Source organism: Ictalurus punctatus, chromosome 28, assembly GCF_001660625.3.
Source record: "Ictalurus punctatus breed USDA103 chromosome 28, Coco_2.0, whole genome shotgun sequence".
Lineage (NCBI taxonomy): Eukaryota > Metazoa > Chordata > Actinopteri > Siluriformes > Ictaluridae > Ictalurus > Ictalurus punctatus.
The window spans coordinates 10,005,029-10,075,957 of record NC_030443.2 but is presented as its reverse complement, the minus strand read 5'-3'; the positions used below and the strand labels follow the sequence as shown (position 1 = coordinate 10,075,957).

At 38.9% G+C, this 70,929-nt stretch overlaps 2 protein-coding genes and 1 long non-coding RNA gene across 6 annotated transcripts; all 3 read right to left on the bottom strand.

Annotated features, from left to right (window-relative positions):
- Positions 1-10,428: 10,428 nt before the first annotated feature.
- On the bottom strand, positions 10,429-33,937 carry LOC128629350 (uncharacterized). Its single transcript, XR_008393712.1, has 4 exons — positions 32,355-33,937; positions 19,606-19,663; positions 12,376-18,519; positions 10,429-12,229 (listed from the first exon to the last, which is right to left on the bottom strand). It is a non-coding gene; the product is annotated as an uncharacterized LOC128629350 (long non-coding RNA).
- A 4,266-nt stretch (positions 33,938-38,203) lies between these two features.
- Positions 38,204-52,469, bottom strand: lmo4a (LIM domain only 4a). Of its 4 annotated transcripts, XM_017460630.2 has the most exons (6): positions 52,317-52,469; positions 52,115-52,157; positions 46,654-46,911; positions 40,946-41,042; positions 40,382-40,540; positions 38,204-38,981 (listed from the first exon to the last, which is right to left on the bottom strand). In XM_017460630.2, the coding sequence occupies exons 3-6, from the start codon at positions 46,905-46,907 to the stop codon at positions 38,973-38,975; spliced, it is 519 nt and encodes a 172-aa protein (XP_017316119.1). In that variant the 5' UTR covers positions 46,908-46,911; positions 52,115-52,157; positions 52,317-52,469; the 3' UTR covers positions 38,204-38,972. The 4 variants fall into 4 exon arrangements, with proteins under 4 accessions (XP_017316119.1, XP_017316118.1, XP_017316120.1 ...); XM_017460629.3 differs by having other exon boundaries at positions 52,115-52,460; XM_017460631.3 differs by lacking the exons at positions 52,115-52,157; positions 52,317-52,469 and adding an exon at positions 50,302-50,540.
- A 12,505-nt stretch (positions 52,470-64,974) lies between these two features.
- ccn1l1 (cellular communication network factor 1, like 1) lies at positions 64,975-69,936 on the bottom strand. Its single transcript, XM_017459439.3, has 5 exons — positions 69,526-69,936; positions 68,751-68,964; positions 67,726-68,082; positions 67,344-67,549; positions 64,975-65,515 (listed from the first exon to the last, which is right to left on the bottom strand). The coding sequence occupies exons 1-5, from the start codon at positions 69,598-69,600 to the stop codon at positions 65,210-65,212; spliced, it is 1,158 nt and encodes a 385-aa protein (XP_017314928.1). The 5' UTR covers positions 69,601-69,936; the 3' UTR covers positions 64,975-65,209.
- Positions 69,937-70,929: the final 993 nt, after the last annotated feature.

The window sequence follows — 70,929 nt, the reverse complement described above, 5'->3', positions numbered from 1 at the left end:
GCAGTTACTGAAGATGAATGAATTAATGAACAAAGATTTAGTCCACAGAAAAGAACTGACTGAATTAATAAGTGATTACTTCCCCACTGATATTAGCATGGACAGAGGTCAGTCAAATGAAGAAATGAAGAAGTGGCTCAAGTTTAAATGTTGCAAGTAACTTTTACCTCAGGTGACGATACAGAGACTGATGTAGATAATGCTGAGAAACAAAGTGATAACTCATTTCCCATTGTAAACATATCATTCTTTACGATTTTGCCAGTAATTTTGTTTTTACATAAAAAGTTACAAATGTAGTTTCAAGTAAGGCGCCTTCCAAAATGTGTTTTCACAGGTGGGGTTAAACCAGACTTAAAAATGCTATACATACAATATAGTGTAAAGCTTTAATCATATAGTGGTTCAGGTGCCACATGCAATGTCCCCTCCAATGTTGTCATGGAACTTATACAACTGTTTTAATATGATTACAGATTTATTCGTTTATCAAATGTTTTATCCAAACAACATATAAGTGAGGTGGACTACAATCCAATAATACAGACCATTCTTACATTTCAACTTGTAACCTTTCAGTCACTAGATTAGAAGCTTAAATGATGAGCTAACAAATATCTGTTCCCACAGTATATTAGAAATAAGATTCAATCACTTGTCTGTAAGAAGAGCTTCTGAATATACAACCTAGGGTTAGGGTTAGTTTTATATATGATAAAATCACAGAGTGTTAAAACAAGTCCGCATTGCAAAAAGCTCTGTATGGAGGTTTGAAGGGTGTTTCGATTGGAAGTTTGTTTCGAGTTGAAAACATTTTTTTAAAACATTATTTTATATCCACGAGCACAAAAATGAGAAATCTGAGAAATAGTCGTCTTTATTTGTGCCTTAGGTACTATAGCACTACTAAATTCTGTATTATATTACCGGCCTTCCAGTAATATAGAAACACTCTACAAGCTATAATGAACTGTAAATGATGAGAAGGCATTAGATGAGCCAGTATAGTTTTAGAATAGCTGTCTGGAAGGAAGATGGTTTTGTTACACTGTTTTAATGATCTAATGAATATGACTGTTTTGTTCTAATGAAAGCCAGAGGGCTAAAACATTATATATGATCCACTGAATCTTTAAAGCATTAGTAAGTTTAACAGTTCTATCAACTCAAAGAAGTTGAACATGGATTTAATGTAAGCCCTGTTTTGATGGACTGAAAAATAATGAAAGACCTATTACTAAAAATTACTAACCTCATTCAAAGAAGGTGTATACATTTATGCATGTATACATTAAAGTTTTTTCAATAATTCTGCTTCAAAAAATTTTTGTTGAACAAGAATACTCACTCATTATGGATATTCGCTTATTCATCTTCAGCCATTTCATCCTTATAATTTTTACGTCTGATTGTAACAATGTCCTAGATCACAGTCTTGAAAAAGATATTATAGATTGTGAGTGGTATAAGACCAGGACTATCCATGAGCTGAAAGCGTATAACAGTCAAAAACATGTCACTTATACGCCGATGGACAAAGTGTTAATCTATGTGTAAAATAGTCTAAATATAATCCTTTTGAAGATAATGTAAGTCTGAATTTAAGTCTCATTAAAAAGTAATACTACGATCCTGGTCCTAAACATAATCCAAATGTATGCTGCCCTTCAGAAGTTTGGATACACCTTGAATTTATTATTGTTATTTTCTTTCTTATTTTTTGCTGCATGAAAGATATTTGGGAAGTGCACTGTGTAATGGAATGACCTGCAGAGTCACTCAAGCCTAAATAAAAAAATAAAATAAATAAAATAGATCCAGAAAACCCTGGGATGGAAGAACTGACTGTCAATATGAAGAATATTTATACAGCAGTTACAGCTGCTAAGGGGTGCTAATTATGAGTTTTGAATTGCGTTATGAATTGTTTCATATGTAATATGAATGTTGTGTATGAATGAAATGTAATATTGTTTTCCGCAAAATAAACATGTTGTTTAATGTGTTATTACAAAATGTATTTATTAGCGACTTTTTAGGCATCCCTGATATAGCAATGTGTGTTGGAGTGGAATGACTGTATCATGTGAACCAGATTTGATCATTCGTCATTGCTGTGCTAAAAATGTTCCACCACCTAAGTAACATCTGGCCAGCTGTGGTCCTATGCTGGTCCCTTTGCACTGATTGCGAGAGGAGAGCGGTCTCTTCCAGGATGACACTGCCCTCACATATATATGTCATGAGGACTCACTGAATGATTTAATGAGTATGAAATCATCAAATCATTCAGGAATCATGGAAATCATATGCTATAACCGCTAAAGTGACCAGACCATCTATAGGGAATTGTGGACTGATATGTTAGCACTCTCCACCAACATCTAAACACTTAAAACTGAGGGAATATCTTTTAAAAATTGTATCAGTTACAAATACTCGTAGGATCAACATCATGAAATTGGAGCTGTTTTGGTGGCTTGTGGTGGTTCTTGTTGGTCTTTCCTTTAATATGTCACCTGTCAGTGTGTGTGTGTGTGTGTGTGTGTGTGTGTGTGTGTGTGTGTGTTCTTTTATTTAACCGTTTGGTAGTCACCGTTTCCTTTCACATGCATATGTCCTTCTCAGCCACTTTTCTTTATCACATTCAGAATTTGTACATCCTTCTGTCTCATTTTTTATTTCTGTCTGGAATGAACACTCCCAGGCCTTCATTTTGTCCCTGGAGCTAAGCTGTCAGTCAGTCCAGTGCATAGCTGCCCCCTGACGTTGGCACCGCTCGTGTGGAACTGCGCTCCATCTGTCCCTTGCGATGCTCTTCACTCGTGCATGCCCCTCTTGTTCATGTGAGTAGGGAAAGCCTCATAGAAATTTCTAACATAACAGGAAGTATCTCCATCCATTATATACCCCACTTTCACCCTCTCAGACCTTTTTAGCTCACCATGTCCTGACAGACGTAAGAACGAGGAGCCGTTCAAAAGGAGGTATCTATGGGAAGTATCACTTAGGGATATCACATGTCCAGGGTGATAAAAACAGGGTCAAAACAGAGGGGCTTATTGAGACCTTGGGGCAATTCTGATGATTCTAAAGGCTAATGAAGCGGCAATTTGACCACCAGGAGGCAGCGGCGGACAACAGGAGGACTAAGATGAGTCTTGCATGCTCTGCTCAGTGTACTTACCGGCGACTCGTATTATTATTAGATTAGATTTAGGTGTGGGCAATAATTATGTCAGTGGAAGGTCCTTACAAAGACAAATGGAACAGAAAGCTAAGTGCTAGCTGAGAACATAAATGACAAAACAAAAATGCCCCAAAGATTTTTGCAATAAAGAAGGAGGTCAAGCAGCTTTTAATATCTGTTCATGGAGGTTATATGACTAAAGTGAGTAAGCTGCTGGTACTTATCTGTCTTTTTACAAGCTCCCTCTGCTATTTTGACTGACTTTCACATAGTTCTTGGGTGTTTTTTTTATTATTTCTTTCTCTCTCCCTCTCTATCTTGCTATCTCCAATTTTACCTCTTACCTCTTCCATACAGACATGTTGATGTATTTGAACATTGTGCTGTATTTATACACACTACCTCAACTGTAGCTTTGTAGCAAATGCAACAACACAAAAAGTTTACTAATGATAATGTTAGTCATGTTGCATGGTGATCTGGATGACCGATATCTGTTGTTGTTTGTGTATGTGTAATGTGTGTGTGTGTGTGTGTGTGTGTGTGTGTGTGTGTGTGTGTGTGTGTGTGTGTGTGTGTCTGAGTGTGAGCTAATCTGCTGCATTACAAGTGTCCATAACATTATCCACTGATTTATTCTTTAACTTTAGAGAATAACTATCCTATGCCTGCTAAATGACTTATCTGTAAGGCATTTCATCTTGCCTGTAGTTCTGACATCTGCCAGAATGATTTTGGCTTACTGTGTGCATCAAAAGTTCAGCAAAGCTCAAATGAACATAAATGAATGTGGCCACTGCAATACTTTTAGCCAAACAGGTGAGGGTTTCACAAAGGTGAAGATGATTGATCAACCGTAATCAAATATAAACATCATAGCAACATCCACCAGCAGTGGGCAGCAAGTAGACTCGTCTGAACAAAGTGCTACAGGCTCCTAGCCATAGGACCCTGCAATTCCTTGATCAAACGCTAGGTGGAAATACACCTGCAGTTTTAGGACCAAAAAGTGACAAAGTAAAGGCTTTAAAAACAAACAAACACTTACTTACTTACTTACTTACTTACTTACTTATTTACTTTCTTTGCTTACTTGCTAACTTCCTTACTTATTCTTTCCACTATTTTTAGGACTGCAAAACAATACATTGGGGCTATTTTTGTAATAACTTATTTATCTTCACTAGCTCTATTTTTCCTCCAAAACTTCAAAAAGGCCATTAAAAAAAAGCTTAATTCATTTTACGTGAGGTAAACATTGGTGTACATTTCCCCCCAAAATGCCAACTACAATAATGTTGTAACGTTACAACATTGTGTAACAATGTGTATTAACATTGTAAGAAGATAATGATAGCTACCTCTGGATACAATTATTCAGAATCCTAGTATTAGTTGCCACTGTTATGCTGATGACACAGCCGTGTTTGAGCGAGGCCAAATGACACCAACTTAATAAAGCAACTCTCTCCTATTGAAATCTGACAAGACAGAAGTACTTCTAATAGGGCCATAATCTGATTCTGATTAATTGAACAAGTTATTATAATTGATTAATTGAACAATAATTGTTACTTCAACAAGAAGGATTGCTCAGATCACCCATATACCACCCTATATTGGCTCCCAGTAAACTATTGCATGGATTTTTAAAAAATTTCTACAAATGACCTATGAAAAGAACTAGTACTAAATGGTCTCAAAAGAACTAGTACTAAATGGTCTCGCACCACAGTACCAGAGTGGACATTTGGTCTTTTATGTTTGGCCACATCTTATTCAAGCAAAAGGTGCAAATTCTTCATTGTGTGTGTATGTGTGTATTCTGTGTATGTGTGTATTCTTCATTCTTCAGTAACTAGAACAATGAAGACTACAGCAGGGGACAGAGCTTTTTTTCTATAAAGCCTTCCAGCTATGGAATATCCTTCCAATTACTGTCCAGGAGTCAGATACAATCTCAATCTAGAGGTTTAGGTTGAAACCCTATTCATCTAGTCAGACATTTTGTTAAATAGCTTTTCTCACAGATAAAGGTGCACATCTGGGGTTCATGAGCATGAGTTTTGGTAAACTGGGATGTTTACTCTTATCTCATGCGATCACTCTGTTGACGGTGGAGTGGCAAGAGACCCTCATGGCAGGACGATGGAGTACCCTCAGGCCCGTGTGACCTTCTGGCTTTTAGTTATGCTATCATAACTAGACCTGCCAGAATGACTGCTTGCACTCCGATCCTAATGCACCACCATTAAAAAAAACAGGTAAGAGCATACCTAATAATTTGTTCTCTCTCTCTCTCTCTCTCTCTCTCTCTCTCTCTCTCTCTCTCTCTCTCTCTCTCTCTCTCTCTCTCTCACTCACACACACACACACACACACACACACACACTCTCTCTGTCTCTCTCTCTCTCTCTCTCTCTCTCTCTCTCTCTCTCTCTCTCTCTCTCTCTCCATCGAGCTGTAAATGTACTCGTGCTGCCTGATAGGATGTCAGTGTCAGATCCTGACACACTTCTGCTGTGGCTCATCTTGCCCTGTGGATCTGCCTGATTCATCCTGATGCACTATTTCTGCTTGAAGCTTCTGATTTGAGGTGGATGGGCTACAACAGCAGAAGACCACATCAAGTTCCACTCCTGTCAGCCAAGAACAAGAATCTGATAGTATCATGGACACAGACTGACCAAACTGAATAGTTGAAGACTGGAAAAAGATTAGGTGATTTTTTTTTCTAATCTTCAACTGTCCAGTTTCGATGAGTCTTTGCCCATGATAGCCTCTTCTTGGTTGACAGGAATGGAACCCAATGTGATTTTCTGCTGTTGTAGCCCATCCACTTCAAGATTCAATGTTTTGAGCATGCTGAGATGCTTTTCTGCTCACCACTGTTGTAAAGACTGATTATATGAGTTACTATATCCTTCCTTGCAGCTCCAAACAATAGTGATTTTCCTCTAACCTCTCTTATCAACAGGGCATTTCCACGCACAGAACTGTCGCTCACTCAGTGTATATTTTATTTCACACCATTCTATCTAAACTCTAGAGACTGTTGTGTGTAAAATTCCTAGGAAAACAGCAGATTAGGGGGCAGTAGTGGCTTGATGGTTACTGATTGGAAGGTCGGGGGTTCAAGCCCCGGCACTACCAAGCTGCCACTGTTGGGTACCTTGAACAAGGTCCTTAACCCTCTCTGCTCCAGGGGCACTGTATCATGGCTGACCCTGCACTCTAACCCCAGCTTCCTAACATGCTGGGATATGCTAAAAGAAGAATTTTACTGTGCTGTAATGTATATGTGACTAATAATCCAGCCCATCTGGAACCAGCAACCATGCCACTGTATCTCCATGATTTTATGCATTGTGCTGCTGCCACATTTATTGGCTGATTGGATAACTGCATAAATGAGCAGTTGTACAGAAGTTCCTATTAATGTGGACAGTTTGTGTATATATGCCTTTTGTATGGTTAGTCTCGCACTCAGCAGACTTGGTCAGAACCTATTTCATGGCTATTGCTATTCGGCCCAGATGTTGATGGAGTTGATCTGGGATAGCACTCTCCTGCAGTTGTTACTGTGGTCACTTTAAGCCGAAGTTTACTATTGTGTTGTTAGTATTCTGAATCTCTATAGTACAAATGTTAACGGTGTGGTGTACAGAACATGTTATGGCTGAGGTGAGACAGCATTGCTGCTTATATACAAAATTATCCATGCCAAAAGATAAATGAGGCAGACAGAACACAAAGTACCCATGGCAAATGGTAAGCGAAGACAAAATGCTTCCTTAATTGATAACATGATTTAAACAAAAAAAAATGGTAAATGACAATGGTCAGATTATCTTTCTAAGAACCAATTTACTTTTTAATTCATATGTTTTTCTTTTCTTTGCTTTTTTATTAGTGAGAATAGTTTTACTCCCCCCTTTATCCAGTGGCCACCCTCATAGCATGCCTGCTGTTTCTCTAAATGATGAATAACATGCAATTGTTTTATTGGGATGAAATAAACTTGGATGGCCATCAATATACATGGGTGGGCTGCAATAACCTATGTGCAGAAAACCCTGGGGTCAACTAGCTAGTTACATTAACATGTGTCCTATAAAATCAAGTTCACCAAGATCACATTTCTTTGTGATGAAATCTTTTTCGGTGTATTTAATTTAAGAGTGAGCTAATGAGTCAAAGTGTGGAAAGTGTGACTGCAGTGGTCTGCCAAATTCCTTTAAAGTCAAGGAGCTGAAAATAAAATGCAAATGCCAGGCCATGCCAATTGTAAGAGAGTATATGGAGCCTTATTAATTAAGTGATTTACTAGGGGAAGGGGCGGGGCCATAAGGTTTGGGGATATGAATGAGAATATTCATAATATCTGTGTTCTGTGACTTTTCCTTTGTCTAATGACCTTTTGTGTCAAAACATCAGTAATTCATTAATATGAAAAAATAGAGTGACATATTTGTAGTTATAACTTGGTAGATATAAAAACACATATTATATAGAAATTATAAATATGACCTAAAACATCATCAGACTTTCACACAAGTCCTCAAAGTTCATAACGAGAACCAGGGCCAGACTGGGACATGATTTCAGGCCAGTAGTCTCACACTCGTCCAGGCCACCCCATACACCCACAAGAAAGAAAAAAAAAAAGAAAAAAAAAAAACAGACAACCCTATTTTTTCTTTCCTAAATTAAATTTATTACACACAGTATGGGCATCCCATAAAAACATAAACAAGCAGCCGAGAGGTAGTGAAGCAGTCCTAATTTATATCAGTTTACATGGGTATGCCAAGCATTTAACGAACACCAGAAGTGCAAAGCTGCCAGTACCACTCTATTTTCACTCACAAAAGTACATTAAATGAAGAGAGGACTTTTTTTTTTCCTTCCATTTTTCATGTACCTGTCACTTCTTTACCAGGTCTACTGCTATGAACAGAACTGTCTACAAATTGTTGGAAATCACCAACTTTTTAACCTCACTGTAATTTGTGAGCACAGAATCTAAATTTCTTTTATCACAGTAGGGCTATGTGTTTGTTTGTTTGTTTGTTTGTTTGTTTGTTTTTTGTTTGTTTTTGTTTTGAAGTCTTCTCTATGGGGTTTAGATTTGCACTCTGACTGGGCCACTCCAAAAGGTGAATTTTCTTTTTTTTTCAAGACATTCTGTAGTGGATTTACTTCAGTGTTTAGGATCATTGTCCTGCTACATCACCCAATTCTACTGAGTTTCAGGTGGTACACAGCTACTGTGATATTATCCTGTGGGATATCTTGGTAAACTTGGGAACTCATTTTTCCCTCGATGATGGCGAGTGGTCCAGGCCCCAAAGCAACAAAGCAGCCCCAAATCATGATGCTCCCTCCACTGTACTTAACCTTTGGGATGATGTTTTCATGTTGGTATACGGTGCCCTTTTTACACCATATGTAATGCTGCGTGTTCTTCCCCAACAACTCAACCTTAGTTTCATCATTCCCAAAACATTTTCCCAGTATCATTGTGGAGTGTCAAGGTGGTCTTTGGCAAACTTCAGGCGCGCAGCAATGTTGTTTTAAAGCCGCGGCTTTCGTTGTGGTGTCCATGGCAGGACACCACGACTGTGTAATGTTTTCCATATAGTAGACTCATATTAACCAGTTCCAATGATTTCTTCAAGTCTTTAGCTATCACTCTAGGGTTCTTTTTTACCTCACTGAGAATTCTGCAGTGTGCCCTTTGAGTCATCTTGGCTGGGTGGCCACTTTTAGGGAGACTAGCCAGAGTACTAAATCATCTCCATTTATAGACAATTTGTCTAACAGTGGACAGATGAATATCTAAGCTCTTTGAGATAACTTTGTAACCCTTTCCAGCTTTATGTAACGCAACAATTCTTGATCATAGATCTTTTGAGATATCTTTTTTGCAAGGCATGTTTCACATCAGCATATGCTCCTTGTGAATAGCAAACTCAAAATGTGCTTTTTATAAGTCAAAGTAGCTCTAACCCACACGTCCAATCTTGACTCATTAACTGGATGCCAGGTTTGCCAACTTCCAACTCTAATTAGCTTTTGTTGAATTCATTAGCTTAGGGTCTCACATGCTTTTTCCAACGTATATTGTGAATATTTGAATGATATATTCAATATGTACAAGAGCAATACAAAAATTTGTGTGTTAGTTAAAACAGATTGTATTCATTGATGAAGATCAAACCAAAGACAAATTTATACATAAATGCAGGTAATTCCAAAGGGTTCACATACTGTTTCTTGCTACCATCTATCTTTATCTATAATGTATATCTATATACACATTTATGTATGTATATCTCTCTCTCTGTGTGTGTGTGTGTGTGTGTGTGTTTTTGTGTGTGTGTGTGTGTGTGTGTGTGTGTGTGTGTGTGTGTGTGTGTGTGTGTGTGTGTGTGTGTGTGTGTGTGTGTGTGTGTGTGTGTGTGTGTGTGTGTGTGTGTGTGTGTGTGTGTGTGTGTGTGTGTGTGTGTGAGAGAGTGTTGGGGAGTAGCTAACTAAAAGTAGCGACGCTACTGACTTAACTACATTTTTCAGTAGCATAGCACTTTAAAAAATAGTGTAACTTTTCCAGTAGAGTTAAATGAGTAGTGATGTAGCGCGACCAATCATTTTTTGTCCAATTATAACGGTCCTCTTCATTGCATATCTGTGGTGCCTGCTTGCTTCCCAGGAATTAAGAGCCTCGTTATAGCTCATATGAACAGGAACACACCATCTGATGGACATGTAAAGCGACCAAACACAGGTTGTTATGTGATGTATGTGTTAGGGTTAATAAGAGGGTGATAATACCATAAACAATAAAGATATTATATATATATATATAAGAGAACAAAAAAAAACAACTTTTTTGACATATATATCCATCTTCTCTACCACTTATCCTTCAGGGTCACAGGGAGCATCAGGCACAAGGCGGAGTACACCCTGGACAGGGTGCCAATCCATCGCAGGGCACAATCACATACACATTCACAAATTCATACACTACGGACAGTTTGGACCAGCCTACCATGCATGTCTTTGGACTGGGGGAGGAAACCTGAGTACCCAGAGGAAACCCCCGCAGCACAGGGAGAACATGCAAACTCCACACACAGAGGGCTGTGGTGAGAATTGAACCCCCAACACTGAACGCTCTAACCACTAAGCCACTGTGCACCCAATTGTGAAATAAAGTTGGGGATTTTTTTGTTTGGTTGGTTTTTCCAAGCAGGGCTTTCAGAGGTCAGTGCAGCCAAACCAATCACACTATTGGTTACTGATGAATCACAATTCGATTGAGGAATTGGGTAATCAACCTTTGCCCTTGTTAATGACTTTACTCTGCAGGAAAGTTGTCCCTGCATGAAAGTTGTGAGATGGGTGATAAATATTTCTTAGTAATCATGAGGATGTAGTAATAAAAATAATTCCACTGATTCTTATATTTATTTAGGATTAACATACTCCTGATCACTGTTTATTTTACAACCATTTAAATGATGTTAGGGATGGGATATGTGATTTTCCTAAATCAACCTTTACCACTAAACTTTACCACTCTGCTTCACAGGCTTTATTTCATGTTATGGGATATTTTAATCCATAAGGTAAGGTACAGTCACAGCAGCTGCTGTCCTCTACAATTCTATGTCATGAGCCACCAGTCATACAATATTGTGCAAACGTCTACGGAACTCTATTTCTTAAGAAGAAAAAGAAGAAAGTGCAACAGACAAAGTCTCCAGAACTGCAGCAGATTCTTCAAGATGCTCAGTAAAGCTTACCAGCTAATTTCCTTATAAAACTGCACAATATGTATCTGAGACAACTAATTTAAGAAACAGTAAATAAATTCAAAATTAAATACATTTTAAGTTTAAGTTTATTTCTTTTTTAAATGTAGAAACTTTTCACTACATTATATTTGAAGGCATCTTAGCTTGAAAGCATTTTTTGAATGAATAAGGGCAACATATAAGGAGCACACACAGCTATGTATGTCATGTTCCTAGTGTCACACATATACACTACTATATACATATACAGTACTCACTGAATCCTCAGTTATGCCCTGTTCAGACAGAATTTATTTATTTTTTTATCTTCAAAATCCTTAGGATCAGAGCCCAAATGGCCTTTTTCTAGTATACCTTGTGTCACATAAAACTCTTAAAAGTCTAATCTAAGTTTGGCAGGTCTAATCTTTTGTCTGCACTGCCCATAGACTGTCCAGAGACAGAGAGGTGGGGGCACTACAGTGCAATGGCAGGCCCCTGCACCCTTTCAGATTGCGCCAAGGAAATGTCAGAGTAGATGTTATCAGAGCAGTGGAAGGGGGAGAGCGCCTCCTAGGTGGCACCTTTTGTGTAAGGTCAGGACAGGGTCAGACTGGTGTGGCATAGGGAGATGGAGCATCAGAGGTCTGCTGGTTGCCTCCTGCAGTGTGATTTCTCTTGTGATGGATGGAATGATGGAGAAAAGAAGAAAGCGAACAGTATGAGGTGGTTGAAAAATAAACTCTCAGACTAAAGAGCATCTTTTTTTTATCTATGTCCATTTGCCTGGCCATCTTCTCTCTCTCTCTCTCTCTCTCTCTCTCTCTCTCTCTCTCTCTCTCTCTCCCTCTCTCTCTCTCTCACTCACTCACTTACTCATGTTTAGTGTCCCACGCTGATTATTTCCCCATTTTAAGCCCCTGTTGTTTCCAAATGATTTTAAAATGGTTTTCATTTCCTGTTTGGGTGGGGGGTAAGGTGGGTGGGGGGGTTATTCTGAGGTAGGGCTAATGATGGAAGAGGGAATCCAGATATGGAAGATGAGTGGGTAGGAGAGAAAGAGAGAAAGAGTGAGTTGTTCATTGTGAGGTTTTGGGTTTTGCCCTCCGGCATCAGCACCATGCAGCATTCTGTTACAGTGCTCATTTCCTGCCAGAGCAAGTTGATCAGAGTCCCTCACACATGACCACGCTGCCTTTTGGCACTGTGTCACTCTCCTGCTTTCATTCTTCCTTTTCTAAAGTGGGAGACAAAAATAAAAACAGCACAAACCAAGATTATGATGCTTCTCACAAAATCATTAAAAACAGATGAAACCCTTTAGCAAGTCATTAGGTGAAGATTTCAAACATCTTTATCTATTTATACTCAATGTTTCTTTACCTTTTTCTCTCTCTGAATCTTAGTCACTCTTTTTATCTCTGTCTCACATTTAAGTCTTTCTCCGGCGGTGGTCTGACATCATAACCTTCCTCCCATGCCAGAAGTCGGAAGAGAAGTGGAAGGAGGAAGACGGAGAGACAGGGGCACGATAAGCACCGCTATCTGAGCGCACCCACACACCACGTCCGGCTTCCCCACAGGCTTGAAGGAAAACACACTGCCTGCTCATTTTTCCATGCTTTCCTTTCCTTCTTTTGAGGCCAATTTCAATAACTGGCAAGGCAGGCGGATGTGTGCAAGGACTTTTCTTTGAAAAGGGGGTAAACATGTTAATTGTCTTCTACACAACAGGCTTTATCTGAAAGAAACCTTCACTTGGATTGTACACTTGCAATGCCTGAAACACACAGCAGATCTACAGCAGTAGTGCTGCAAGACAAAGAAGATTTATAGAGAGAAAAACAAATAAAGTGAACACAGTGTGTGTTAAGCAGCTGTTAGACAGTGTCATCACTTCTTTCTGTTTCTTCACTCTTCAACTCTTCAAGCCCACAGCTCCACACATCCAGTGCTTTCTCATCCTGCACCCCCACTGGGCCTTTAGCTTCCTGACCCAGGCTCTTCTTCTCTCCTGTAATGAGCAGAGTTCCTCTCTTAACCTGAGTCACCAGCTAATTACCTCTTACAGCTCATTACCATCAAGTCACAACTTATGCAAATCAAGCAATCTTCTCTCTCTCTCTCTCTCTCTCTCTCTCTCTCTCTCTCTCTCTCTCTCTCTTGCTCTCTCCAGAAGCTTTTCATCATTTCAAAAAAGCAGTTTCTCAGAATTGCTTGGCCTCTTGCAATGTTCACTTCTGTGTTTGCAGCTAGATCTAATGACAAATAGATGCTTATCTGTGTTAACCAGGATATGAGAAAATAAGATCCAGTATTTGTATATCTTCTCACCCTTCACACAGTTGAATTCTTTATTTCTCTTTGGTCTTGCTAATTGGTAACCACAGAGTACAGAAACAGAACATTCCAATGTGCAATAATGATTGATACATGAACAAAAAGAAACCAAAAACATAAAAAGTCCAAAGATTTGGCAAACTGATACAACAGTATAATATACTCCCAGTAGTAGGTTTGTGTAACACTGAAAAAGAAAATTATGTACTTTGTATAACTTCTAAAAACAACTTGTTGACAAGAGATACTCTATGGTTTTTTGCCACTGTGTCAGGCTTGAGAACTGTACATAGTACTGACTATGATGGAGGACTATCAGCATGTCCAAATTGGATATGACATTCTCCATTACCACACCCAAAACTAGATAAAGGAGCCTTCACCAGCATGTATTAATAAAGAATTAATAAAGTATTTTCCCCACCTTGATTTCTTCAGTTTTATTCTATCTCATACTAATTAGTTTTAGATCTTCAAACAAAATACAACGTAATACAAATGCAACCAAACGCTTCCGATAACTGGACGCGTTATAGTCTTTCACAGTGCTGTGGTGGAATTTTGGCCCACTCTTCTTTGCAGAATCGCTTTAGTTCAGCCACACTGGAGGGATTTCAAGCATAAACTCCCCGTTTAAGGTCCTGCCACAGCATCTCAATTGGTTCAAGTCAGGACTTTGACTAGACCACTCCAAAACTTTAATTTTGCTTTTTTGAGCCATTCAGAGGTGGATTTGCTCCTGTGCTTTGGATCATTGTCTTGGTGCATAATCCACTTGAGTTTCAACTTACGGACTGAAGACCAACATTCTCCTTTAGGATTTTCTGATAGAGAGCAGAACTCATGTTTCCCCTCAATTGTTGCAAGTTGCCCAGGCCCTGAAGCAACAAAACATCCCCACACCATCACACTTCCTCCACCATGCTTGACCGTAGGTATGATGATCTTTTTGTGGAATTCTGTGTTTGGTTTACACCAGATGTAACAGGACCCCTGTCTTCTAAACAGTTCCACTTTTGGCTCATCAATCCACAGAACATTCTTCCAAGGCTCTGGGTTATTGATCAGAAGGTCAGGGGTTCAAGCCCCAGCACTGCCAAGCTGCCACTATTGGGCCCTTGAGCAAGGTCCTTAACCCTTGCTGATCTACTCTGTATCATGTCTGACCCCAGCTTCCTAATGTGCTGGGGTATGTGAATAAAAGAATTTCACTGTGCATATGTGATCAATAAAGACTCATTATCATTATGGCTAAACTCAGATAAGCCATAATGTTCTTCTGGGTTAGCAGCGGTTTTCACCTCACCACTCTTAAATGGATTCCATTTTTACCCAGTGTCTTTCTGATAGTGGAGTCATGAACAGTGACCTTTATTGATGCAAGAGAGGTCTGTAGGTCTTTTGATTTTGTCCTTGGCTCTTTTGTGACTTCCTGGATGAGTAGTTGCTGTGCTCTTGGAGGAATTTTGGAAGGTCGGACACTTCTGGGAAGGTTCACTACTGTGCTGAGTTTTTCCATTTGGAGATAATGGCTCTCACTGTGGTTCTTTGGAGTCCCAGAGCCTTTCAAATAGCCTTGTAACCCCAGACTGATGTATTTCAATCACCTTCTCCTTCATCATTCTGGAATTTCTTTCATCTTTGGCATAGTGTGTTACTGCGTAAGACCTTTTAACCAACTTCATGCTTTTGGAAAAGTTCTATTTAAGTGTTGATTTGATTGAACAGGGTTTGCAGTAATCAGGCCTGGTTGTGTCTGGTCCAGCTGAACCCCATTATGAATGCAGTTTCACAGATTTGGGGAATTAGTAACTACAGAGGCAAATATATTTTCACACAGACCTAGTTGGTATTGGATAACTTTTTTTGCTTCATTAAATAACATTATCATTTAAAAACTGTATTTTGTGCTTACTCAGGTTGCTTTTGTTTTATCTTAGATTTAATTCATTTAATTTCTGAAACAATTTAGTATGAGTTATACACAAAAACAGAAGAAATCAGGATTTCAGGCAAATACTTTTTCACAGCACTGTATATAATTAGTGTATGTCTGATCTGGATAGACTGAGTTTTCACAATTCCTGAGGAGTCATAAACAACCTGTGAACAATCTTGAATGGTCTTTATCCAAACTGGTTGGAGATTTTATTATAACAAGTACCTCCATATATTTCCCCATTAACTACTGTAGTACCCATGTTAAGTTTAGTTTTCAATCTGATTTTACTGGAAGTATTATTCAGTTACTGTGTTTAACCAATATGGCAACATGTATAGTGTTCAGGTCAGAGCAAGGTCAGTTTATATTTAATTTAATTTAATTATAGACCCTACTCAGTTGAGATATACTATATGGCCAAAAATATGTGGACACCTGACCACCATACCCATATATGGGCCTTCCCCAAACAGTTGCTACAAAGTTGAAGCACATAATTGTATAGGATATATTTGTATGCTATAGTTTTAAGACTTCCCTTCACTAGAACTAAGAACCCCAAACCTGTTCCAGCATGACAAAGCCTGTACACAAAGCAAGGTCCATGAAGACATGATTTGCCAAGTTTGGTGTGGAAGAACTCGAGTCACCTGCACAGAATCTTGACCTCAACCCCAATGAACATCTTTGGGATAAACTGGAATGATAAATGTGTGCCAGGCTTTGTGCTCTTTTGGTTAAATGGGCACAAATCGCCACAGACATGCTCCAAAATCTAGTGGAAAGCCTTCCCAGAAAAATGGAGGTTATTGTAACAAAAAAGGGGGATTCATTCTGGAATGGGATTTTCAACAAGCACATATGGGTGTGATCAGGCTGATGTCCACATACTTTTGGACATACAGAGTAGTTGACTAATTTAGATTCACCAGTATAAATATCTCTAAGGATTATCAATTCCACTGACAGGCACTGCTCATAATCATACTGTTGATATCAGTGGGGAAGGACATAGCCTCAAACAAAATTAAGTCAAGAGGCTATCACACTTAAATTATACTATAGACTACTCTCTAGTGAATATATAGAATAATTCCAAACTGTGTACACCAGTTTTCTTTCTTTTTTTTAAGAACAGAAAGATGTAGTCTGATCTAAGATGAATCACCTAACAAAGAGTCAAACAATACAATTTCCATAGTTTATCAATCCAAACATCTCTGACATAACAGTCCTACCAAATTTGTATCATTTATCTAAATTTTTCTATAATGGCTTATTGAAATCAGACATTATAGGTTTATAAGTAGTTGGGGCAATTATGGTGGTTTCTGGTTGCTGATAATTGCATTCCGAAGACACATTACCAACATAGCCACTTACATAGTTAGCTACATAACACTGTGGATTAAACTTGCTCATCACATCCTTTCTCATCAGTTAAATGACTGAAAGCTATGGACTAAAAAGACAACCAATTTTGATAACTCACCTAAATTTTTTAAAAGGAATGCATGTGGGTTTGATATAGCAGGTGTGGTTTCTATCATCACTTTCACAGTGTGTGAATCGAGTCGTGTCCACTTCCCCTCCACACTCATAAACAAAATGTTCGAAGAGTGAGCGTGGTGTAGACTAATACATGCCATAATGGGCTTCTATTAGTACTTGTTGCAGTTCCCATTTTTCAACACTGCATACAATAATAAGTATATGGTGCTAAGAGTGGCTCTGAGCACACTGCCCTATGATTGCACAACATCTAGAAAGGGGAACAAATCAATGAAACTTTGGCTTATATCTGTCAAATATAGGCAGTTTTTAAAAAATCATTGATTATTCAAAGGAGGCCATTAGTATTTCAGCTGAATTTAGAATGCCCGGGGTTATGAACAAGGACTTTATGAAGATTAACATGTGTTTGATGGCTGATATACTGTACAGTATATGATTAGACAGTATATGATTGGACTCCACTGTACCCCAAGCCACCTTTGTCCATTTTTCAAGAAAAGAAAGGGGTTTGCTTCTGTTTAAACCCTAGGTTGTTAAATTCAATTCAACTCAGTTGTATTTGTATAGCACTTTTAACAGTGGACATTGCCCAAAGCAGCTTTACAGAAATTCAGGTCATTGGTCCCTGGAAGAAACTCTGGGAACAAACATTTTACACAGCTTATAATTCATAAGAAAAATTACTTAAATTTTCTGTATAATTTTACCTGAGCTATTTGAGTTCCTGTTAACATAGTGACACCAAATCAGGCACCAGACAGAGTTGACATCTGAATATGAGAGGTAGAGCAACAAAGAGAGTCCAGGGAAGCCTTGACCACAGAAGTTTGGCATGCTGAGGAAGTGAGTATTGTCACTCAGTGGTCAACAGGAAAATATCAGAACACTTATAAAAGGCTGGTTCCATTAAATTTGGAGTATTCATACCAAGCTCTAGAGGACACAGCACTAATTTTGTTCCAAGTCACAAAATAACTATATAAATATACACCCATCAGCCATAACAGTAAAACCACTGACAGATGAAGTGAATAACAATGATTATTTTGTTACAATGGCACCTGTTGGGATATATGGGATATATTAGGCAGCAAGTGAACAGTCAGTTCTTGAAGTTGGAATGTGTTGGTTCATCACGTAAGTTGGATGTGTTTGATTCACAACCAGTGAATCAGTGACAGGGTCATGGGTCCCCAAGGCTCACTGATGTTTGTGGGGGGTGAAGCCTAGCCCATTTTGCCGGATCTCACATTGAAAATGCAAATGCTGACTATAATAGAAAGGAGTCAGAACACACAGTGTATCGCAGCTTGCTGCATATGGGGCTGCGTAGTCGCAGACCGTTCATAGTGCCCATGCTGACCACTGACTGTCCACCACCGAAAGCACATACTGTGGGCATGTGAGCAGCAGAACTGGACCATAGAGCAATGGAAGAAGGTGACCTGGTCTGATGAATCACATTTTTCGTTCCATCATGTGGACAGCCAGGTGTGTGTGCGTCGCTTACCTGGAGAAGAGATGGCAACAGGATGCACTATGGGAAGAAGGCAAGCTGGTTGAGGCAGTGTGATGCTCTGGGCAATGTTCTGCTGGGAAACCTTGGGTCCTGGCATTCATGTAACCCTAACCTTATCTCCTTCAGTAAGCTGGTGAAGGTGACAGTGTCTTTGTTTGTTGGGTGTTGTAGTCCGTGACCGTGTCCGTGGTATTGTAGTTAGATGCCGTTTCTGGTGTTGACATGACAAAGAGCTAATTGAATAAATAATAAATCAGAAAATAGAGTGCATATTTGCAGTTACATATGTTAGCTGTTAAACTGCAGAGAATATGACAATGTAAATTAAGTTACATTAATGTAAATATAACTTATAATGAGATAAATCAACTGTGAGCTAGTTTACTACATAGCTGGCTAGCTATTTGGGATGGCATTTTTAGCAAAGGGTGATAATGTTGAGATGTTTCTAAGCACTGGCACAGGACGTGGGGGTGCTGACTTTCAGGATACAACTCCAGCTGTAACTGCTAAAACATCAATGATAATAATATGTAAATCGCACACGTCATATGTATGCTGCTTCCCAAGTTCCAGCACACCCAATGTAAAATACCTTCCTGTATCCCTGTTCCCAAGGCATCTTTAATATGCAAAATATATCTTAAAATTGTTGTTCTGAGGTACATTAAGTCTGAAATCGGAGTCTAAGTATTTTAGTTTGTCAAATGATTTACCTTTTCCTTCCACCTCCTCTAGGTGGAGCATTTTTAAGAAGCCAAAAGCACTGTAGTGTGCCAGTGGGCGTTTGGTGTGATGAATGCATTGATAGAGAGATGGTGGAGGGTGAATGAGAGGACGGCATGGGGGAGAGGAGGAGAAGAGAGCTGTAGCGTTTGATCAGCCTGGCTCAGGGGTAATCACACTCGCGCTGATTAACAAGCTGCGCAAACACACAGGGCCTGATTGAGCTGCCCAGGTAAAGAAAATAACCGGCGGTCTCAGAGCACACATGTCTTGCACTCGTGCAACTCCACCAACCCTCCCACACACACACACACTCACACACACACGCGCACACACACAGGCTATGCACAAAACTCCCTCCTCATGTCATGCAGTGTACAGTATCTCCAGGCTGTTCTCCTCAGTTCCTTTCACCTTGCTAACCTCTCTTTGCTTAAACAACCTTTCTCTTTCTTCACTATGCACTGAATCTTTTTCTACCACCCACCAGCCAAGTCACCTATATCCAATCCCTTTCTCCACTTCTTCATTCAATTGCACTTTCCAAAATCACTTTATGTCCAAGTCTCACCTTTTCTTCAGTGGATAATCTCATCCGGATACTGTAGATTTGTACCCAAGAACTGCTGCTGTAATCATAAAGAATATTAAGCTAATTATGAACATTGTTAAACATACATAGTACTGTTTGACTTTATATTATAAAGTCGAAGTAGTAAAAATATACAGTATACTACCACTTTATAGTACACAGTAGAAGAGTAAAGATTTATAATCACACTATCTGGTGTCACAAAGTGGAGGATGGATTTTGAGTCCGATTCCTCTGAAGGTTTCTTCCTCATGTCATCTCAGGTAATTTTTCTGTGACATTCTCATCTTAGCCTTGCTCATTATGGATCTAAATCTACATCCGTGTTTCTGTAAAGCTGCTTTGTGAAAATGTCAATTGTTTGAAAGTGCTATACAAATTTTTTTTTAAAAATGGAATTGAATCAAATTGTTCTGAATTGAATCAGGAACATGCGAGCAGCAGTCTGAGTAATGCAATTCTCTACTTTCTGATTAGCTACCACATGTTCATTGACCTGTAATTATGACAGACCTGCAGCTGTCTAATTCAGTGCCATTCTAGTAAACTTCTTTCACCTTTGTGTGTCTTGTGCAATGCAATCAAATCACCATTTGAGTTTTGTTCTGAACATGCCAGATTCGGTTAATAGCCAACTGCACTGCTTTTGTGGAAGGTATCGGTATCATACAATAAAAAATATCATATGATACATGAAGAGATTTTCTATTTATCAGTACATTCAGGTGTGCTACAACGGTGCCAGTATAACAGTATGTCCACTTACAAAAAGTTTTTAAAAGGTTTTGGTTTAAGCAATATTATTTATTTGATTTCCATAAGAATAAACTCTTTAATGGAGGAAATTAAGGTAAATGAAACAATTGGTACCAAACTAGGGGAGGTGAAAATAGTAAAAATGGAGTTGGTCTGTGTTAAAGTTTTAACAATACCCACTATATCTCAGGAAAAAAAAATTATGACATTATGACAACTCATTACTATAACAAGTTTATCACATCATCTATCTATTTGTCTCTCATCATTTGTTGCATAAGGACTGGCAGACATGGCAAGAATGATATTTAATCTTACTACTCCTGCAACAGGTATGAAAATACAGTCTCTGAGTAAATGTGATGTCTGACACAGTGAACAGTGAAACACTCTATGATATGCCTCATTTATTATCATTATAGATTCATACATGTTTATGGCATCTTACAATATGCACAGAAGTGTCAAGAAATCATTCTTACAAAATTCTTATAAAAAAATTTCTTATCAAGAAATCATGACCAACCATGACCAACAACTCCCCTGCTGGTGCATTAGCATATTTGAAGAGGATTGGCACTTATATTTTATGACACCATACCATTTGATCCAGTCATATTTAAGTCTTCCATTGCGTTTTAAAAATAATTTAGATTTATCTTTGCACTCAAATTAAGGTGAGTTTAAGGCATGACATTCACAGAGAGTTCACAGAGAGATTCTGGTATGCTCTTACATGCCGTGGGTTTTTGGACAGGTTAACTTATGAATACGCATAGTTCAGTTCTGTATTTTACATTGGTGTGTAGTGCTTTCACTGCAGACGCTACCACAAAGTTGACTGAGAGAGTTTCAGGTCCCACAGAGCCAAAGGTGTCCATGGCAAAGAAAACCATTCTGTCATACAATGAGCAACAAACCCAGAGAATCAGAAAGCCAACTCATCCTCCTTGCACCTCTGCTTTATATGGCTTAGATATTCGTGACTCTGACTTAGGAATACACCCCCTCACTCATACTTCACACAGCCTGCTGTTCAGGCACATGTGTATGGGCCCCTCCACAGAAACCTCCTGCTGCCTTCGCGAACTTTAAATGAAACCATATGGACTCATTTATTGCCAATTAGCTCCAGTGCTGTAAGTGAAGCCTCACCTCCATACACTTTAAAACATTTTCATTGAAACCTCCCAGCAGCTGCAAGACTGCATTTCAATATACGGGTTTAACACCTTTACAACCTCTCTCAACCACACACACGTCTTGACCTTGGATACCGTAACATCTCAAAGTCTTCTGAGCAAACTTTGAAACTTTGATTCAGCTGACCTCAGGTGTGTTAAAAAAGAGTTTCAAAAGTCACTCATTTGACCTCAGTTTGAGCTCAACTCCTACCAATACTGAACTGAAAGACAGAAGCTCTTGGTGGCGTTTTAAGCCAACTGTATACCAGAGCTATGCGCATGAAGCTAAATCAAACTGCTGTTACACATGGCATTCTGCTTTTGAGAGAACAATGAAATCTTGGTCAAAACCACACTGCATCTCTATAAAATCAGCTTAGTCTAAGACTTAATTTTCAAGACTAGCATTATTTTTCTAACCTATTTATGTTGGATTGAAGAAATGACCACATTTCAAAAAATTTTGCAGGGCCATCATAATCACAACATGCACCTACGGCAAGTCACTGATCCATGATCTCTTACTCATTTAGTCTATGAGAGAGTGTGATACTTTGAGAATAAATGAGTAAAAACTTCTTCAATACTGAGGCAGATGAAGGGGGAAAGCACTTGAAGACAGATGAAGAGAAGAAAGGAACAGAAGAGAATAGCTCTGTAACAGCAAACGAAATGTCGGGGTGGTGAGTGTGTCCTCGGAAGAAACGTGTGTGGCCTAACAGTAATATGATTCCAGATATAAATCACTCTTATGTGCTGACCTGAGACCAGCTTTGTGTTTTCTCCTCTTAGGTTTAACTTTTATGCAAACTGTCTTTTTCTTCCATAGTTATATAAGATGCAGGTTACTACACTGAAGCTACATCCACATCACTGTCGCTTCTTCAAAGAAAGCTACCTGACAAACAAATTGCCTCTGCATTTTTCACTACCAAACACATAATTCACAATAATTTGGCCAGTTGTCTCTAAGAAGTATGAGTCTTAACTCTGAAACTATCTTTATAACCTGTATAAGAGACAGAATCATCCCTAAATAAAATTTTTTAAATGGTGAAGTTGATTAGTTCACCTGCATGTTTATGTAACAAGTGAGTGGTTAAAATGAAAATGCATACTGCTTACCGAAGACAGCTAAAAGCACTAATTTATTTGCATTTGTGTCCCAGAATCCTGAAAACACTAATTAGCAATCCAGTTTTCTTAATTATCAGTGGATGTCCTATTCACTGATCATTCTGAGTAGAAAAAATGCCCTACCTTCTGGACTGGGTGAGTGTGAAAAAGAGATGAAGGGAAAAGAGATTATTTTGTCTTCACATAAAGTTTGTTTTTTAATGTTTTTTTATCCAATTAAAAAAAAAATTATCACCTTGTATATAACCTGAACATATTATTTGGTAATATAAATGGTATTCCTTTGTGAAACAGAGTAAAGCACAATTAATTTTGTTGGAAGATTTACTTTTATAATTGTGTGTGTATGTGTTAATTTAAATAGTTATAATATGTAATATATGTATATTTTATGCAATATATTCATTCATTTTCATCTAAACAGACTGTATAGGTTGAAACCTAAACAAAACAATGCAGGTTAGAAGATAAAACCTTGTTTTAGTGGTATTCTAATCCACTATGGGAAAAACCACATAACGTTCAATTCCTAGTATAATTAATGGATAATGAATGGTCTTGTTACAGCCTAGGCGTGGCTTAATTAACTTCCTCAGACAAAGACATCACAAAACATCTGTCATTAACGGATTCAGTGTCTGGTCTCTGGTTGATTGTGTTCCCAGGAAATGGTGGCGCATATACTCCAGTGAAAAACTCTATATTCTTCTCCCTTGGTCATGATTGCTTCTTAATCTTCTCCTCCTTCATAAACTGAGCCATATACTGATTTATACAAACACAAAAAATACCTTTTGTCTCAAGCTCCGCCCCATCCACAGTTCCATCTCCATCAAAAAGATAAGAAGAGACTCTTCCTAACTTGGAGTGCAGAGCATTTGGAGATTTTTAAGTTGACTTCACACAAAAACAAATTATCAGTTGGTAATGGACTGCTTGGTGTTGGATGCAAGATTAGCAAAAGAACAGTGGTGAAATTATTTGGGGATAAATGAAAGACTGAAAAATGAAAGAGGTTCAAGGCGTTCTCAAACTATCGTACGCTACATATTCTGTTTAAGAGAAATTTTTTCTTTTTTTTTTTGCAATAAGTGAAGCCGAATGAGTAGGCTATGTGTGAGGTGTGAGGTGTATCCGGACTTTTGGCTTCTCCTCATTCAATTCAATTTTCAATTCAATTCAATTTTATTTGTATAGCGCTTTTTACAAAAGACATTGTCTCAAAGCAGCTTTACAGAAATATCAACATGGTATACAGATATTAAAGGTGCGAATTTATCCCAACTGAGCAAGCCACTGAGTGGCGACGGTGGCAAGGAAAAACTCCCTAAGATGTTTTAAGAGGAAGAAACCTTGAGAGGAACCCGACTCAGAAGGGAACCCATCCTCATCTGGGTAACAACAGTTAGTGTGAAAAAGTTCATTATGGATTTATATGAAGTCTGTATGGCGTTAGGAGCAGCCGTAGTCCCAGCAGTCTGGAATTAAAGAAGATTTGAGCTCCATCCATTCAAAGTTGCATTATTGTCTTATTATAACTGTAATATATCTACCAATTCAACATGAAGCAGAAAGAGACCCCAAAATTTCAGATGTTAAGCTCAGACTGAAGCAAAGTTTATGTATGTCTATATGTGTGGGAGGGCAAGTAATTTGTTCCTTCCTGGTTTCTAGTGAAACAAGGAACTGCAAAACGCCCAAAGAGCTCCTTGGGGACCTGTAACAGTACTGCGTCATCTGATGTAAGACTACCCACTGTATAACCATATGTTAAAATTTTAGCTGAACAAAGTGTGTCATCTGTTAGGGGATTGGTCTTAGCAACATATTACAGCCATTTGTCAAAAGCTCTTGACCCAAAATACTGTGAAATATCTCAGGCCTGGTGCATTTGTGTCAAATTTGCAACAATAGCTACCACTGTTCATCATAGAAGGCAAAAAGGAGTGAATCTCGGGTTGGGTTTGACTTTAGCATGCTTGTAATGTATATTTCAATCTGGTCAGCCAGCTGGATTCTCCCCAGAGGCCTCCGCAAAGCTAGCGCAATTAATCTCTGACAACTAGCACATCAGCTTACAAGAGATTAGATTATTTTACACCCCCAGAACCTGATGTTCATCATATAGACGTTAGCACCTCACTAGCGGATGGTTTTCCTGGATGTCTGGCATTTGTGTTTACCTTTGTGGGTCCCTTAAGTCAATTTATTCACAGTTGTAATGGCATGAAATGGGTCTTGAATGTACTGAGAGCCATTTGGTTGTTTAATAACTGCCACTTCACTTACAAGCTGGTCAGATGGTCAGCGCTCTAGATGGAGAAGTGTGGCCCAGAATAGAATTGGCCATCAAAAGATGTCACAGATTTGCAGATTTATTGACAGAAAGAATATCATTAATTCTGATTTCTGTTTTGCTGACGAGGTCCAATTATTTTCTCTCCAAGCCGTTCAGCAATTTTTGTCAGGCATGAAACTGTAATTATCTATAAACTCTGGGATGATTCAGTATATTGAGAAGTTGCAAAGTAAAATGTAGTTGCTCTCTCAAAAAAATAATAATAAATAAATAAATAAATAAATAAAAATTGCTCTTTAATAAAATTGCACTGCCAGTCAAAAGTTTTGGAGTTTATTATCTGTAAGTAAACTTGGAGTTTATTTATTACAGTTAATCACTACTGATGGCATTAATACAGAATGCAAATAACGCAAGGACAAAATATTAAACAAATGTTTATTTTATATTGTTGTATTAAAGGATGTTGTGAATAGTGTTGCACACATCTGATTGGAAATTGTAATTAGTGGTTTAGTAAAGGCAGGTGAACTTCATTAGGAAAACCTGTACTCAGTGTCTTCCTGTAAGAGAGATTGTACTCACCTGTTTTATATTAGTTTTTGATTGGTCTGGCTACTTATTTGCATCCTAATTTCACCATGAAGTCTTATTGAGCATTCCTTGTCCATACGTTTGAGCTGTTGTTTCCAATCTTTCTAGTTACCCTGTTCTGTGTTTCCTGGTTTAAACCTTGGCTTGTTTTTCTGCTTCTTGATTATCGATTATCCTCATTTGATGTTGCCTGCCTGTGTTTTGACCTATGCTATGGACTTGGATTAGGATTTTTGGTTGCCCTAATATACTACATGCTGATTTTCCACATTTGTGGCCTGCTGATTTTCCTCACACTGAGCTGCCAGGAAAGCTATGGTTACTGAAATATCCACTCTTTACAACCATGGTGAGCAGAAAAGCATCTCAGAATGCACAGCATGCCAAACCTTGAGGCAAACGAACAGCAGAAGACCACATTGGGTTCCACTCCTGCCAGCCAAGAGGTAGACTCTGAGGCCACAGTAGGTACAGATTCACAGAAACTGGACAGTTGAAGATTGGAAAATGTCCAGGCAACTTTTTTTATACATTGCGTTACTGCCTCATGATTTGCTAATTGGATAATTGCATGAATAGGCTGATGTAAAGGTGTTCCTAATAAAATTGTCAGTCTATTCTAAAAAACTATTTAGATTAAAATGCTATTTGTAAAGGAGAGGACATCTGTAGTATTTATGGTCATTTTGTATGGAATGAGCGAAATCTGTATGAATCCCAGAGATGTGTCTAGCAGCACTGCATTCACCTCATATAAATACAAGGTTGTTTTGACCTTTGTCACAACCGTACCATGTATGTAGGTTGTACCTGTGCTAGGAACTCAATAACTTTTTGTCCTTTTAAATGTCAGCTATATTTTATTGCTTTAAACCCAGCCAATATTTGTTTGTGGTTTGGTTTTAGCAGACGAAGAAAGAGAGCTTCCTGGAGTGTCTCCATGCTGAAGAAAAATTGCAAAACCTCTTTTCCCACAGGATATAACAGAATCTTTTACATGGAATGTTTTATTATGGGTCCTTTTATAGTAGGTAAAAGACAGCATAATTATTCCAGATGTCGGAACGCACGAATATTACTGACATACCAGATTCAGATCGGATTAAAATCCCAGAGATACACCATTAATAATTACATTACCCCAACTCCTCATGTAAAACTAATCCATTCCAAATAGGACTCGGTGGCTTTTGTAGATAGTGTCACTATAGTTTTGAGAAAATTGCTGCTGTAAATGCTTTTTAATCATATAACTTCATATACTGTACTCTCCCTCTGAGCTATATAGCTGTGAGGTGTTGTATCTATATTAAAAGCTTTTAAGTCCCTGCATTCTTAAAAACATGTACATAAAATGTTCAGTGAAGGCCATGCATACATGACTAGCAGATTTTCATCCAGTTTTGTTTTGTAAAACTGCCCTTTGTGGCAATTCCCTTCTATGCTTTAAGGCACAGGACTGTAATGCAATACATTTATGAACTGAATATTATTTTTGGGGGGGGTTTCTGTTGTTGTTATTGTTGTTGTTGTGCAAATTGTTAAATTATTAGGTGGTGAGAATTTAGCACCTTCTAGGGTCTGCTTTGCTTATAGGCCTTGATCGCCGGATACACCTGAGTTTAATTACATTGTGTAGTTTATTACATTAAAATATTTAAGTTATTGGTAGGGTATTACTTTTTTTTTTTTTACTATGCAGGAAGTAGTTAAAGTTTTAGATTTTTGCACGTCAAGTGTCCACCAGATTTCTATTTTTGTGATCTTTGGGTATTCCTTTTATTCAAGAATTTGATAGTGTGTACACTTTACGGGTCATGGGGATATACAAACCTAGAGAATTTACACACCTATATAAGGTTAGAAATAAGGTTAGAACTGTGAAATAAGTAGATCACCAAGACCAGAATTGGGCACCCCTGCCTTAGAGGTTGTTTTATTTCAATAGGTCGGGCAAATTATTTTTTTTTCTTAGAGCTACAGAGTAGAATAATTTGAGTAATTTTAATGATAGTATGCCAACACTACTGAGTTTAACCAGCTGGGTTAGTGGTGGATTTTGAAGATACATGGTTGTATTCATGGTACTTACAAATAGGGGGCTGTCATGAGGATAGGTTTATAAAGGCTAACACACGGACAGACCAGATTTCAGTTTTGCATCACCGAGAATAGAGTTACACCAAACTATAAAGACATGAAGATCAAACTGACTTATATATACTTGATATTGAATGCAATTAAATGCTTGAAATCTCTGCTGTCAGAATGATTGCAGTCATGGGCTGTGTCTCTAACCAACAACTATAATCAGTTAATATTAATACATAAAAAAATAAATTAAAATAAAAAACATTTTTAGAATGCTACATAATTATGCATTTTGAGCGACATCTCTAGATATTTTCAGTCTATTACGGGCATCACATAACATCATGTTAATATCAATAAAGCAATTTCTCTGACATGAATTTATTGAGCTATTACCAAATACACATACATTTATATATGAATATTTGAGAAATAAAAGTAGCTGGTCTATATTTTTGGATATTGACACAAGCAGAAGTCATTACAGAACATTTGGTGTGTTTGTTTGTTGTCGTTTTGTAAGCCCGTATTCAGGTATCAGTTATCAGATGAAAAGATGTTTCTTGAAAATAAAACAAAGATTACTGTGGTGATAAAAGTGCTTAGTCACTTTCACAATGTCATTTTATTGTGGACCCTCATAAAAATGTGTGTTCCCCCCAGTAATGAACTGAACCATGGTTCACTTTGACAAAGATTACGGTTCAGTTGCTTGGTGCCCGGAAGAGTATAGGTGGAGCGCTCACATCTGTCAAAACAAGCCAGACTACAGAAAAAGTTTCATTTGTAGCGTGAAAACACCCTAGATCTAGACTGAAAGTGTCTAGACTGTGTTAGAAGAAAACCTTTTTATCAAGAAAGGATTTTATCAGCACCATGCACACACAAGCTGGATATGGAAGCAGAAACCCACTTAAAAATAAATGTACGTACATAATGCCAGAAACTTTTGTTTGATACTACCATGGCCCAGTTCAGTTCAGTTCAGTTCAGTCAGCTTTATTTGTATAGCACCGTTAACAATGGAAATTGTCACAAAGCAGCTTTACAGAAATAAATACATTCAGGATATAAATCCTAAATGTAGGAATTTATCCCTAATGAGTAAGCCAGGGGCCACAGTAGCAAGGAAAAACTCTGAGATGATATGAGGAAGAAACCTTGAGAGGAACCAGACTCAAAAGGGTGACAACATATTATAAATAAAATCCTTCTATAACTGGGTACTACATGGCAAAAAAAAAGTGCAATTGTGTAACCAGGAAATTCATTACATTTTTCACACGAAGTCCGTTTTGTCCATTGTTCACTCTTCCCAGTGTCCTCTCACAAAAGTTAAGTATTCGACTGTAGACTACAGAGGGCCTATTCAGCACTGAATGAATCTGAGGTGGTCTATGCAAGCATGAAATTAAGCCCAACTGAATGTTCTAACAATTGGACTTCAACAGCACAACATTTGGCTGTTCTCGAAGGTCAACAGGCACCATGGGGGTGAGGATGAAGTAACAGAGAGAGGGAGAAAGGGAGGGAAGACAAGGAACTGTGGGGCGTAACAGTTGAAATTAACAAATGACTGTAACATTACTCTCTGCTCCAGCCCACCCTCATTAAAACATTCCCCAAACTGCCCATGTCCCCTATAAAATCCCCTCTTTATTTTTAGGTGCCTAATTAGAGGCCTTTGGCTTGGGCTCCTCACGCTGTGTGTCGACTTTAAAGGGATAATTAGGGATATTGTGTCTAGGCTGCTGTAAGAGCTTAGGGGAAACGGAGTAGAGGGACGGAGAGCGAGCACAGTCGTGTAAGGTGGCTGCCATGTTGGCTCGCTGGCAGCAGTGTGAGCAAACCAAGAGGGCAATCTCTAAATAACTCCTTTTTCCATGACAGAGTTGTTTTGGAGGGCTGCTGGCATGAGAAAGGAACGGCTGGTGTAACTAAAGTGACCTTGCTGGCTCTTTTAATGAGTGTCATTAGTGTGCAGTCGCAGGGAGGGTTTGTGAGAAATATTTCGAGAGTTATTTTTCACACCAATCAGGTGTGGAAGAGAGATGGTGGCAGGTTTTCTGTGTGTCTGCTGTGTATTTTTGTCTGAGTATCCGTGTGTCAGTCATGTAGCAGTGGTAGAGTGACTTTCACTATGAAAACTTTCTCTAATCACTAGGATGACCTTCATACTGGAACGCTTTGAACATTATGGCTATTTACCCTTGAGAATGCATGCACTATGTTACTGCTTTCTTCATCAGCAGCTTAAGTATAAATCCAAGGTGTGGCCTGAGCAGCACGCATGCTGTTTTCAAACAGTCCGAGAATCCCAGGAATTTCCTTTAAATTCCCATAGGGATGTCTGTGCAGCCATTCGGTACCACACACTTTTCTGAGGAGAAAGCTGGGCTTCCAGGATAAATCTAAACATGCAAAAAAAAATCATGTTTACCACTTTTACCAATGCCAACTCTAAGTCCTGTGAGAAAGAGCCTGTTGATTAGGGCTTATGCTGGATTTGGCTTTAAGACAAAAAGAAGCAAAATGAGAAAGTGTATGTGTGTGTGTGTGTGTGTGTGTGTGTGTGTGTGTGTGTGTGTGTGTAAAGCCAGAAAGAATGAGAATTGGGGAGCATCTTAGTGCAACCGACTCGGAACAAAGTGTTTTTAATTGCACACGAGGCTATAAAAGCATCAGAATTGGGCATGTGTATCTGCCTGCAAGGAGAAAATGATTACAAATGATGCTGTGAATCCATTGGCAGAACATCTGGTTTTTGCTGAATAAAATGACCAATATATTTTTGAAAGAGAAAGAGGTGAGCAGAAGGAGAATGAGGCCAGGAATGTGGAAAAAGAAAGCTGCTTTGGTAGGCAGTGAAGAGAGAGCGATGAGACAGAGAGAGAGAGGTGCTGTGTGGCATGGGCCCCGTGCTGTAAATTGCATCTGTTCCTAATTAGGGAGTGCTAATGAAGGCCCATGTTCGTCCTGATCCCACTGAGAGACGGCCTGGCGCACAGCCTCTGTCACGAAGAGAAAGAAAGCGAAAGAGTGGGAGAAAGACACTGACGGCTGTAATAGCATGTGTTCACTCTATATGCTCTTCATATGTTTCTATTAACTAGATCTACTATTTATGCATGAATTTAAAACATGACCAACTTGTTATAATGCCATATTTGCTGAGATCTTGTTCCTAGTGATGTTTAATTTCTTAGGGTACCTACATAGCAAAGGTCATAAACTCATAAGATTAGGAAAGTCACCCTAAATATTATTAAATTAATATTAAAAATATTAGAAATGGGTTTAAGGGAAATTACTTGAAAAACTCTCTCTCACACACTCTCTCTCTCTCTCTCTCTCTCTCTCTCTCTCTCTCTCTCTCTCTCTCACACACACACACACACACACACACACACACACACACACACACACGTGAACACACACACGTGAACCAAGCCATATATGTAGCTCATTTGTAGCTTGTGTATGTGTGTGTGTGTGTGTGTGTGTGTGTGTGTGTGTGTGTGTGTGTGTGTGTGTGTGTGTGTGTGTGTTTGTGTGTGAGACCAGCAGGCGTAATTAGCAGAGATTTCTCAGATAACGAGTTTTTCCTCCAGCAGCGAGGGACACAGCGAGGTCAGCCTGTGCTGGACATTCCCACACCCTGTGGTGAATGCAGGTGGCCTCCCTCTCCACCACACCTTTCACAGCACAACCAACACACACACACACACACACACACACACACACACACATTTCCACACACTTACTAAAGACTTCAGGTTATCCCATACTTTGCCGTTTATTCCCAGCAGACAAATATTATTTAGCATTTTTAAAGTTCTAAATTTATAGAACAATTTCATGTGGATTGCATAACTGGTCACGTGACCAGAGTTGATTACATCGTACTTGCATCTTAGAAAATAAACATAAAATATCCTCATCAGAATTCAGTAAATGGAAATAAAACTAGCCATAAAACAAATACAAAATATTTGGCCCATACAATCTTTAGAGTAATTTTTTAACAGCATTATCTTTTCACATTTATATCATGGCTAGTCACATTTGAAAATGTCAGCTGTGACCAGTGAGATAACACAATGGCTCATTGTAAATATAGTGTTCAGTGTCTCAAGCATGGGACATTGTGGGCCAGAATCACTTCACAGAGTGTTCATGTATGTTTACTTTCTTTTTTTCTTTCACTATTGCTTCTAGGTACCCAAAGAAAAGTATGTCAGGGAGAAAATTCCTGTTCTCACATGGCTGGGAGAAATTTGAAACCAAATGGGTTAACCCAACTTTCTATATTGCCTCCTTACATAATTGCACATAAAGGACACATTCAGACAAATGTAACTACAAACCTTATACATTTATCGTGGCGTCTATTTAAACCTTTTGTAGAATTCAGGTGACATTTGCTGTTTCATCTCTGCTCTCTACAAAGTGATGGCATTCAAGCGCACACACAATAGCAGCCTCATGTTCTCCTCCCCTTCCAATTACTGCCCCTCACAGGGGTAAACACTAACTCTCCTCCACTCCCTCCCCCTTTCCAGGGCTGATCTGACTCCTCCACAGCCCTTTGATCAGACAAAGGTTCATTAATGCTCTTATCTTTCTTAATTAACTCTCAGGGTCATGGCATCCCCACCATTGCTTACCTGAAGCCAGCTGTTCCAGAGCTCACTTAAGCACAGTGTGGCCTGAGGCTCACAGTAGAAATTGGCTGGTCTGGGATTGTCTCTGATCATAATCTGATAAGAGAGGTTGAAAACTAAGATAAGAAAGAATCAGAATCTGGTATTAGACTCTGGAGCTCTATTTAAATGACATCAAAGGCTCTGTGAACAGATCTCCAGCTTTATCTGATAGTTCTTCTTGATAGGATCCAGGACAATGCAGTCCCTGTACCACTCCCCCCCCCCATCCTATTATGATTGTTGCATTACCCCAGACATGCCAAGGGGACTCAAATGAGGTCATACTGCCCGAATCTGGCCCTCAACACTGGCCAATACTCACATGCTTTGAGGTTTTACGAGCAGTTTCAAAATGAAGACCCCTAGCTGTGAAATCTCCGTTACTCATATGTTCAGCTGGGCCTCCAAAACTGAGGACAAATGTTTGTGTCCTTCCAATATTGCAAACTAGGACAAAACACCTCTTGACTTTACACAGGAGTGAAGCAACGGCACTCTTGTACCAAAGCAATTAATTCACAGCATGCTCGCCTGTCGTTCATTAGGACAAACCAGCTCGGAGGTAATCGAAGGCTAACCCATGCAATTAACAGGGGGGATTAGGTCTGTAAAGAAGACTCCAGATGCTACCATGAGAGAAAGCAAGAGAGTCATATTGCTCTCCAGTGTGGAAGCTTCCATAACAGGATTACAGTACACCATTAAAACTGTGCATTCATTACATATAACAAATTTACACACCTAAACCCACTCACATATTGTGTGTGAAATGGTGGCGTTCTAAATCTAGAGGTTGAGTATGAAGTACAAACAGCTTTCTAATTTTACAATACAACAGTGCCAGTGATTCATCTAGATAATTGCCTGGCATTATAACACACCATCACTGCTATAGATGGTAAACAACATAAAACTGAGTAGAGTGACAGAGTTATGTGTGCACACATTTCAGGCTTTGAATGACTCTGGGGATGCTTGGTCTGTCTCTGAGCCCCTGCCTCAACCCTGTGGCACTGTATCAATAATGATTAGTTTCATTAATGACAGACGTTGTGCTGTAAGAGGTGTGTGCACACACACATGTATCTCTGTGTGGGTGTGTGAGAGTAACTGAGCATGCAGTATGTGTACAAAGTTATTTGGGAAGTGAGACTGGAAGGTGGGGTGTTAAAAAAAAAAAACTCAAGTGAAGACCCTCGATGTTGCTAATTCATTTACAGATTTAATTAGATGGATGGAGCCCCTCACAGTTATTAAAACAGGGGGGGGAGAAAATGTTGCCAGCACCGCAGCACTTTTTAATTATGGCTCCAGATCCCTGCTTGCTGACGTCTGGGGAACTGCTTAATTAAAATCCTCATTATTTTACTTTTAATTAGTTCCCCCCTCTTTTGTTTCCTCTCGCCATATGGCCATGTTCCGTGGTCAAATCAACTTAATTGAGCTAATTAAGCTGATCAGTTTAATTATTCAAAGCTTTCTGATTGGATGGGATTGCGGCCCAATTCCCCCCACCCCCCTCCCGTTTTTCATCACCCTCTCATAAAGTGTTTGTGTCGTTCCATCCGTCTCTCTCTTATTCTCTGCTGTATTTCCTCTTCCTTCTTAGTGCTCTGTAATGACATACATGTAAAAATCAGATCAGTCTTGCTCCTGAGCAATTTGCAGCCCTTTGGATTAAGGCTAGCCTCAGTATAAGGCGCCTTAATTCCACAAGTATGACTGGATATTGGGAAATTATTACCAAAGGAAAGAATAGTAGCATGTGATTGTTGTATGTCAGCACAAAGTCCTGTCCAGGTCAAAATAAGCTGATGTAGCAATGCTAATGTGTTCAGCAGTCATGACAAAACAAAGATGGAGATTTTAATATGTTTTTGAACATTTAAAATTAAAGCTGTATTACCATTCATGTGCACCAGGTCTATTTGATTGACCTATAAAAAGAGATTCAGGAAAATAATGCGTGCTTGATGTGTTTACCATTGTGTTATGTTAAAAGCTTGATGTATCTGTCATGGCTTTAATTTGGTTGTGTTATAACCATACTACTTGTCTACTGGGGAACCATCTGGACCACCAAAAAGACATACATATATTACGTTTGAATTCCCGCTGCCTTTTTCATTCATACTTTATCAGGCCTCAGGTTTGCTATAAAAATGGTCAAAGTCACAAAACAAAGAGGGATGATTCCACAGCAATGAAAATGTGGATCACATTTGCTTCCTTTTACAGTCCAATACAAACTCAGTCAGCTCTTGGTTTAGCCAATTAGATATCAACCTTCTAGTTTAACACTTAAAACAGTGGACAATGGCTGTTTTCCTTTTCCAAGAACTACTCCATGTTTAGCAGGAGTTTGTCCTCAGGGCTTGCTGTAATATGCCCCCGCCCACCTGTACATGCACACACAGGCCATTTGCCAATACTCCTTGCTATTCGTCCGTCATTGGATCCCAGCAGCTGTGGAGTTTAAAGTGATGGCAGCTGGAAAACAAAATCAGCCATGGAAGTATGAATAGTAGGCAGCGCAGAGCCTTTTTCATAGAGCCAAAGGAACAAACACACAGTCACAGCTGAAATAAAAAGAGTGTCATAAGTGCCTTAGGTCAAAGATGCCAGAATATCGTATAATACCCCTCTCTCATCCTAAGGCCTTTATTGTATAAATGACTGGTCATCAGACTGAGAACTGGATTACTGTAACACAATACAACACGGCACAAGGCCCATGCCAATTACAGTAGCAATTTGTTTGGTATAGTAGTACTTGGTCACCACAGAACATTTTCCATAAATATAACCTCAGTCGCTGGGGGACTTAGTCACCAATGGCAGCTCTATATGGATACACACCATCAAACAGATCACTGGATATGGAGAAATTACCCGCTGAAATGTTTTCAGACCAGTTGCACAAGTGCGAATCAATGTGGTGTACCTGAGCTTAAAATATGAGGTTAAATCTCTGTTCTATATTGCCTTAAAACATTCCAATCTCTATGTGTTTTAAATGCATTGTAGGTACACTGGTATAATCGTACAGTATTAAATAGTTTTGTTTACTTTTTTTTTTACATTTAGTTTTAGTTCGTGTTGCTCTCGAACATGTAAATCCTTATCAAATCACAGCAAATTTTTAAAAAACATTCAATATCTGTTGATCTGTATTGTAAATAAAGGGATCATTTTGTAATGTACAAATATTGTATATCTTCACACTTAAATTATGGACAGCATGCATACTGTGTATGTGCTAGCGGATTCTGCGTCATCTCAACAACAACAAAACCTCTCCCTCGTTTTTATCTCTCTCTCTCTTTTTTCTTCCTTCACACATGAGGTGAGGAAACAATGCAATTACACGCATTTGCATGTGTCAATTTGTTTAATTAGTGCATTTGAAGCAAAGCGGGAAGAAAGACGTACAGTTCCATAAAAAAAAAATGAGGACCTGTAGTGCATGTGAAAGAAAAGTTGTTCTTTGCTTTGCTCTCAGGCAAAACAGCTCGACACAGACCTGCTTTCCAACACTGTTAATTGGCTTTTGAATATGTCAAGCTAATTAGTAATGCACAGTTGAGGCTTGATTAGTCTGAATGTGAGGTGTAACTTGCATTGCCAGGGGATTTTTTTTGAGACCCTTCCATCACCACCCTTCTCTTATCAAGATATGGAGATAATTGCAATTAGGATCATTTGCATATGTAAATTAATTTGTCTACTGCTTTTTTTTTCTGCAATCCCAGGCTGTGAAATAAATCACTGATAGCATATCAGCACACGCACATGTGTGGAGGATGTAAAGCTGCCAAGCTGTGGATGAGCGTGACAATCCAAATGAAAGCTTAAAAAAAAAAAAAAAAAAAACTTAGCATTTGCAATTCAAAGTCTTCACAACTAAAGTACTGAGGAAACACAGGAAATATTGTCCAGTGTGGCTGCACTTTATGGGATACTGTAATAAAAGTAATAACAATTTTAAGTAATAAAATATTCACAGACAGAGACAGTTAAATTAATTTCACATTTTATCACAAAGGAATCGATTTTTAAATCAGACCACCTTTGTAGATGCACAATTTGTAAGCTTTGCACTCATGGTCAATGGACTAGAGGATGTAATGCAATGCCACTATCTGTATTTGTTTAGTGCTCCAAATATTTGCATCTGTTTTCATATTCGCATTTAAACCAGAAGTGGGCATGATCTGGGTTGGGCTAGTGGAGCAAACCCCTGATGAAAAAAAAAAAATTGTTACACCCCTCCTATTTGTATCATGTTAATGAAAGCAGTCTTTGTCCTGGGAGCAGGGTTGCCAGGTTTTGCATATAATGTCTGCATATTGCAGATATTGCAAATCAGAAATGCATGCACACCACTGTTGACTTAGAGACAAAGTGTCTACCTTTTTCCTATTTTGAATCATTTTGGATTAGATTCAATACTTTTGTGTTGTTTTTGAATTGTAGTTGGTGTGGCGACCCTGGCACACCACAACCACTCCACAACCTTTCACAAGCTGTCCTTTCAAGCACCACTTGAAAGTGAAAACCTCATGCTCATGTGACTTTTGTGTTTTGTCCTGCAGGATCCCAGTCCCAATGCACACACCTAGTCTGAGGCTTTATGGCAAGCTTTCCAATAAATAAATAAATAAATAAATAAATAAAAGTTCACCTCCTATTTGTATCTGTATTCGGTTAGGATGCATTATTTGTGCAATCTGAATAATGTATTTATATTATATCTCTACAATGAACACAAAGGGAAAGACTTACTTTTCTATAGAAACTGTCATACTCACTGTTTGGCATTAAGAAATCATTCAACTTAACCCATACTCTTTTAAGAGAAGAACTTAAAACAGAACTTGATTAATTTAAGAAGTCACAGCTGGCGTTTACCCGTTGCCCAAAAACACATATATAGACCCACTGAGCTACACTTGGAACCCATTTCAGTCTGAATAAACATTTTTTCCCCTAATCATAAAATGAAATTGGAAATGAACACCTTGTGAGTGTGGGCCAAATGTAGCAGTAAAAAAGTAAGGATGCTTTATTCAGCTAATTAAATAAACAAGATATAGGGAGAGGTTAATGCCAAAAAGCAATTAGTGAAACACCATGGTGAGCAAACTTCTCAAACCTCAGCAAATCAGCTTTAATGAATGAAGGGGAATAAAGAGTGGATGCAGAGAAAGTTATAGCAAAGGGGCTGAGAAGGAAGAAAAAAGCTGGATTATGTCATTAGCTGTTGGAGCACGGTTAACAATGCTGCAGTAGAGGTTTTTTTTTTTTTGCGAGCATCAGATTAAAGTCAAATTAGGTAGAAGGAAAGAAAGGAGCAGAATCCAAGCCTGGAGCACATTGCACTCTTAATTGCATTCTGTAATGACTGAGGCCTGAGTGTTTGAATTCCATTCCTGAGGGTAATCGACCATGCTTTTCAGACCAGAGATGTACCCTACCTTTCTCTTTCACACACACACACACACACACACACACACACACATTTGTTTCGTCTCCTTGTGAGGACTTTCCTCTGACATATTTATTAATGCAGCTAATTCATGCTATACTTACACCTTAAATATAACCCTAACTTGAACCTTATCAACCAAAATTAAATCCTTTGGCTCTTTTAGTTTTTAAATAATACCTGCAGCCAAATGTTTCCCCAGTGTCAGTTACCTCCCATCCTGCCCCCCAACACCCACATATACACCCACACATACAGCCTCATCCGACCCAAAAAAAATCCTCATCACTTTACCCGAACAGATTTCACAAGACCATACGTATTGGTTATAGTTATTTAATAAGTACTTTTTAACTATACAGATATATCATTTTAAATGCACTTTCGCTCAGAAACACAAAATTCAGCTGCTGAGCACACAATACAACAGTAAAGGACAAGAATATATACATTTGTATTCTATTCTCTTTGTTTCCTAACCAGGACATCAGGCCCACAGAAACATGAACTCCTGCCAATGACGTGAAACAGGCAAACACCAGCAGTACAAAACTCACACAATCATGTTACGCAAACTGTGTTTTTACAGAGTATAAACCGCAAAATTTCAGGTCTCTCTCTGTTGGAAGGAAAAACAATCAGTATTATCCATTAGCAGTAACAGCGTCCACCGCACTTCACGGTCAGGAGTGTGTCACGTAACATCCACGGTATCCTCGAAAAGTGTCTTAATATCAAAGCTTAAAAACAGAATTGGAAATGTGGGCCTCCTTTCCTCATCCTCTGTGTTTAGGGTTTATCAGCAGGGTTCAGTTAATGCCAACCCAAAGCCAACATTAACAGTAACTTTAATCTTCTCTGCTCACTCATCTTACCCTGAACATGAAGGAGGAAGCGCTTCCAGCCTCAGAGAATTTTGTTTGAAAACAAAACTTTTTAAGAGTCCATTAAGGTGTGTTCATCCGCAGAATGGAGGGACATCAGCACCTCTGAAGCAAGGTAAAGATGAAGAAGAGGGAGAAAGGATGAAGAGAAAAAGAAGGACAAAACACACGGCAGGCTGTGCTCTGCTGTGTTAAGTCCTTGTCCCTTTAGCATACCTACACAGAGATAACGAGAGAGAGAGAGAGAGAGAGAGAGAGAGAGAGAAAGTTTGATACTCAGATATGTTTTAGCACTCCAATGAAATACACGTTTCATAGTCCCTCGTTTTACTAACTAGAGATATGCTAGTACGTCAACAGCAGCCTGTATTGCAGATGGTTTTCCAATAATAAATAACCGTACTATTAATCTTAGAGAAAGATCCGATAGGCAAAAACACTTTGAAAAGGGGATTTAATTTCAGGATTTTCCTGTATGTGAAGTATTTTTATTTCACTAATTAGTTGCTTATTTGTCTAAAATGAAAGAATTCTAGAACAGGTGAAGTACCAATAGTATCTGTGTTGTCCCTGCTGGCTGCAATAAATTTACGTATAGTTACTCACTATGATGCCTTGACCTGAGCCAATATAATACACCTGAATTGTTTTCACACTTTGGAATAAGAGCCTCTGATCAGCTATGATGCCTTAAACAGAGGAAATTCATGCAGTACAATAGTTCGAATGAAAGGGGGGAAAGCCTAATGTCTCTAGATTCACAGGAAAGCAGCAGACCATTTTCCAGAGATTTTCTCCAAACAGGGTGTGCAGGCTGAGGTTCGCTTACTACTGAATACTATTAACTTCATGCCAACATGTAAAGGAAGAAAGGAAAGTGCCAATTTGGATATGTTCGTCACTGCAGACCACCAGATATTCACTGGCTACTAGGGAAGTTTTATGCATCCCTGATAAACCCTATTACAACTGCAAAAAGGCTATAAGGCCATTTTGCACTTTTCAAAGAATTTTGAATTCAGCAGGAACATTTCATCAAGTAGTGATTTACCTCTTTCCAGTTTACTTCCAGTTTTTTCCCCCTCATAACAGGTTTACGTAAAACACTCTTTTCATTTAATTTTTTATTTACAATCATCAGCAAGAGAGGTGCCATCATTCAACACATAATTCCCTCCTAGCTAGCATGTATAGTGTTTTTGAAATTATTATATCCAATACATAATACATGTTTCCAAGATCTACATTAGATACTTTGTTAATAAAATTTGCAAAATATTGCATTTGGAATATTAATATAACAGGTGCCTTGATTATGCAAATAAACCATTTAACTAATCACTAAATGTGTTTGTGTGGGCTGTGGACATCTTGACTAATCTCTAATATTCCAGATGAGCATTTCTTTTGGGGTTTGGATGAATCCTTTTGGGCAGTGTTTACCCACATCGCATCAGGGTTCCCAAGGATAATAATATATACATACTATTGCAAGGCATATTACAATCAAAGCATATAGCAGTGGTGTGTGGCCATATCATGCAGCCTTATCTATCAGTCAAACTGTGTAATGTAGATTGCAGATGAGGTAGAGAATGACAGAGATTCTGCATCACCTTCTGGTCAGGCAGGAGCGTGCTGCTCTGTAGTGGGGCCAGGTGACTGCTGAGCATGCCTCCTCCAGGCCGGTCATGCTCACAAAAGATGGTACCATTGATATAGTGGAATCTGTCCCCAGGCACCAGGCGGTTCCGACAGGTAGCACACGTGAAACACTGTGATAAAGGAGAAGGAACAGAGTAAACTAAGGGCTTGGTTTGGAGTCAGCAAAACACTGCAGTGCACAAGAACGTGACATCAAATAACTGATGTTATAAAAATAAAATTAAAGTTAGCAGTTTAGTTTTCCTACTGTATTTTTGTAAATGCAATTGTAACTGTATTGAATTAATTTAATCAAGATCGCTGAGAGTTTTTTGGTGATCTACCTTGCATGCCAAATTGTCTGAGATGGTTGATAGAAAGCAAGTTACCTCACCAACCATAAACAATCAGACAATAAGCCTCTTCACAGACTGTAAAAATGCCCCCACTTTTTTTTTTATTGAAAAATGTACAGTGAGGCCACAACATATTATACAAAATCGCAAGCACTTCTTCCATTACTGCACTGTACTCACCTTCAGGTGGTAGACGTTGCCCTGTGCCCTCATCACCATCTCACTGGCTGGAATTGACTGACCGCATGCACTGCAAGCCCCACTGTGTCCAAACAACCTACAAGAAGTGTAATGGTCAAAAGATGTTCTCATACAGAAAAAGCAGCCTGAACCTCCATAATGAGCTGAAAAGGGCATGACTAAGCTCATACTAGTAAAATGTTAATGAAATGAAGTGCCTTAACCTCTTCCTGTACTGTGTTACCACATACTGATGTCTGTTCTGTTCTATATCATAACCAATCATGTTTTCATATATCAACAACTCAAAGTAAACAGTTAAAGTCACAGCCGGGATGTTGGGTTTTTGCCAAAAAAAAACAACAACAACAAAAAAAAACAACACAGTACCATAATTTGAGTACTGGAGCCTTGTACGTCTCCATGGGAGGGTACCAATGCCCTCCAGCGATTGACTGCACCTTATCTGCTAATGCGCTGTAATAATTGGTGGCAGTGGGTGGGACCTGGCAAAAGGGAGCCTCTGATCGACCCTTGCCTCCTCATTAGGGTACACTTGGTTAGCCTACTGCCTGGGCTTGAGGTTGTTAGGAGAACACTCAAATGAGTTCCAACCGTACTCTTGATGATTATTACCAAAAAAAAAAATGCTGGCATCTGTGTGTAATATAAAGTATAGTGTGGAATAAAGCATCATTATGTAAAATACATACAGTATGTACATGTATGTATGTATGTATGTATGTATGTATGTATAATATAATATTATATACACACACACACACACACACACACACACACACACACACACACACACACACACACACACACAAGGTCGGGGGGAGCCTGCAGCTTATCCCAAGCGGACTCAGGGCACAAGGCAGGGGACACCCTGGATGGGGTGCCAATCCATCGCAGGGCAGAAATCACTCACACACACAACAAATAAGTTAGAGATGCCAATCAGCCTACAGCGCACGCCTTTGGACTGGAAGAGGAAACCGGAGTACCCAGAGGAAACCCCTGAAGCACAGGAAGAACATGCAAACTCCCCTAAGCCATCATGCCCCCCTATATACATATAAGCATATATACACACACATATACATGCATGCACATCTTTTCATAATCTGTTTCAATACTTCAGGCAGATTAAGCTAGGTTTACAGGCCCAAAAACTGTGGAATCCTATTTCCTCCATCAGGAGAAAAACTAAAATTCTTTAACCGATCAGTAAATAAATAACTAAATCAATTTAGAAATAACTAATGCATAATAAATAAATGCATCATGCCCAGTGTTCCCAGGAGAGACTACAGATCATTGTGACCCTGACCAGAATAAAGCGTTATTGAAGATTATAAAGAAGTTATAATGAGTCATGTGGTGCTAAGTTTCGAGGAACATTCTCATTATAAAGACTTAGTAAATAGTTCTCTCATGTGGTGGAAAATGGCCTTTATATATATATATATATATATATATATATATATATATATATATATATATATATATATATATATATATATATATATATAAAGGCGCACACACACACACACACAGACACACACAACACGCAACACATCCCACACAATTATGCAAACACAGACACTTTAAGCAACACAAAATTGGTTTGCATGTGTCACCTGAGAATCCATAATTCAACACAAGCTGCATTTTGAGCACATAGGGGACACAGGCACTTCATTTTGACCAAATTTAATTTATTGATATTTCATTAAAATATTTTTTTTTTAAATATTTTAGGAAGTTTTTTCTCGTTAAAATAAATATGATAGTACACACCACAAAAGAAAACAAATGTAAGATTGTTATGGTTATTATTAGCAGACTTGGTTTTGAGGTGCGCTAACTTATCCTGTTGTCACATGTCAAAATGAAATGAATTTCATCACCTTCACTCACTAAAATTCATAGAAATTTCTCAGACGATCAGGTACCATTTGTGTTGAGGTATGTTTAATGTATAAACGTCATGAGCTGCTAACTCTGCCCACAACGTCTTTGCACCCAGAAGTGTTTTATCACATATACTTTTAGTCAAAGATAGTCTGGTGGTCAGCCCGATGCTGCAGTCTTCCTCTCACTCTCTCCGTTTTATTCTCTTCCTCTCCTCCCTCCTTACTATCGCTATCCTGGCACTGAGCATAGCCACAGTAATGAATTTTTGATCTTAATCCAAACAGTAATTTAATAAGAGCGAGGCAGAAAGCAGCACTGTTCGTCCTAATTAATGCTCCCTTCTTTTATCGGACCTCAGGCTCCACCCCGCGCCATTTGGCAAAGAGTCTCTGCCCTTTTGATTAGCTACAGTACATTATACATATTTAATATGCTGCAGTTTGAATACGCTTTACAGTGTGCATGCAGGCAAGTCAGAAGAATAATATGGCATCCCGATCCGGCACATACATCCGGCATCCCAATCCGGCACATACTTTCCAAACATCTTAAACATTCTGCCTTAAACTCAAAAAAGATGTACAATGGATCTAAAAGGTCTACACACCTCTATTAAATAGCAGCTTTTTGTGTAGTAAAAGAGTGACACTAAGATAAATGAGGTCAGATCTTTTCCCACCTTTAAATGTGCAATTGCACAATGCATACAAATAAAGTGAATAACAATCAGACATTGCCCTGCGATGGATTGGTATCCTGTCCAGGGTGTACCCTGCCTTGTGCCCGATGCTCCCTGGGATAGTCTCCAGGTTCCTCGTGACCCTGAAGAAAAGGATAAGCGGTATAGAAGATGGGTGGACAATCAGACATGTCTTTTTTAGGGTTTTTTTTTTTTTTTTTTTACTTACAATAACTAGTTGCATGTGTGCACACACCTAAACTACTACTCTGTTGAAGTGCCTTTTGATTATATAACACCACTCTTTTTTTTATATAATCTTTTAGTATTTTTTGGCTAAGAGTCTAGCAGCATGGCATATCTTGACTTGGCAAATTTTCCCCACTCTTTTTTGGAAAAACAATCTAGATGTTTAAGCTTGCGAGGGTATTTCCTGTGCACCCCAGGTCAGCCCACAGATTTTTAGCTGGATTTAGGTCTAGGTCCTGGATAGTTCATTCAAAAACATTGATCTTTTTTTTAAATCCATTCCTTTGTCGATTTGGATGTACGCTTTGGGTTACTGTCATGCTGAAAAGTGAAATTCGTTTTCTTCTTCAGCTTACTAGCAGACATTTGAATGTTTTGCACTAAAATCGTCTGATATTTGTAGCTATTCATGATTCCCTCCAGCTTGATAAAAGCCCCAGTTCTGTCTGAAAAAAAGCATGATGCTTCCAACACCATGCTTCATCATGGCTATGGTGTTCTTTTGGTGATGTGGTTTTTTTTGCACCAAACATACCTTTTGGAATTTTGGATTTATTATAGCTTTTGTAAATGGTCTCATTAGACCATAACACATTTTTGCCACATGGTTTGGGTGATTGATTTGAGCTTAGATGTTTTTTTGTGAGAAAGGGCTTCCATCTAGCCTCCCTACCACACAGCCCAGACATGTGAAGAATATGAGTGATTGTTGTCACATGCAGTGAGCAATCCTTTAATGTTGCTGTAGGTCTCTTGGCAGACTTCCTGGTACGTTTTTGTCCTGAACTTTTGTAAATATTGGAGGAACATCCTGTTCTTATTAATGTCACTGTGGTGCTCCATTTTCTCCACATGTTGATGATGGCCTTCACGGTGTTCCGTGGTACATCTTCATGTTTTGGAAAGTCTTTTATACTCCTCTCCTGATCGATTCCTTTCAACAGTGAGACCCTGTACAGGCTTTGACCATGACTTCAGCTGGCAGATGAAACCAAGAAGATGTCAGGAAATCCTAGAGAAACAGCTGGTCTTTATTTGGCCATAATAAGAATCATTTTATTGATGACAGCTGTAGGATAATTACTTTTGAATATGAGACTGAATGGGATTGGTTCATTCTTATGCAACCTGGTTGTTGTAACTTTTTTTAATTTTCCGCTCTCTTTCCCTAAAAAATCTCAGATTGATTTTCAATTTCTTTTTACACATTGTAATTTCACATTGACAGTGGAAAAAGTCTCTACACGATTTATCTTGGTTTAATTGTATTTTTTTCCCTTCACAAAAAAGTGCCATTTTAACACAGGTGTGACTTTTTATATCCCCTGTACCAGAATGTACAATACTCACCCAGGAGCTGTCAGTACAAACAGAGCACACCAATCGTTCATTATTAATGACGTTACATGAAGTTGTATTGTTGTACAACCAAAAATTGGCCCTGAAAGCTGCATGCAGAGCCCTGTGCCATGGCTTAAACTGGAGCCCCCCTCTTTGGACAAGTGACCATCATGTTAAATGCTTTGTTTGTTTTTCAATAAAGGCCTGATTTCCATCTTAATCTCAGGCTGATTATGACTTAGGCTTTCCATCCATGTCCGTTGTTAGAACGTCGGCGCCAGCCTGATGTTATCTGCCCTCTTGCACCGTTCGAGCTCTTTTTGGGGGCCTGCAAGACTCTTTGCCCTCGAGAGTGCGTGTGACCCAGCAACTGGGACACTGAGCACAGGCAGTAAACCATCAGTGTGGCTACGCCAAGCACTCTCAACACACTTGGCACTGTGCTGATCAGTGTGGGCACTGGTACCATACGGTCATGGGCCAATGCACCACCGCACACATCCAAACAAGTAGAGGTCAGTTTCAAAGCACCTCATAATTGCAAACAAATCTAATCTGTTCACCTCTGGAATTCAGCGCAACACACACACACACACACACACACACACACACAAGAACAGAGGGCGAAGAGAACTGGGTCGTCACAGCATGCAATGAAGCGGAAATGGTAATTAACAAACACCACAAGATTTTTGGACTTGACAAGGAAAGTACAGAAGAGGTCAATTTTTTTTTTTTAGCATAAGTAAATAAGTATTTTTAAAATTTCTTGCCAAGGCATTTTGGCTTCATCCTGGATTAAGTGGTTAAACAGTATTTTTAACCATGCCTTCGAACATCCCTTAAGCTAATCAAACCTTGACGCATGGGCAAGTCTTGAAGGTCGGGTCTTTTTGGGACAGGAACACATGAAAGGAGTGTGGGAGGCCATTGAGGGATGTGGCTGCTCCCAGGCCCATGTTGCACACACCCACACAGTTCCTGTCATGACTGAGGCATTTTATATTCTCTTGTCCTGGCTACTGTACATGCACACAGCTTGGATCCCAACAGGAAAATAAGCTACAGATGGCTTCAGTAAGGCTACACTCCTCAGCATGGTACAACATGGATGGCCGATTCAGCCATTAGGTAGAACATATGCATGCAATCATGTTTATGGAGGCTGATAAAAACAAAAACCTACTCAAATTTGGTTTCATGCTGGATGAAATGAACAGTTATGAACTTTGAAATAATGTTGATTTCAGACAGATGGACACAAACAAAATAAATTTTCTTTTGGTAATTACGTAATAACCAAAACGTTGGTAATAACCGTAAGAACTACTTTTTTAAATTGGTTTATAATAGCTCTATATTAATATGAGGTAACACAAATACATTGTGCTAATAATCATCAAGTCACCACAAATAAATTTCAGCACAAGGTCATTCCATTTTTCCCCATCTTGAGCTACATCGCTTCCTGATTTACTTTGTGTTCACAAATTTGCTCCCATCATGCTTGGCATACCTGATGTAGTCGTTCCTGCAGAGGATCATGCCCCCTTTGCTATAGCAGGTGGTGCCGATCTCACCCAGCTGTGCCTGGCAGCACGAGCACTTCAGGCAGCGCGTGTGCCAATAGCGTTCCATGGAGAAGAGCAGGAAGCGGTCAGAGATGCGGCCACCGCAGCCTGCACACGATCGGCCTGCTCCACCCCCACCTCCTCCTCCTCCACCTGTTACAGCCACAGCTGATGACTCCACACGGCTATTCACCATCATGGGGCTGGAATAGGAAAAACGTAATGAGTAGATACTAAATGGACTGGAAATAAATTCTGACATCTGGATTAATACTCATGAGAAAAATCTCTGGCAAAATCATTAGCATTAAACATGCTGAGCAGTCTATACACTAAAATAAAATAACTCCATAATTCTAAGTTTCAGATTCAATTTTTTCATTCCTCACTTGAATCAAACCATCACTATCAGTATCCCCAAAACCATTCTTCAATTTAAAAAAAAAAAAAAACTTTCAGCTCTTGTGCTTTTGTGACTCACCTCCTGAACAATCTCACATGCGTCCCCAAATGACTTCCTAAATATGAGTCTACTGTATGCCCAAGACTCACTTTCCTGTTTCTGTGGATAATCTCCCCTGTGTATGGTAAATTTGGACCTTTTATCAACTTTTCCTTTAATCGGAAAGCCTGTCCAGCTCTTATCCCAGCACTCTTACTCAAAATATGATCATACCAAACACTGTAATCCTTTCAATACATATACAACCTTTCCATATATGATTGTATTCTGTAACAAACACAATCCCACTATCCAGTGTCACCCATTTTGAGTCTGGTTCATCTCAAGGTGTCTTCCTCATATTGTCTCAGTGAGAAAGTAAAGTACATGCCAGACATATAGTATAATTTTTTAAACAAACCACAATGACAAAAACAGGCTAACTGAGACAGACTGGCAAGTTCAAAAATAATCCATAGTGATGGGGCTGAATCAGGCTTGAGGTTATGCACACAAATGAAGCAGTCTTGATTGACACATTGAACCAGAAGAAATCACGGTTAAGCCATGAATCATTGTTGTATCCTATTTTGTGAATGCAGTTTTGGTAAAACTGATGTTTAAAAAGTCACTTGGATGTGCCAAAACATCTTAAAACCAATTTGATTTAGTAGTCCTATAGATCATTCAAAATTACTTAACAGAATTTCAAAGATTAACTATGCCTTTGCTTTTTGTTTTTTAATTTTAGGCACTGATTATTTAGCATGAGGTACCTATGAGTATTTCTGCATCAATACCATCAACAAGTCAGCTTACTGCAACGAAGATTTAAATGCAATATTTTGGATGTTAATGCTGGAATTCAAGTCCTTGACTTTGCAGTGCATGGTCATCACATTTTATTTTTAGTTCCTTATCAGTACATTGCCAAAAAACCAAACAAAAAAAAAACACTCAGGAACAAGTCCATCTATAATTAAGCATTTATCATTTGTGTTGGGTATTTGTGTGAATCACAATAATACTGCTGGCATTTAAGGTGTCTTCTTTTGTCTAAATGTGAATGCATCCTTATCAGCTAAAGCAATCCCTTTATTTTGTTCCTATGTCCTGAACATGAACGCTTTCAACAATCTTTTTAGCATAAAATGCTGATCCAACAGCTTAACCTGTCACATTGTCAAATACGATATTTTGATTGTGAACCATGCTAAAATATTATTGAATCATCCTCATATGACATTTTAAAATGGTCGCAGTGAGAAATCACTTCTATTAGGTGGAGGAAAGGGCCGAGACCATTGACTTCTCCATATTAAGAGGCTCTGACGTGAAGCAGAGAAGAGGAGGAAAGAGCCGGGCTTTGCGCTTATCTCAGTCTCATGCACATGTCGTTTCCTCTCTGTGTTCTCCTGAAAAAAGGTCAACCAGCAGCAGACAGGAGATGCTAAAGCAAGGCCAGGGGCCATGACTGAGCTGTTCTGATTGAAGAGGTCAAGCAGGGATCAGCAGGATGATGGAAGGCAACAGGAAGGCCGTGTGTGTCCTGCTCCAACCAAGCTCAAACACTTCATTCAAGTCCTATTTCTCTCTCTCCGGGCTCATTTCTGGCCACATGCTTTCCCACGACCACATTGGACACAAATACACAGATGCAACAACAACCACTGTTGTAAAATCAAAACAATGATACATGTATTCGCAAAGCACAAAAATATTTAACCAACAAGCCAAGTAAACGGTCAGGCAGCACAACAATATCAAGCTTTCAGTCTTCAGGAACGAAACTCAAGCCTTTTTTCCACAGCCTTCCGTCGTCCATGCCCTGTGCTTCACTAGCCAAGAGCTTTAAAGCAGCTGAAGAACCTAGTGTGAAACTGATTAGCTTACCAAGAATGATAAGCATCATGTCCCTCCATTTTTTAAAAAAAGGAATGAGATACAGGAGGAAGAATAAATAATTAAAAAAAAACAGACAGAACACAGTTGTTTTTCTCTTCTACTGTACAGGTAATCTCAGAAGTGCGTCCCTCTGTAACACTCCCTTACTTTTAAACTGTGAGAACTGGCTAAACAGGTCTAATATCCCTGTGGGGTCGGCTGCATAAGCACTTCCTCTGCAAATAGGGCGACACGTTCCAAATATCCTAAATCTGACATGAAGCTACACGCCTGGCTTCCTGCTGGATGACTGACAAGCTGCCCGTTCCAACTGATTCCCACACCACTGCCTTCAAGGCTGAATATACTGCAGAGCAGATTAGTGGCTCCTCACTACAGCCCTTTCAGTCTGGATGCTTTAAAACATGCATTTATTTCAACACAATCAGGACGTGTTTCACACCCTTTCTGCAAAACTGTGGTTTGTGTACTGCACTATTCAACAGCAGCTCTTCAATACTTTTGCCTGCAGTTCATTTCATGGGAATGCAAATCCCCGGTTTTATAATCATCCCTCTGCCGCAGACCTGAGTGTGAGAGACAATGCTCATGAATGGGTCCCTGGGGGAATATCACACACCGCTGTTTCACTGCAGAACAATTATATTATCCCTCTGAGAACTTAGGTAAACTAATCCCCCTCTGAAACACTCAAGCTACAGGTTTATAAACCGCGTCTTGTCTTATCTACTCCCTTGCAGAACTCCGTCTCGGTGCCTCGGTGTGCACTTTAGACGAGCAGTGAGGACAAGGATTAAGATTTAACCGCCGAAATAAAGTGAATAAATGTCAGGGTGAACTCAAGTAAATCCGAGAGTACGTTTACACAGCCGGTGTTAGTTTTAGTAATACTTAGAACCAGAATAAAAGCTTTAAACACGAATTATAATTGACGTTTAAACTGCGTTCTTAACCAAAACAGTACACTGCCTGCTAACAGTGCTACTTTAAACAACAAGGCAGAGAGTCAATTCGGAAAAGAGTCGATTCTTCAATCCCAGGAATTAGGGCTCAAAAGTCGACTCCGAATCGACACAGCAACAAAATAAATAAAATCGCGTACAAACGATGACAAGCGAGAAACCAATACCTCACCTCAACCCACAACACAAGCATTAACAGTTAGTGGGGTTTTACTTGTCAAATTTAGAGAAGAAAAAAAACACGCTTACTCTAAACAACGCCGCCCATGTTAATTGCTACCTACCCGAAGAAGCTGGGGTAATTTAGCTAATGTTCAGTCTTTAAATCATCTTATTTCGCGAGCCAACTTGGCAGTTTTGAAGTTGGCGATTGTTCCAAAATCTCTTCTTAACCACGCTAGTGCCTGTCCCATGTTTTAGGTTTAGTATTCATGACTCTTATTTTACGGAATTGATTCATGGAGTCGACTCCTCCTAAAGTTCTAGACTCGATCAGCCATAATAAACAGTTACCTACAGTCAGCTGTATAAAGAAAATATAGTACTATTTTTGACCTTGTCTAGTACGACTGTAGTTTGTTCACTCACGTAAATAAAAACTCATGAACGCCGAACTAAAACTAACATGGGGAGTTGCTATTTAAAAAATGGGGGGGGGGCCCTTAAAGCTGCGGGACGTTTTTGCTCGTGGAAATCAGCCAAACTTTATTTTTCTCCTCAAGCGATACCGTTAGAGAAAGAAAAGGTCGGAGAGAAAGACTTGAGGAGAGACTTGCACTCGGTTCCGCTCCGCTAACGGTAATGATTGATGAAATAAGCAGGAAAACAGGGCGGGAGGTAATGAAGAGTAACACAACGCCACCCGCGTGCGTGCGCGCGCAGACTGATGGATGGCGCTCGCGAGCGATAGGTCCGTTTATAAAGACAAATCACATGGCGTTAATCGCGTGGTCCTGATCGTGTCTGGGGAACCGGACTGGGCCATTTAAATTTTTGACGTATGCATGAACGTGCTTAAAAAAGTTAGGAAGGTTCAACTCTGATTTCTTTCCCTAAAACGGATGTGCTGAATCTGGTGTGTGTGTGTGTGTGTGTGTGTGTGTGTGTGTGTGTGTGTGTGCGTGCGCGCGCGCGCGAAGGGAAAATAACATTTGTGCTCCCTGCTTTAAATCTTATTCTGCAGAATATAAATGGTAAACCTTGCGGTTATCCAAAATAACAACAAACAAACAAAAATTATTTCAACACACAGGTCTGAAGTTTGTCGACTTATATATATATATATATATATATATATATATATATATATATATATATATATATATATATATGTAATGACAGAAACGAATCTCAGTGTTCAAAGGACAAATATAGATCTACTGCCTTTATACCTAACCATGTGCATATGCCAGAGTGAGCGACGCGTAATTGCCTAATTAAAATAAATAGCCCAAGTCCGAGCGCTCAGTGCAGTTGTAGTCTCTATAAATAGCAGCAGAAGCCAGTGAGCAATAAGCAGAGCCTGCTGGAGCTAAGGCACTTCAGTAATATATCCTCCTCTTTTAATAATGCGCTCTGGGGCCATAACTGCACGTCTCACCATTTCATTACAACAGCTAGCTCGCTCTCGCTCTCTCTCTCTCTCTCTTTCTAGATTAACACTCCGGCGACGGTGACCGAGACTCCTTATTGAGCATAATTTCTACACAGGAGAGACGCGAAGTCTCCACAGAAGTGGCCTAGAAGTCAGCAAAAGTGGGTTCCTCTAGTCAGGAGTTACAGATGCAAGAAGAAAAAGAGGAAATAAAGGGGAAAAGAAATGAAATCACACAGTAATCCAAGTGTAAACGTGTCTGACCTCATCCCCTCATCTCACACACACACACACACACACACACACACACACACACAATAATGTTTTTCAGTAGTTGAAAGTATGTGGTAGAGATTATTAGGCCTAGTGCTTAGTTGGAAGTCAGAAGATGAATCCAAACCAGAAGATGGATTTCGACATGATGTGAAGAAAGACATGAGACGAGCAGAACATGAAACACTGAAAGAGGAAGGCTGGTGCAGTCTGTGCTTTGTTAAACATACCTCTATTTTCCGAGGGAGATTGTAGGGAATGTCAGCAAACTCACTGCGTCGTAGCAAATCACGTCGTAGCGATGGATAATCCGAGTTGTGCAAAAAATAGAAAGAAGAAAAAGTAACTTCAAATGAGTTCTCCTTCTTCTTCTGCGACGTGCTGCTGTACTGCCCCTGATAAAGTCATCACAATGTCTGCTTGTATACAGACCTGCTGCCTAACAGCCTGACTGACTTCAACCTGGAGATTCGAGGTTGTCACATCGTTTAACACCTGGAGAAAAGACACAACCAGGCGCTTTCCCCTTCATCAATTTGCGCTGAGATTAAAGCAGGACGAGGAGCGAGCAGTCTAGGTTTTTGAAGACCCTCCTCTGGTGACGTGGCAGAGATGCAGCCAATCAGCGATCAGGGGGCAGTGCGGGACTCTGACAGGATGATCGATGTGGGTTTGAGCAACTTTTGCCTACTTGAGGCTAATTTAAATGGTCCATAATCACCACCGCAGAGCGACAATTTAATAACTGGGTTTATGCGCTGCGTGAGAGCAGACAGACTAACTGTCTTACTTCCCTCTTCCAGCACGCCTCTTTAATCCAGAGGTTGTTCTCTAAGCCCTGATGTGCATTCTTTCAGTAATAGTTTAACAGATGTGCGAGGCTCTTAAGTGCAGCTGTAAAGCGAAAATTGCAAGTCGATCGACATCTGCGAACATCTGGCCTGGCTGGTGATTCAATTACAGCTTCGCTTTAACTAACGCCAAAACTGTCAGATTTGCCTTGATTTACATTAATGGCCCGACGAGGCAAATTTGGAGGCTCTGGTATCTTTCAGCTGGATCCCATTGTCTGTTTCCCTGTGCAGTACATCAATAGGACTTGATTTCAAAGCTTAACTTCTCTGAAATAACTGGAGAATTCACATTTCGGCCATTCAGATGAATCACACCCTGATTGACCAACCCTGGTCACTGTTAAATCGGGAAATATCTTCATGAAACTGGATTATTTCATAATGATATTTCAATACATGCACAAGATTACCTATATTATTTTGGACGGTGATTTTTGGATAGTTCATTCTGTTTGCCTTACCTTGACCGTAAATTTGTACATTCTCACAAGAAATGCAGTAGTAGGCCTAGTAAACTGTACCTTTCCTTGTCATTGGTGTGGTACCCACAAGAGTACATCGTTATACCTTTTAGTGTGCTTTTACATGATAATGTGAATATACAGAAGGTGTACCCTTGTGGGTACTACCCCAGTGAAAGGTACCATTTAGTTGCATTTTTTTTTTCTGAGTGTGTGTTGTGGTTCTGTCTACTTCATGTCTTAATTTGTACCACTTTGTTTGTTGAAATCTAGGCAAGGTTATGGGCTAAGGACAGCTTCCTTAACAGATGTTGGTAAATAGGCCTACATCCATCCATTCATTCAGCTAGCCTAAATTAATATAATACAGTATAATAATAAACAAACTCAATTATCAGAAATATAGAAATGTACACACAAAAATGATATTGTTTTTTGCTACCTTCATTAGTTCTATATAAAAACCTATTTTTCCATATATACAGTAGGTCGGTCTCCAGCACAATAAATACTGTTAGAGATAACTAAGAGTCCATATCACGAAGACAATTTGGATTTACAGTTGAAACACTTTAGTGTGGAGACATATATGAATAATGTGCGCAACGTTATTTTGTTGTTGTTTTTGTTTTAATGTATTGGTCTTTCTTGGTATACATAACCTACTATTAGTACCATTTAACCTTTTTCCCATCTACAACCTTTGTGTAATAATGCAAAAGCAAGTGTTACAGTATCTAAGTCTAGCCTATCCTGTTCATATTCTTGCGATGGAGCAGCAAAAACAGATCCGTTTGGGATTCAGTCCAGGCTTTTTCATCCCAGATCTACAGGGTGTCCCAAAAGTCTCCATACATAGGGGAAAGTAACACTTTTAACCAATTTTTATTTATTATTTTTGCAGATAGCCTTGAAGAATGCCTTTGACCCAAGAACGTATTGAAATCATTCTCATGGATCAGGAAGCTGTCACAAGGTTGCAATGGACGTGCAATTATATGCTTTTATAATTATGTCATCCTGAGTGGGAGAGACGACTCTATGAGTGTTTACAAAGAAATGGAAATCGTGTATGTTTTGTAAATAAAGTTACTTTTAGCTCAAAAGTGTTATTTTCCCCTATGCATGGGGACTTTTGGGACACCCTGTATTGTTGTAAGTATTTCTAATTTTACTCTCATATTATCTAAAGTAAACTTGCAGCTTTTTTTTTTTTTTTTAGCCTATAAGAACAGTATCCAAAACACATTCTGCCGTACTATATAGTGCTAGTATATACCTAAATAGTGTGCTAAGTGATCAGTTAACACTGCGATGCCTATTATTTTGTATGGTAGAGTGTGGTTTCAGGTGTAAACGCAGTGTCGAGCGCCATCTTGTGGTCGGATAGCGGAAGTGTTACGGAGACTGTGCCAGTGTAATATATGGTGAAATAAATAATAAATAAAGAGAAAGATTATAAGAAAAATGTTATGAGGGAAACAATATTATAATTAATATTATACTATTTAATGTTCAATTAATATGATAATATTTAAAAACATGCACTAGGCACTGCTTAGTTTCAACTTCTGACTGCACATTTAATTCAGTTATGGGCAATGTCACAAAAATAAATTGTATCTTTATTCTTACTGGTATATCATAATGCTTTTATTATTACTAATGATAATCATTTCTATCATTGTTATTTCAATTACACGTAATAACATGATCAAAGTTGCCTGAGCCCACTCGCATGAAAATGTTATACTGCAAATTTTAAATTAAATCAGAGTTGTTTAAAGGAAATTTTAAATAAGGAGCAGGTATAAGTGAATTGAAAATGTTATTATACCAGTATCAATCCAGAGCTAATTGGAAATCGCATAGTTCTTGATCACTCATATTGTAAATATGTCTAGTACATAGAAATATAAATATAATTTTGCTGTATTTGTTTTACCTTAATAGCACCTTAATTGACTCTAACTATAGGCTTAACTGGTTCGCTTTCCTTAAATTTGGATCTTTAGTAGAATATGTGTTTAAGGTGTTTTTTCCTTATTTAATTGCCATTCTGTACTTTTATGTTTTGTTTGTGCCACAAATAGTAATGTAATAGTGATGTAATAGTGATGTAATATGTTTGTCATTGTAAATCAATAGAAACTCCAGGCTTTTGTATGAATAACTAAGCTTAAACAAGGCAGAATTAGAAGTTAACCTGGTATGAAATTGAATGAATTTTCGTTTTATTTTATTTTGTTCTATTTTATTTGAGTGAGTTGTGTGTGATATAGTGGGGTAGTATTGGATTGTGGCTTGGCTGGATGGTTAATCTGTTGCACATATGGCAGTTGACCTCAACTGTCCTAAGTGGTTTCTGGGAAGCCAGTTCACCACAGCCATCACACAATTTCCATTTTGATCAGCATGCTGGTTTCTAATGTGCCACCAGCAGAGAGGGCAGGGGTTGTGGAGTGGTCACAGCACAGCCCACAACTGTTTCCCTCTCCTGGGACAATGGTGTCACTTTCAAAGGGAGGAAACAGGAGGAAAGTATAGTGCGATTAAATTCAGGCCTTGCATACAAAGGCTTCAAAAAGACCCATCCCCCCAACAAAACACACACACAGAGTTTAGAGTTCATCTGAATAGCTCAGTCTTTGATGAGACACTGTGGAGCCCCTACTATCTCTATCAAATATGTTCCCCATGCCCACACACACACACACACACACACACACACACACACACACACACACACTGACCACCTGCCTTTCTCCTTAGCTCCCCAGTGTCCTATTGTTTCACAAACTTTCCTACCTTTGCATGAGAGAGGGAGAGGAAATGGGAAAAAGACAAGACCTGAAAGAGGGACATGGGACAGTGGAGAGAGTGTGAAAGTGTCACAGCAAGGGAGGGGAAACAGGGAGAGAGAGAGAGAGAGAGAGAGAGAGAGAGAGAGAGAGAGAGAGAGAGAGAGAGAGAACTGAGACTGAAAGACGTCAAGGTTCCTTAAAAGGACAATTCTGTCTTTTTCTGCCTTGGTCTTTTTCATGTATTTGACCAGTAGAGGGAGTGAATATAAATTGTGTACATTTAGATTAAAAGTTTCATTGATTGATTGAATAATTCATTCACTTGCACTCACTTTCAGTAACTACTTTATCCTGGCCAGGGATACAAAACCTATCCCAGGAGCATTGGACATGAGGTGAGAATATACCCTGAATGGAATGCCAGTGCAGGGCACACACACACACACACACACACACACACACACACACACACACACACACACACACACACACACACACACTTATGGGCAATTCAACCTGTTCAGCCAGTAAAACTGGCATTTTGGGTGGTGGGAAGACACCCGGAGGTAACACACACAAACACATGCACAGGAATTCTACATGGACAGTCACCCGAACACAGGATCAAACTGGAACTGTGAGATGGCAACGCTACCCACTGTGCCACTGTTCCGCCCCTTCATTCACTCATAAATTCATTAGTCAATTCATCTTCAATAACTGCCTTATCCTGGTCACCATCATGGTGGATCCAGAATCTATCCTATCCTGGGGATATTGGGGGCAAGGCAGAAATGCAACCTAGATGATATAGCAATCCCATTCTGCTTTATCCTGTTCAGAGTCATATAGTGGATCTGGAGCCTATCCCAGGAACACAAGGCATGAAGTGAGAATATACCATGGATGGGATCATCTCAGGGCACTATGCACACAGACATTCACACACTCATTCATACCTAGGGCCAGTGGATCTGGTGGTAGGATACCAGGAACAACTGCAAAACTTTATGCAATAATGAATTATTCATTGATAAAAATGTTGCGTATAATCACATGTTAACTATTTACATGTTTACATAAATCAGGCACTGTTGGAATCTATTGGCTCAATCATTGACTAAGTCACATGACTAATAGTATAAATATAAGAAGTGAGTGGTATTACTGTAAAGATACTCCATGTCCCATATGTCTGCAAATGTTCATAATGCAGCAATGTGTCGTATTTTTCTTTTTGTATTTAAGTGTGCTCACAATCAACATTTATGAGCCCTAAATACACCCTTTAGTGAATCCTGATTCTTTGCAGACTCAGCAGGGTCCTCTTACCCAAAAACCCTTGCAATACTGTCTAATTCCTGCCTCAGTACATGAGTTTGTCGAGAGTAGCCCATGCAATAACCTTTTTGAGATTATTCATTTATGCAGTTTGTTTTTGTGCAGTATTAGTGTTGCGACTTCAGTATAACAAAAACCATAAAATAACATTAAATGGAGTTTGACTGATCACCTAATTTGATCTTTAGCTTGCATTATTTAACATGGAGCTTCTGCAGAGGATATAAGTAGTTTGCCATGATACATAATTCCTGTTTGTTAATGCGATCGTGCAAAATATTGTTCTTGGTAAAGTGACTGATTCAGCTTCCAGTGGAAAAGCTTCTCCAAAGCATTTGAGTGAGTAATGGCACACCGAGTACCAGACAGTACTGTGCTCCAAATGCTTGGTTTTAAACCCTAATACTCATGCACTACATCATAGGGTCACATTTTGTTGACAATATCAATGCAGGTTTACATGTGGACCACTGAAAGTAGGGTATTGTTTGGGATGGAGGTAAATTATCATTTAAACTTTCAACCTTAAACTGCTATTGTTAAAAAAAAAAAAAAACTGCTGCAATAAAAGCATTTACAACGCTTTAAACCCCCTGTTCAGTTCTTTCTCAATTTGTTCTGCAGATACTATAGGAATATGTTAAGAGAAAAAATACTGAATTAATATAAAGGTGATTCATGATCAACTATGGAGATGTCCTTTTGTGTGTTTACAATACTGTACAATCACCATATATTACCAGCTGTCATGCTGTACATTTCTGACACATTTGCACATTTCCTGTTCTTTTGTCACATTAGTGCTAAAGCTCTCAGCTTGATGTGAGAGAGAGGAGCGAGAGCGAGAAATATGAGGGGGAAAAAGAGCTATCACTCTGACACCTCACAGAATCTTTCCCTCACAAGCACTTCCACTCAGGTGTGTCTGGTGATTAGTCTTGACTTTAACATTCCACCGCTCTCATCCTAATGCCAGGCTTTTAGCTCAGGTTGTTTGCTTTTCTGTCTGAGGTTCTCTTACAGGTGTGCCAGCAGACTTGGACTGGACCTCTTCACACAAGGTCTGATATCCTCTCTTTCTCAGGAGTTGTTCACATCTTTGGCGCAATTTAACCTCCGCAGTAATGATTTTCAACAGCAGATTTCTGCAGACCATGGACTTCACTTACAGAGGTATGGAGGGAACTGTGTGGATTGTATGGGCATCTTAGCTATTACAACCAAGAAATAATTAATCAAATTATGGTATATTCTTGAACCATAATAATTTGTCCTTAATTTAGTGTTGAATCAATAGTTGTATTTTTTGTATTTATGATAAAGCCAGGTATTCCTTTGTTTTACAAGAAACAAGAAGCGTTATCACTGTGATACATTTGAAACAATTAGTGCTTGAATCCTATAACTTATTCTAAAGAATCTAATTAGCCAAATCAAGTCTTAATCTGGGCAGCACAGTGCTGCAGTAGGTAGTATTGCCACCTCATAGCTCCAGGGTCAATCCCATGCTCAGTTTCCTCCCACCTCCTAAAAAACCTGACTGATCTAAATTGCCCCTAGGTAAATGTGTTTTTGCATTGTGAGTCCCACCTCACACCCGCCTCTGGATCCACAGTAAGGTCACTGGATAAGGATGTTACTGAAGATGAAGTCTTAATCCTGACACCCGGTGACTCTTGGCATAAAAGTGACTAGCTAACCTTCACAGACTACGTTGTGATGATCTCCCAAACATTCATATTCACTCTGTATAACAGAAAGATCAGATTCAACTTGTCACACTATAGGACACCACTCAATGTTCAAGCACTCGTCATTTCATTATTGGATTTCTGCAAAACTCTTCTGGATGTCTACAGTTTAACAACTGCAAAATACAGCACATTTAGTCTTCAATAAATCACAATATGAACATGATCCTGCTATTTATACCGCACCAGCACACAATACTAAGTTTAAATGAAAAACCTTTTTCACTGGCATTGGTGCTGCAGTGTGGAAAGAAGTGGCTTCATTTATTCTCTGTAGTACCTGACAACCTTTAAGTATGCTGACTCAGCTTTTCTAGAAGCCTCCAATGTCGATAGAAAAACACCTTCAGTTCTGCTCTGTGATTATGTGCATAATAAATGGCATCACTAGGTTTAAACGTGTACAACTTAACTCTAGATAAAAATCCAATTTATTACAGAATCCACAGAGCACACAGAAGAAATAAAATAGTATTCAGTGGTCCTATATGGTTGTCTTCAGTGTAGCATATAGAGTTTCAGCTACACATATAGAGTCACACATCCTTATCAGGGCTTGTTTTCTATCCTAATTACTAATATTAATTTAATGGTGCTACCACACTGTTGATACCACACATATAATAATAAATCTAATACAAAACAAGTCGAAATGAAAACTGAGCCTGTGGTAAAATAAAATAGCTATGTTGCATATATATATATATATATATATATATATATATATATATATATATATATATATATATATATATATATATATATATATATATATATATATATATATATATATATATATATATATATATATATATATATATATGTGTGTGTGTGTGTAAATAGAACAAGATCATTTCAAGCTTGAAATGAGAGAAATGTCTAGAAAAGGTTTAACATATTTTCCCTTGATATCACTTTTCCCAATGTAGCCTCTTTCTAGAAATCCTTCATCTAAATCTAAAGATTTAGTCTTTAGTTTCAAGAACTTCTTTAGAAGTTTCGAGAAATATCCACCAAACGAATGTACAGCCAAGGATTGTGACGAAATACAGCCCCTTCCTTCAAATTTTCCCACAAAGCCATGCCCCTAAACACATGCACATGTGCAGCCTAGGGTGGGACACCTACGTAGAGCATGTGTACTGATTGGTTGGATGGTAGTGGTGAATGTCATGTTTTTCTCCTTTTTACTGAGGCTGAGGTGCCAAATCTTTTTTTGGAGTCAAATGCCTGTGAAATGGATGTTGCGTATTAAAAAGTAGACAGTAGAAAGAAGTAGCAAGCAGTGCACACATTTAACGGAGACATAACATTTTCCTATTTTCACCTGTAAACTGGGACAGGGCCTTGTTTAAGGGTTGATTAGACCCAATTTGAAATAAAAATAGAATTGAGTGTTTAAACTGCACGACATTGGATGGATGATATTTTGTAGCGTTTTGTATGTGTGTGAGAGAGCATTGTGTGTGAGGACCATATTGATATGAGCTACTGTGGGTGAGGCATTTGGGACACTGCTGTTATGTTTGCTGTACAGGACAAGTCTCCAATGATGTATATGAATGTGCAGGGACATGAACCAATGCAAATCACCCACATCACTGTGATGCTCTGTCAATTCACCAGTATCGCTTTCTGATACAAGCAGCCACCTTAGTACGGATATTTACATAGTGACTCAGAGAACTGATGGGGAGCCAGGATGAGTTTTTTCCCTGTACCAAAGAGTGTCTGCTTTGAACAAATGTGGTTTCCTAGTGTTATGTAATTGGTAGGCCTGTAGTTCTGTGCTGGTGACTGGAAAAACTTAAATAATATAACTGCCAGGAAAGTTTCAACCCTGAGTTGCTCAGCTGTATCCTTGGACTGGTTTCTTCCTCACTCATAATTTGACAGGTATTAAAGGGTCTGCTGAATTAATGCAAATTTAAAACAAACCTAAATTATTAGCATTTGACTTACATCCTTTTTAGGTATAAAGAATGTTCGATTCCATGTCACTGGAAAAAGGCATCATGCTCAGCAAGGCCAATGCAAAAGAAGTGCAGTGTGATGGATTAATACAATAGCTACTATGGGGGAAATAAGTATTGGACGTATCAACATTTTTTTCACTAAATATATTTCCAATGAGGCTATTCACATGAAATTTTCACCAGACATCAGTATTAACTCAAGAAATATGTAAATATAAAGAATTCACAACATTAAAGTCCATAAATAAAGTTATGTGTAATAAAGTGTAATGACATAGGAAAAAAGTATTGAACACGCTAAGATAAAAGAAGTTCTCCAAGTCAAGGTAAGGTAAGGAACCATCTGAAAGTAATTATACCCTCTATCTGTGGAAATTAATATCAGCTGGGTTTGTAAATTGATGGTCTATAAAACGGCTTTTGTTACCAAGATATCACACAAGAGACATCTCATGATGGGTAAAAGCAAAGAGCCAAGAACCAAGACCTTTGCAACCTTATTGCTGCAAAACATATTGATGGAATCGGATACAGACGTATTTCAAAACTTCTGAATCTTCCAATAAGCACCATTGGGCCATTATCCGCAAGTGGAAGCAACATCACTTCATCATCAACCGGCAACACACAGGAGCTCCTCACAAGATTTCTGACCAGGGAGTCAGAAGAATAGTCAGAAGAGTAGCCCAAAAGCCAAGGACCACTCGGAAATAGCTCCAGAAACACTCGGAGGCAGCAGGTACCATCATCACAGAGAAAACAATAGGCAATGCACTCCAATGCTAATGCTCACCCTGCAAGAAAAGGCATGTTGAAGCTTGTTTAAAGTTTACTACAACTGATTTGGACAAGCTTATGAAATACTGGGAGAGTGTAGTCTGCTCAGAACATTTTGGCTGTCATACTACACACTATGTTTGGAGAAGAAATGGCACTGCACATAACCCTAAAAACACTATACCAACAGTATAGTTTTGAGGTGGAAGCATCATGGTGTGGGGCTGCTTTTCATCACATGGTACTGGCTGACTTCAAATAATTGAAGGAACGATAAATGGAGCCCTTTACCAGGAGATTCTTGAGAAGAATCTGCTAGCATCCACCAGGATGATGAAGATGAGACGTGGGCGGACCTTCCAGCATGACAACAATCCAAAGCATACAGCAAAGGAAACTCTCAATTGATTTCAGTGAAAAAAATCAAGGTGTTAGAATGGCCCAGTCAATCACCTGACTTGAATCCAATTGAACAAGATTAAAAAACAATATGTTTAGAAGAAAATGTCAAACTCACACCTGAATACTGCGGCCCATTAATTTCTTCATACAGGAAGTGCCTTGAAGCTGTCATTACAAACAAAGGCTTCTCCGCTAAATATTAAATACATTTCAGTTAGCGTGTTCAATACATTTTTCCTGTGCCATTCCTCTTTATTACACATAACTTTATTTATGGACTTTAATGTTTGTATTTCTTTATATTTCCGGATTTCTTGAGTTAATGATACCGATACGGATGTCTGGCGAACATTTCATGTGAATAGCCTTATAGGAAATATTTAGTGATAAAAATGTTGTTGTGTCCAATACTTATTTCCCCCACTGTACACGAAAAGTCATCATGATACTATATGTCTCTACATAAAGCACTAACAAGTTGTCGTTGGCTTTTAACCTCTTCCTACCTGGAATGACTCTTGTATTTTTGACACTGGAAGACATTCTCACGCAAAAAGCTGTTATACCAGACAAATAAAGTGTATGTAAAACAGTTTTTCCAATCTAATGTAAATGCCTTCCTTAGTGAAACACATTTTGCATAATTTCGCAACACGGGACATAAAAAACAGTGTATGAAGGTTGTAGAAGAAGAAGAAGAAGTTTGAGCTTCATTGCCAAGTATGTTTACACACAAGGAATTTGTCTTGGTGATAGGAGTTTCCAATGCAGAAAAAAAATGAATATCACACAAAATATACAAAAATAAAAAATAAAGCAACAAAATTAAATATAATACAATAAAATCCAGTACTAAAGACCTAGCAAAAATAGACTGGATTATGTGTGTACAGATATGCTATTTACAGATGTACAGTTCTGTGCAAATGGAAGTGTAGAATGTGTTATGTATGTTATATCTAGTTACGTGCAATGAAAGTGGAATGACTGTACGGGGATATATAATGCAATAATTATTTAAGAGCATTAAATTATTTTTGTATTAAATGCACAATGAAGAGACCCTGTTGGCAGTTTTAATTGCTCAGGCAGAAGATTGCCTGAGGGGAAAAAGCTGTCCTTGAGTCTAGCTGTTCTGCTGCTCAGTGCTCTGTAGCATCTACCAGAGGGTAATAAGAGAAAGTGGTCTGGGTAAGAGGGGTCCAAAGCGACGTTCTTAGCCAACCAAACATTTTTATCCCACATGATTGCCATTGTCGTGTATTGCCAATATGGACACTAGTGCTAAAGTTGCACTACTGATAATGCTTAGTGTATTTACACTACAGATATTTAACCATTTAAGTATAACCATATTATACATCTTTGAGGAATAAGGAGATTCAAAGATCTTAATGAGGTAAAGTTATCATGAGCTTCATATCAATCATGATAACCTCCAGCACTGAAGAAGTCTACCCCCTCCCATCAGCCCTTACACCTTTTATCAAACCTATGATTACTTTTATTTTATTTTTTAACTCATTTTGCTGCTGAATTTATTCAAAATAACGTACAATTGAGAAATGATACAATGAGGCTTAAGGGCCTTGTTCAAGGTCCTAACAGTGGCTACTTGGTGATGTTGAGATGTGAACTCATGACCTTCTAGTCAGTAGTTTTGTGGTGTATAGCAAGAAAATGGTGGGTGCTTGTGGTAGGACTGAACACTACATTGTGGATATTTAAGGATATAAACGTTATCACATTATACATATTAACTGTCTATAGATCAGAATTCAGAGCTACTCATTACAGATTTCACACCAAGTCACAGATGTTATAAGAACTTTATTTTTAAAAAAAATGTTCATAAATATGCATATAAAATATAATTGCTGATCATTTCATACTCACCTCATAAATAGAGGTGGTTTTAACACTGACACTCCACCACAAGTGAAGTCTGTACAATCATGAAAAGGATATAAATATGAAACCTGTACAAGACACATTTACAGTTTGTACATTGAAGGTGCCCTCTTCTACTTTTGCAATTATAACATGTATAAACGAGTTACAATGTTTTTTAATAATATTATTAAAAATAATACTATATAGTGTGTCATTTTTAGTATTAAGCAGTATTCTGTATAGACAATAAATGTAATTATAGATCAAAATGTAACAACATTGCCTGTCAAATTTGACAAAAGTTGTCTTTAAGATATAGTTTGCGAAAGGTTATAGTTTCCAAGATACATACATAGGGTGTACTGTATATACACAAAAATCTGTACATCACTTACAAAAATGAAAACGGAGCAAGCTGGGGAGTGAGTGAACTTGGGAATATATATATATATATATATATATATATATATATATATATATATATATATATATATATATATATATATATATATATATATGTGTGTGTGTGTGTGTGTGTGTGTGTGTGTGTGTGTGTGTATATATATATATATATATATATATATATATATATATATATATATATATATATATATATATCATTGTATCTCAAGACAAAATTATGTAAATGGTTAATATCTATGATCAGTAGTTATCAAAAATTATTATCAATAGCATGACAACATTGCGCCAGCTGTATAATCCCAAGAAAAGAAAATCCATTTGCTGAGAAAAATGCTTATATATATATATATATATATATATATATATATATATATATATATATATATATAATATATATATATATGTGTGTGTGTGTGTGTGTGTGTATGTAATGTGAGATTTCATTAGTTAAACATAACAAATGAGTAGAAATTAGAATTTGTGTATTATTAATATTTACTTATCCATAATTCCTGTAGTTTTGATAAGTTGTTTTTTTTTGCACAGCTGATATAAATGCCGTATATGTTGCTTCATGTAATGGATGTAATGGATGGAAACATGCTGTGTGTGCATGTGTGTATGTGTGTGTGTATGTGTGGATCTAGTATTTGAATGTGTGTATGTCATTCGGCAGGCTGATGGATTTTGGGTGCTGTGTTGATGACTGGGTGCTGCAGCTCTGGTTGCAGCTGCACTGAATGATCCACATGACGTTGCGGGTGAATTCTTGTCCTTGTGGGCACTGGAAGCGCATGCGCACAGTGCGAGTGAGCGTGGGCTCACAACAGCGGCCATCAGTGCACGAGCCACACGAACGCAGCCGGTAGCGGTGCACAGTGGTGCATCCAGCAAATGTGAGAGGAGCTGGCTCACGTGGCCTGATGGTTCTCTTACACGTCTTCCCTGTCTGAGGAGGTGCATAAAAAATACGTTTATTATTAGGGACGTGAAGAATGTCCATGAAACAGTATAAAGAAATGTTTTTATGACACTACTTTCCCCCTCACACTAAATACCGCACTATGGATAGTGTGTGCTCACTTTGTTACTTCACTATGTAACCTCTGTAGTTTGGTATCTCTGATCATAAGGCTGTACTCTTTAATTGACCTATTCCTTCTCACTCACAGACATTTAACACACTGTAATATCAAATGTGAAAAGTAAGAAATATTAGCCTTGCTGCTTGTTTGAGCAGTTTCCAACATTTTTGACTATAACTAGTCGCACCTATAGCTAGTATTATTTGTTCTGCTTCCCTAAATCAGCTCGTTCTCTTCAGAAGGTGTGCTGTGCCTTTCACTCATCCTGCACACTGGTGTACTCCTGAGCTCAACCATAGGAAAGTAGTGGTCCCCAATTATGTCAGCAAATGCCTCAACAGGAAACTAGGCTTAGCAGTGTATGCACTTGCCTGCAATGATCATGTTCCACAGTACAAAGAGGCACTTAAGAAAGCCCACATTGACTTCTAGACCATCGTCATCAGTAATGCATGAAAACCCCAAGAGCTCTTTTCCCCACTAACAATAAACTGTTCCCACCTGCTTACAATTTCTCTCTGACTGGTAAAATTCTGTCTTGAAAAAAAAAACAACATCATAGAAAAATATTTATCTTTAGTTTCAGTGATCTTCCATCCCTTCTCTTCGTCGCATAGTTGATCAAGGCATCCAGAGCTACCACTTCCAACCTGGTTCCTATGCCTTCTAGACAAAACACGGCGTCCTTCACCATGTCCACTCATAACCAAAATTATCAGCATTTTTCTAAGATCTGACTCTGTTCCTATCAACTTCCCCAAACGGGCTGCAATTACTCCAGTTCTTAAAAGCCAGGGCTTTACCCAGAGGAGCCCAGTAGTTACCGATTTCTAACAGCAATTTCTAACATGACTTCTCTGGGCAAGCTACTCTAGCACACTCTAGCAGCTCAGCTCAAAGACCCGGAACACTTTGCCTCCATTGACCTGCTTAAGGAGTGTCAGTCTGAGTTTACTGAAACTGCACATGTCAGGGTTACAAGTTGATTGTGGCTGACTATTGATTGCTGAACATACTTCCTTTAGACAATACTGCAGTATACCATGGCAGACTCTTGTACCAAGTCAAAAACCATTTGCCTTAGTGAGTGTATATCTCAGACTTTTTTCACGTTTCCCCAAGTCTCAGTTCTTGGCCCACTATTATTCATTATTCACATGTTTCCCTTTGGCAGTATCATTATATGGCATGGTCTACAGTTCCATTGTTGGAACAATGGATGATATGCAGATTTACATACACACTGACTGCCTCCTCTTACCCTGTGTCTGAGGAGTGTCTGACTGACGTAAAGACCTGGGTGACTGCAAATGTTCTGAGGCTCAAATAACAAATCTGAGGTCATAATGAATGCCTCCTCAGCCACTCTAAAGAAAATAAAGCACCACTCAATGACTTTACCTCTGACTTTATTACATCTACCTCAGCTCAGGTTGGAAACCTCTTTATCACACCAGCCTGTTATTTCATTCTCATATTTGAAATGCTACCAAGCCAACATTCTTTCATCTCACGTACAGACTTTATTCCTCTGTTCCCTCTCTACAGCTTGTCCCTGCAATTCTTTACAATCTTTGTATCCATGATGTGAACAGTTTGCAGTACAATTTGGACCTTCACCAGACCACTCCAGTTTCCCTACGTACAGTACAGTACATGATGATGTAATGTCATCCTCTGTTCTTTACTCACCTTGAATGGTGATGCCAATAGACTACTGCCACACTCTCGGATCTGACACAGACGCGTCTCCTTGACGAGCCGGCACTCTGCGTTGCTATTGGTTACCCTGCTGGACACTCCCATTCCACAGGATGCTGAGCAAGGTGACCAATCAGTGGTTTGCAGGAAGCATGTAGATGGGATGGGCAGGTGGGATTTTGTGGAGGAAATCCACTCTAAACATAAACAACAGGTACAGAGCATCATCAGTGACAATAAGGTCTCATGGATACATAATCAGTATAAATGCATAATTATTCATACATTTTATATTACTATAAATGTACAGAAGGGAGATCGAGCATGCATGCTGTGTGCTGTTGTTGGAGAAGCCCTCTTTCTATACACCTACCATTATATGGTGCTCCTGCACTGCTGTCCCATGGTGTTGGTGCCATTACTAATAGCTCATTACCAGTGAGGTCATTATCTTTCTTGTATTCTTGAGGAGTGGTCTCGAGCATTGTGTCATCTTCAGCAATGTGGTTGTCATCATCACACACCCACTCTTGACAGCAGCGTCCAGGCAGTGTGGTGAGGCGAGGCCGGGCACAGCGCCAGTCAGGGAGGGACACATGGTGTGGGCAGAGAGGCATGCAGCCTACCACTCCATCCATGCAGGTGCAGAGGTGCTCACAGCTAGGCTGGAAGTTTTCACCGTGCTGGTACACTCGGCCATCCAGCTCACACGGCCGACCTTGAGCCTCGGCTGTTGAGTGGAAGTAGCGAAGTAGCATTAATAATGGTGCTTCAGGGCAAGAATGGGGAAATGTTTAGGGTTAATTTTTGAAAGAACCAGGGACATAAGAATGTTTTCAGAAACCGACATTTTGTACTTTTTTTTTAATTAATTTATTTTTTTTAAATTACCCATTACCATCATGAAACATGAACATGAATAATCCTTGGCTATATTTCTCTAATGAACATGAACGATCTTTTTAAAATCATATTTATATAACAAATTATATAATTATACATCTTTATTGACAAATAAATATGTATATACAGTTAAAGACCATATGCGAAGAGAGGAATACGGTGAAATTCATCTTTAAACTTGTCTGGTCTTTGTATGTATGGAACACAAGATAACCTATCTTGTTTTTATTATTTACACTCCCATCTGTGCACACACCTGAGCATATACTGTATATAACTTTTTTTGTGTTTCCATTGATATTGTTTGTCGGATTAATCGTCAAGATTAAAATAAAACACATCGAATATTATAAACTACATTTAACAACTGTAATGCTTCAGAATTAAAAGAGATCAGTTGGTTCAACAGGACATCCACTGGTATGCAGTGAACAGGACATGACAGTTAAAAGAAGTCACCAAGATACATTTGCTGACATAAACATGCCCCCTGACCTCGGCACAAGCCCCTCTCTGGGTCTCCTTTGGCCCCTAGATGGCAGCGCAGCCCCTTGATGTGGTCACAGGGCTCAGTGGCACTGCAGTCCTGATTAAACTGCCTGGCACATACCCTGCAGCAGCCACAGGAGTCCAGCACAGAGCTGATACCAGGCAGGCACGAAGGCGGAGAAGGGGGGCATGAGCACTTATGTGGACACTCGCCCTGGATCTGCAAGAACGGTACACAAAGAACAAGCAGAGAAGATGAAGCATGGTGTAACACGCAATACACTTCAGCAAGATATTTATTAACAAAACTAGAGATTCATAAGTGAAATAATGTAACATACTATATAATAACACAACTTTTCAAATATCTCTGTACAGTGTGACAGTAACAAATTCCAAATTTAAGAAAAATACTTTCTGTGATTGTTGATGACAGTGAAGTCCCCTGAAGTTCACTGATTTGAAACTCAAAGACAAAACTCCAGCTAAATTCCAAGCTACATTTGATTAGAGCAGAGAATTTCTTAAAGCCAAGAGGCACCGTAGTGTTATATTTTCAGTCCATAACTGAGCACAAATTATTTTAATCAACAAATTATTTAATAATTACTTTTCATGGTTTTCATAATTACTCTCCAAGGGCAGTTCACATACGGTATTAGGATAAAACTCCAGTGGAATTCATTTCTCTCACTATTTCAGATTAATACTGAAATCTTTATAATGATTATTATTTCAGGTCTGTATTTTAGATTTAGATTGTAAGATCAGAAAGACTCACCTTTACAACACACCAGGACACGAGCACCAGTGTAAGAAGGTTTCCTCGCCTTAAAATCATCCTCAAAGACAACATTTCACCCAGAAGTGAAGTTTTCTGGAAGATTGCTGGAGTTACACTGCTCGAAGCCCAAAGGAACAGATGATTAGACCAAATTTCCAAAAGAAAATTCAGCTTGTCCCACAGTTCTCCATCAGCTTCGTCCTCTTCCTTTCAGCTCTGTTCGTTTGCTGTTTTTCCTGCAATCCAACGTCTGACTCCTGCTGTGTGTCTGTGTGTGGTTGAGTATGAGTGTGTGAAATGCCAGCAGCAGCGGGTAGCTCAGTTCTCCTTGAAGAGATTCCCTCAGTGGCTACGACTTTTATAGCAAACAGCAGACAGCCCCCTCTGATATATCACTCTCTCTCTCACACACACACACACACACACACACACACACATACACACACACAACACATGCACAAACACATACACACATACACACACACACACAAACTTGGCAGTTGACTATAACAGGAATAATACACCTAATAGTTGCCAGTTAGCAGCAGACAGACACCTAACTACCATAACTGGTAGTAGTAATAATAATAATAATAATAATAATAATAATAATAATAATAATAATATAAACACTATAAACATACCAACTGTCAAGTGAATGTATTTACTAAATTCAAGATTATACACACATACACCTGGCACCTGTCAAAGGGTGTGATATATTAGGCAGCACGTGAACAGTCAGTTCTTGAAGTTGATGTGTTGGAAGCAGGAAAAATGGGCAAGCGTAAGAATCTGAGTGACTTTGACAAGGGCCAAATTGTGATGGCTAGACTACTGAGTCAGAGCATCTCCAAAACAGCAGGTCTTGTGGGGTGTTCCCGGTATGCAGTGGTTAATACCTACCAAAAAGCACCAGTGCATCACAGGTTGCTGATTATGGGGCTGCGTAGTCATGGGGCTGCGGCAATGGAAAAAGGTGGCCTGGTCTGATGAATCACATTCTTTTCCATCATGTGGACGGCCGGGTGCGTGTGTGTCGCTTACCTGGGGAAGAGATGGCACCAGGATGCACTATGGGAAGAAGGAAAGCTAGCAGACACAGTGTGATGCTCTGGGTAATGTGCTGCTTTGAAACCTTGGGTCCTGGCATTCATATGGATGTTACATTGGCGCATACTACCTACCTAAATACTGTTGCAGACCGAGTACACCCCTACATGGCAACGGTATTCCCTAACGGCAGTGGCCTCTTTCAGCAGGATAATGCGCCCTGCCACACTGCAAAAATTATTCAGGAATGGTTTGAGAAACATGACAAAGAGCATGTGTGTGTGTGTGTGTGTGTGTGTGTGTGTGTGTGTGTGTGTGTGTGTGCACAGCAATTTTTTTGGATACAAG

Excerpts from the sequence above, each read along its gene's own strand:
- lmo4a (XM_017460627.3), bottom strand. The coding sequence starts at position 49,072 with ATGGAGGGACATGATGCTTATCATTCTTG. Across the intron at positions 41,043-46,653 it reads TGCAGGAACGACTACATCAG|GTTGTTTGGACACAGTGGGG; the intron begins GTATGCCAAGCA and ends CACTTCTTGTAG. Across the intron at positions 40,541-40,945 it reads GCAACGTCTACCACCTGAAG|TGTTTCACGTGTGCTACCTG; the intron begins GTGAGTACAGTG and ends CCTTTATCACAG.
- ccn1l1 (XM_017459439.3), bottom strand. The coding sequence starts at position 69,600 with ATGTTGTCTTTGAGGATGATTTTAAGGCGAGGAAACCTTCTTACACTG. Across the intron at positions 68,965-69,525 it reads TGTCCTGGTGTGTTGTAAAG|ATCCAGGGCGAGTGTCCACA; the intron begins GTGAGTCTTTCT and ends CCGTTCTTGCAG. Across the intron at positions 67,550-67,725 it reads TGCAGGAGCACCATATAATG|AGTGGATTTCCTCCACAAAA; the intron begins GTAGGTGTATAG and ends GTTTATGTTTAG.